We start from the raw sequence: 72089 nt of genomic DNA, 5'->3' as shown, positions 1-72089 counted from the left end.
CCTTTATGCTTTTTTCTAGAGCCACCAGTAGCTGTATAATAGTGCTTCTGAATTGGCTTTCTGACATTGAATTGTAATCCAGATTTTGTAACTCTGTGGGAGAGAGGACTGTTTCTGATTCTTTCTTTTGAGGTGAGGTTTTCCTTCTAGTCATTTTGCTCAGTGCAGAGTGGCCAAAAGCAAGTTGTATTGGGAAAAGGAGAAAAAGAGAGGAGAGAAAGAAGGAAAGAAAAGAGAAAGAGAAAAAAAAGGAAGAATAAAAAACGAAAGAAAAAAAAAAGAAGAAAAAGAGAAAGAAAAAGAAAGGAGAAAAAAAGGGGGTGGGGAAGGAAACAAATCAAAAAGCAAAGCAAAACAAAACAAAACAAAAAAAAAAAAAAAAAAAAAAAACCCACGGGGGAGTATCTTCTGATTCTGTGTACTTTAAGTCCCTTGACTTCCCCTGGAACTTGTCCGTCTAGCTGGTCTTCTGGGGGAGGGGCCTGTTGTGCTGATTCTCAGGTGTTAGCACTTGGGGGAGCTGCTCTGCCCCCTGCCTGGTGCAGGGCTCAGGGGGGTTGTTTACCCCGTGAGGCCCCACGAGCAACAGCCCTAGTGGCGGGGCAGCTCTGGAAACCTGGATTCAGCTCCGGCAGGAACTCCGTCTGCAGGGCCTGGAGGCTCCGGGCGGGGCCGCTGATCTGCTCAGCTGGGGGCAGGAGCGTCCTTGGGGTCCTGGGCCCTCCCGGCCTCTGCCTGTCCCGGGGGAGGCCGGATCCTGGGCTGTGTCCCGGCGCCCTGTGCTCCGGAGCCTGCGCTGGTGGATTAGCGCTCCCGGGCCGCAGCCCCCTCCGCGGAGCCGCCCCCGAGCCCCCCGAGCTGCTCCCGCCCCGCAGCCCCCTCCGCGGAGCCGCCCCCGAGCCCCCCGAGCTGCTCCCGCCCCGCAGCCCCCTCCGCGGAGCCGCCCCCGAGCCCCCCGAGCTGCTCCCGCCCCGCAGCCCCCTCCGCGGAGCCGCCCCCGAGCCCCCCGAGCTGCTCCCGCCCCGCAGCCCCCTCCGCGGAGCCGCCCCCGAGCCCCCCGAGCTGCTCCGGGTCCCGCCGTGCGCGCTGCAGCCCTTAGGGAGCTCGGCGCACTCTCCTGGGCGCGCAGTTGCTGTTACTGTCCCCGGGAGCCCGAGGGCATCCCCGCCCTCCTGGGTCCTGCTCCAACTCCCCGCGAGCCCCTTTCCGCCCGGGAAGGTCGGTGCAGCTCCTGCGTCTCCGGGACGGGGCTCTCCTGTCCTGGGGACACTCGCCCCGGCCTCAGCCCGGCTCCTCGCGGGGCCCCTCCCCCTTGGAGGCCTTTGTTCCTTTATTTCTTTTTCCCCGTCTTCCTACCTTGATAGATGCGCGAACTCTTCTCACTGTAGCATTCCAGCTGGTCTCTCTTTAATTCTCAGGCCGAATTCATAGATTTTCAGGATGATTGGAAGGTTTTCTAGGTAATTTGGTGGAGACAGGTGATTTGGGGACCCTACTCTTCCGTCATCTTGCCCCTCCCCCTGTTACAATATTCTGACAATAGGGAGTAGAAAGTAATGTTTTGGGTTTTGTTGTTTGTTTTTTAAGACTTATTTTAGATGGGGAGGGGCGAGGGAGAGGAACAGAGAAGCCCAAGCAGACCCCATTCTGAGTGTGGAGCCCAATGCAGGGCTTGATTTCAGGACCCTGAGATCACAACCTGAGCCAAAACCAGGAGTCAGATTCTTAACCGCCTGTGCCACCCAGGCATCCCCAAAGTACTAAATGTCTAAATAAGGAACTTAGTAGAGGCCTCAGTAAAATACAAGTAAAATGTGATAGAAATATATCTGAAGAGATATAAAGCAAACACAAGGAGTAGAAACTTAAAGTAGGAAGAGTGTAAACTCAGTAGGATTCTGAGGTGAAGAAAAACAAAATTAAGTGATTTGAAGAAATGAAGATAAAAAATGAAAATGGAGATCAAAAAGGGGTCCATAAACTGGGAAGCATTCAACTCTTAATCCCGGGGCTCCCCAAGGAAAGGCAAATGGCCAGCCTCTATATTTTCTTGGCATATAGTTGTAATTCTATGAAAAAGGAATCAAATTTGGTTTGACATTATCTTATATATATATTTTAACAAGTACTTTATAAAACATGACTGAAATCAGCAGGATTATAAAGCCTAGAACCTTTTGTGTTTCTCTTTTCCTTAAATAGATCTGAAAAAAGCATGGGAAATGGGCTGGGTTCAGAGCCCGCATTGTTTAAGAGGCAAGGGCTCTGGGCTGAAAGATGCTAAAGCCAAAGCCGATGGGAAGAAATGGGTGAAACCAGATTGAAACAGTGGGAAGAAAATTTGGGGCAGGCAAATCTGTGCGATTCTAGCCCTTTCCACATGCACATTAAAAGTTAATACTCAAGATTCTTGACTGCTGACAAACGTTTATCTTTCAACTCTGAGTTGCAAACTGCTGTATTGTGTTTAAGGCACAAATGGAGGTTTCTACAGGTTCCTCTCACCTGCATGGAGCTGGCATAAATGAGGAAAAAGAGCTTTTGTTTTACCTTTACACACCTTCTTAAAAAGAAAATAGAGATCACTAAAAAGCTATGGAAAGAGGTAAGAGGGTGTAATAAAATGGGTATTATTTTTCCTTCATGCCTCCACATGGTAACTCCTTTATGTAAATCATTCCTTTATTGCCTGACTCCTTTGGCTGAGTCTTGAGAAAAGAAGTGGCAAAGACCAGACGACTAAAAGTAGCCACCACATAGTGGTGGCCATGAAGGAGGATTGTTGCAGGCTGATTGAACTACAGGATGATGACAGAGGCTGTAGATCCCAGCTTTGTTAAAATCAGAGGAACTCAGGCATCTTTAATTTAACTGATTCAGAATCTGTATGCTACCTGAGCAGTGGCATGAAAACCCACTGCAAGTTCTTCCTCCTGCTCCTGCTCTGCTCAAATCCACCCTATGACATTATTTGGGCCATGTCCCTCTCCCTTTTAAACCTCATCCTTGGCTCTTGGCCTAAAATTTCATCCTCTACCTCAATTCCCATCATAATCCCCTCATTTTTAACATTCTGATTCTATTATAATGGTTAATGCCCTGGGCATCATTCTGTTTCTGTGGAAGAAGTCCACCCTTTATTCCTCCCTTGAAACATGCAAGTATTTGAGGAGTTGTGAAAATATTGGGTTGATGCTTTCACGAAGGGCATCAATGGCAAAATAAATATAGAGGAGACTCCAGAGTCTAAGGTCTTTTTTGTATGAGAATTGAAGTGGAATCTTCTTTGCTTTTCTTCAAATTATATGGACTATGAATTGGTCTCATCATATGAATGACCAGAATTCACAACACTGCTTGAGTAGCCTCTCATCTTGTCACTATGGAAAGGGAGTTTCAGGACACTGTATGAACTCAAAATGTCACAAAAAGCATTATGATTATTGACTTTCATGTGAGTTGCTTACAATTTTACACCTAATTACTATGCTGTACAATAATGATTATGTAGACCATTAAATGTTTCATTAACATTTTATGTCTTTTATTTGATTAGTACAGCAAAATCTACTCATGTGTGCTCCGTGTTCATAGTTTATTAAATGTACAACATAGTTTCCTGCCCATAGAGCTTGATTTCCCCTAATCCAGGCATTAGGAAATTTTAAAAGTATTTAGTCTTTTTTTTTTTCTAATTTCCTTTGTGTGCCTTATTTTGGAGCAAAGAGAAATAATTATCAGAGTTACCTGAAATTTCATATGAATATAATGCATTAAAAGCTGACTTAAAGCATTTTGAGAAAATGAATAATTTGGGTATTGTTATAAATGAATTAAGTCTTTTGGCATCTCAGCTCTAGAACTCTTAGTGGCATATATCATGAGTGCAAATATCCTCATTCTGAGTTGTACAGTTCAATTAATTTGACTGTGTGTTAATTGGCAGCATACATTCTTCTTAATGGTGACAATAAATAGAAGCATGTCCTTCTAAACAACATAAAGTAACCTTGGCTTGAGAACTTTATAATAATTTATTCATTCTTCTTAATAAATCTAACAGAAGTCTATTTTACAGTTTGAAACATTTCATGCATTTGATAAAACGTTGATTTCACATAATTGATTTATGGTAATTAATTCAAATTCAGGCCCAATTACTAATCTTTTTTCTTCTAGTAGAATCACTCCAAACATCACCAGATATAAACCATCTTAAGAGAGTAACTTAAATTGAGATGAAATAACTTGCTCTGTTAAATTAATAATTTAGTGGAGATTATATTTGAGCTCTCAAGCTGGTAAAACCTAGTTCTTGCTCAGCTTTTGCATTTCCTAATGGACTTCAACAAAATGGATCTGTAACCCTCTGCTCATGCGCATTATTCTAAATACCCTTTATATATCAATTATATTGCCATTCTGCTTTGCTTGCTTGTTGATATTCTTAGTTTCTTTAAATAATTTGAACACTTTAAAAAAATAGTTCCAGGTCTACTGTGACCTCTTAGCTCATTAATACAATCTAATTTTCATTAATATTTAATTTACATAAGAATTTATCCTCAACACCCCATGCAGTTTGAGATATTTTCCCCCCATTTTTGACTTGGCTACTTGTAACAATTCAAAGGAAGAAATTTTTAATTTGTTGTAATCCTAAAACATCTTATCTTTATCATTGTCACATAGATTATAATGATGCAAATTCCATTTGTTGCAAGAATATGAAAACAGTTGCAAACAATAAAATACAGCACTTGAAATTTTAAAAAATATATATACACAGTACATTTCTGTGTTTGCCACTCCTAAATAACAATATGAAAACAAATAGACTGAATTATCCCTTTAAAGATAAGCAAATACAATCACAAGAGGATAAAGAAACAATATAAACTGACTCTCTCTTAAAGAGCTTTAAGTAGTTAGCAGCTCAGCATTAATACAGAAAAACAAGGGGGCTTGATCACCGCAATGGTTAACTTTATGTGTCAGCTTGATTAGACCATGGTAACCAGCTGTTTGGTCAAACTCTAATCTGGATATTTCTGTAAAGGAATTTTTTAGGATGTGATTAATATTTACAAGCAGTTGACTTTAAATAAAGTAGATTACTCTCCATAATGTGGATTGGCTCTATCTTATAAGTTGCAATGTTTAAAAGACTAAGGTTTCCTGAAGAAGAAGAAATTTTGCCTCAAGATGGCAACATAAAAATTCTGAGTTTCCAGCCTCAACTCAAGACTGCAAAATCAACTCTTACCTGAATAACCAACCCACCAGCTTGCCCTATTGATTTTGGATAGCCACCTGCCATCTCTTAGAATGACATGAACTGACTCCTTAAAATATAGATATATTTAGCTGATTAGTATATCAAAATCTCTTTATAATAATTCATAAACAACTCACCATTTCATAGGCTGAATCTGCAAAGAAAAAATTCAGATATATTTACTTAAAAAGTATCTTCTAAGGATGTCCCTGAATGTATGACATTTGCTGCTTGTCTGTTTTAAAAATCTTTGTATTTATAGAGTATCTGTCATTTACATTTAAATGAAGATGCCAATTACAGCACAATTCCACTGAATAAAAACTTATTCCTCATTGATGACGCTTTGGTTGTTTCTTTGTACCAAGGCAGCTATGGCATCAAGCATTTCCTGTGCAACTCATAGGAGCTTAGCATTATTTGAATCTAATATAAATATCCCTATAAATCCTAAGTGAAGGAAGTCATTTTCAAAATCTTGGACCAAATACAGTGATCTATGGTTGAATCAAGGCAATGCTGAGTACAACATGATGTCTGCTGTGCATACTTATCCTATGCAGTTACTTCCATCCTCATTGGCCTACAAGTATCCCAGGGAAATCTTCAATTAAAAAGGAAAAGAAGGGGTGCCTGGGTGGCTCAGTGGGTTGAGTGTCAGCCTTCAGCTCAGGTCATGATCCCGGGGTCCTGGGAGGAAGCCCCACAACTGTCTTTCTGCTTGGTCAGCCTGTTCTCCCTCTCCCTCTGCTACTCCCTCTGCTTATGTTCTCTGTCCCTTGAATAAATACAAGTAAATAAATAAAAAGGAAAATAACTTAAGAGTTCATTCACATAATGCTTCCCCTGGGATACAAGAGCAAAGAAACAAATGATTACAGATGCAGGAAAAAATGGATTCTCTTCAATGCAATGGTATGGCATTGGCCACACACTATACAACTCCATAACAGGAGGTGCAGGTGACAACAATAGTGATGGCATCAGGGTCTGAGACTGGCTTAAGTATAGGTGTTGGCAGTTAGGGTTGCAGTATCTCTATCTTTGCTCTAGCAGTTTCCTTTCATTGAAGTTTCTTGGAGGTATAACACAGTTTTGGACCTCCTAGGGAGCTACTTTGCAGCAGTTCTCACCACTTTGATGACAATAGGATCCAACATTCAGGTGATCCTGACTGCAGGATCAGCAAGAGAAGTCAACTCAACTACCAGCCCTAGTGGCAGGAATAAAGATTTCTTCACAAGGCTTGTGGAAAATAGGCCCTTCTGAATGTACTTTAATCTTTAGTTAGTCTCAAACCTTCATCTGTCACAGCATACTTACTTCCTCATTACTTTCCCACCACATATGCTTCTATGATGCTTTGTTATACTCCTTCAATGAGCACATCACACTTTTACTTGTTTAGTGCCTGCCTCCTTTCCTCATTCATAATTGGCAGGAGAACATTTACCTGGCTTGTCTTGTTTACTGTTTTACCTCCAGAGCCTGGCATATAACAGGTGTTCAAAACCTGTTTGTTGGGATGCCTGGGAGGCTCAGCGGTTGAGCATCTGCCTTTGGCTCAGAGTGTGATCCTGCTGTCCCAGAATTGAGTTCCACATCGGGTTCCCTGCATGGAGACTGCTTCTTCCTCTGCCTCTGTCTCTCTGTCTGTCTCTCTCTCTCATGAATAAATAAATAAATCTTTAAAAAAAAACCTGTTTATTAAATTAATAAAAAGAATGTATTGGCCGGGTGAATGCCAACATCCCCAAAGGTCTTTTTTTTTTTTTAATTTTTATTTATTTATGATAGTCACAGAGAGAGAGAGAGGCAGAGACATAGGCAGAGGGAGAAGCAGGCCCCATGCACTGGGAGCCCGACGTGGGACTCGATCCCGGGTCTCCAGGATCACACCCCGGGGCCAAAGGCAGGCGCTAAACCGCTGCACCACCCAGGGATCCCCCCAAAGGTCTTCCATATGCAAACAAAACCACCTTCAATATAATAGAATATTCTATGGCACATAAATAGGGGCTGAGCTCTATCTCCTAATTAGACATAGGAAGTCTATGAGAGACTTAAACTATGACCCCAGTCAGGGTTTACACTCATGCATATAGATGGCCACAATGGTATTGGAGAGGACAATGGTAGAACTAGAGCAAGTCAGATGGTCAGGAAACCCAACTTACCCATGAGGTAAAATCACTTTTAAACCAAATGTTTCCTTGGCCCTTATATACACGGACCTTACATAATGTTAATTATACAAATTGCTTTGTTGAAAAGATAATGCAGAAGGATGCTGATAGAAAATGTTCAGAGGGCTGAATGAGAAGCTCCTTGCCTTTCAGTTCTTCAAGGGACAGCACCAGCTATAACACTGTTCACTTTAAGACTTAAGAGACAGATCTTCATGAGCTCTTTGTACATCTACCTCCCAGCCTACTTCTGTGGCATCAATATTGTTTCCACAATTGGCATAAGAAACCAAGCCCCTTTGCTTTGAGCAAACTTTTTCCCCGAAGCTCTTTTAAATGGCTACTTTCTGGTGTTCCTCCTCACATCATGGATATTATTACAATAGAAATGGTCTTTTCCTTTTTTATTTCACAGAAACATGGAAGCAATGGGAAGATAATTTATATTTTCTCCCTAAACTATACTTCCCAATCTACCTGCATTTAGAAACACAGGCTCTGATGTTTTTCTTCTCACAGAGATGAACTCCCCCACTTCTTCCCGGGATTCCACTCTCTCTCACTTGTTTGCCACTCCTCTATCTTCTTGTTCTCAGTAAATAATATCACCATCCAGCTTCTCAGGCTTCATTTAGCCCTCGATTCTTTGTTCTCCCTTACCCTATAGTTTCCAATCCAATAAGCCCTGCAAGCTCTGTCCCTGAACTATATGCCTAAACATTCACTTTTTGCTACTTCCTCTGCCACCACTCTAGCCCAACCACCATCAAAGACTCCAGTGTGATAGCTTCCTTCTAGATCTTCCTCGTGCCGATCACAACCTCCAGAACTTATTTTTCATACAGCAGCAGATATTTGTAGTATTCAGCTGAGTACATCAGTTCAATGCTCAAAACTTTCCAATGACCTAAACCCTCCTTTACTGAAATAAAATCTTAACCATTTCACATGGCCTACAAAACCCTACAAGATCTCATCCCTCTTTTTATCTGTATCAACAATACATAATTCTGATCTCATGGATTCACATTAAAAGCAAAGGGCATTTTCATCTTCCTTTCTCATTTCTGCCTCAAGATCTTTCTTATCCCACTGCCTAAAATATTCAGACTGAAGACCTTAAAATGACTCATTTTCCCCAGCTTACTGAGGATTTTGCTTCAATGTTAAATATTCAGAGTTCAATCAAAGAAGCAATAAATATTTTTTTAAGAGAGGAAATTTGTAGGGGAATGCCTTATGTGATTATGAGGCTGGTTTATTGAGTCTAAAGTTTGTAGGGCAGGCCATCAGAAAGGGAAGTTCATGAGTGGAAAGAGACCTCCACAACCATGAAATTGTTGTCATAGGCAGAATTGTTCTTATCCCTCAGGAAAGATTGATTTTAATTTGATTTTAAGGCCTCACAACTGATTAAGTCAAGTCCATCCAGAATAATTAGTGACTTAAAGTCAGTTGATGAGCAACTTTAATTACAGGAGCATCTAGATTACTACTTGGTTCAATAACTGGGAGCAGTAGATTAGCTAAATTAACATATCAAAAAGGTATCATAGTCATTTGTTCAGAGAGATCTTCCATAAGTATTATGGCCATATCAGGACCCTGCCAATCTCTTCATTCTCTGAGTCTATCACCTGCTTTATTTCTTTTGTCATAGCATATATCTCAAGCTGACATTATGTATTTATGATCCTCCAGGAGTTCTAAGAAATCAGGGACTTTGTTTCATTCACCACTCTACGGTCATTTATGATTTTTTTTTAAATGAATGAACAAATTAACCAATGAAATGATCAAGGGGGAATCTTCAGGGTATGATGTAATTAATTCTCTACTCAAAACTCTGTCCTCATTGCTTGGTAATGAATATTGTTAGACCTTTAAAGGACTTGTTGGCAAGGAGAAAATTTAAAGGTGTTTTCTCTATAACCTGAAGTTAGACAATGAGGACCAGTCATGATATGTTTTATTTTAGTCTAAAATGTTTTAAAGGGACTTGATTTCTAATGTATGATTGTTTCACTATGATAGGGATTTCTAACATCTGTAAACATTTTTTCTCTATAATTCAAATCTTAGTTACTCTTTTGACTATGAAAGAACATCCTTTGTAGGTATAGAAATTAACAATGTAATTTTTTTTTTGAAAGGAAAAAGGAGAAGAAAGGAAGGAAAGAAGGAAGGGGAATGGCCTAAAACAAATTCACAGTCCATTTCAACTATTTTGTTTCTTTGCTTATTTTTCTCTTTAGCTTCAAAGAGCAACAGAGAAAGTTATATTGCTATTTATAATTGTTGTGTCTTTATTTCAAATAAGTGTCTTTAAAAATACAAACAACATTGGTATCGATAAATTTCACATTATTCAGTTACCCATTAAAAGTAATGGCCTGTGTGTTCTGAAAAGGGTGAGTTGGGGAAAGGATGTTAATTTAACTGATTTGTAGCACATACTGAGATTCTATTATGTGACAGACACAAAATAGGTAGTGTGAGGGATACAAAAAAATGGCCACTGCTTATCTGGATCTCATATTTATTACATGTATAAATCTTTCTCTTGTTTTTTCCTGGATTTACTAAGTACAAATTCCCTTTGCCATACTTACATTTGTTTTGCAATAAACTTTAGCTAAATAAATAAATAAATAAATAAATAAATAAATAAATAAATAAGATAAATAATCACAAAGCCAGTTAAAATATGTATCTTTGCACAGGGGCCCTATAAAAACCATTGTTGATGTGGTATGTTTGGACATAAAAATTAAAACCCAAAGCAAAACAAACAAATTCTGAGGCCCTTGAAAAGAAAAAAGCTGTGGATATACTGAAAATAAATACTTTATCAACCAATTCTCTGGGTGGATGAATGGATGAATTATTCCCAGGAAACAGTAAGTTGGGTCCTTTCAATGGTACAGCATGTCTCTTTCAGGCCACTCAAGGCTTATTCAGAAAAGGAAGTTGCTGTCTATAAACTGTACCAGAGAGTCAAGGGATCAAAGCATTTCCCTATCTCACTCACCAGGAAGGTCTGGCAGATTGAGAATGTTCCAGAAGAAAGCAAAGGTCTCCTTGAATCATACCCAGTGTAGAAAATGGGAGATGTTAAGAAAAACTCCTTTGAGACCATCAGTACACAAAGATTCTTAGCAGACCAAAAGTCAGAGTTCTCAAATAAATGATTCTCAGTGGTCTAACCCTTTACATCAAATTCCTACTAAAAGAATTCCAAAGCTTACATTATTGCCTTCCCAAAGCATATTAATTCTTTCCATCCTTATTTAACTCTGTGAAGTAAATACTATGTTATTATCATTTTATAGGTGAGAAAATTATATACAACAAAATCAGGCAATTTGCCCAATATAACAAAACTTAGAAGTAGGGGAAGAAGATCCCAGGCAAACTTCAGAGGATAAGCTCTTAATCACTCTATAATATTTCTTTTATAAGGTCATTTAGGTATCCTCATTTTATTCAGAAAAAACTTTCTTCATTTACAACATTTATCACATCTTATAATTATACTTCTAGTTGTTCTCATTGATTTATTATCTGTCTGTGCCTGTGGTCTCTGGTACCCTGGGCCATATCTATATAATGTACTTCTGGCACTAAGAAAAATCATCATAAAGATGTCTTAATTATATGAATGAATAAATGAGGAGCCAAATGCAGAAAAAATTGCAGAAAATTGTTTTACCTGATATCATTTTTTTTTTTAAGATTTTATTTATTTATTCATAGAGACAGAGAGAGAGAGAGAGAGGCAGAGACACAGGCAGAGGGAGAAGCAGGCTCCATGCAGAGAGCCTGATGCAGGACTGGATCCAGGGTCTCCAGGATCACGCCCTGGGCTGCAGGCAGCGCTAAACCGCTGCGCCACCGGGGCTGCCCATATCATCATTTTTCAATAAAAACAATTGCAAGCAAAACTTGCTTTGGTACCAAATTGACCTAGGAATTTTTGTTCAGTTGATGGTCATTTCAAGGGGCACACTTAAAGGGATTTCATGGCACCCATCATTTACTCACTATATTCAATGAACCACAGCTCTGTTTTACTGCCTAAATAGAACTGATGCTTCTTTTTAATTATAAGGCAGATTTCTTATATATTACATGCATACTGCTTTTACATCTATTCAACCTACACTACCCATACCTCTTCCCTCTTACTCTTGGAAGCTAATATCCTGAATTATATTCACAATGATTCAGTTCCTCAGTCAACATGAGAAACACGGTCCTGATAATATTGGCCTCAATATGGAAAAATAGATATCTTTTTTATAAATTAATCAAAGCTATAAAGAAAAATTTGCGGTGATGTTTAAAAAGAATTTTAAAAAAGTATAAGAAAGTAAAAACAAGAAATATATGAGAGAAAAGCAAGACCTTGGAGGTATCAAAAGAAAATTTTCCTTCTGATCTACTTCATCTAGCCAGTGACAATCTTTTTATTATTGCCAATTTCTCAGACCCTTACTTTTAATGATTTTTTTTTAAATTTGAGGATACCCTGTGCCTCTTATTAGACTGCAAATGCCTTAATGTTAATGGAAGGAACTATCTTCTATATATGTGGAGAGGCTTAAACACTGGAAAATGGTCAGGTCTCATGGGAGAGAATATACATATAATATGCATACATGTGCATATGCATTCTACATACATCTTGAGGCCTATACATGGTCAGTGCATAGGAGGAATACTGAATAGCAAATAGGAAGAGACAATTCATAGGCACAGGAGCTATGAAGGAGCTGTGTGGGTGAGACAAAGAAGAAAGTGTCCTGGGTATTCCCAAGAAAGATAGAAACATGCCTAAAACAAATTTTAGATACACTTCTGCATGATTTACCTGCATTCAACTTTTGAGAAAACATTTAATAATACCTCAGTTATTCTCTGATATCTCTGAGTTCTGGCTGCTCTTTCTTATTTTTTTTTTCTTTCTTTTTATTTATTTATTTTTTTTATGTGGGCTCCATGCCCAGTGTGGACCTTAACGCAGGACTTGAACTCTCGACCATGGGATCAAGATGTAGGCTGAGATCAAAAGTCAGATGCTTAACAGACTGTGCCACCCAAGTGTCACAGCCTGCTCTTTACCCACTTTAGAATTTGGGTAGTGAAGGAGGTAGGGAGCTCTGTGTGATCGACACATGATTCCATTTCTTAGTACTTTTTATAGGTCATGTATCTTAATGTTTTTGGACTCAATAAATTATTTGAAAGTAAAGAGGAGTAAGAAAGCTGGCCTGAACAGACACTAATAAGGTCTCATTCTGAGACCAGACTTTTTTTTAATATAAATTTATTTTTTATTGGTGTTCAATTTGCCAACATATAGAATAACACCCAGTGCCCATCCCATCAAGTGCCCCCCTCAGTGCCTGTCACCCAGTCACCCCCACCCCCTGCCCACCTTCCCCTCCATCCCCCCTAGTTCGTTTCCCAGAGTTATGAGAGACCAGACTTTAAAGCCTATGACCTGTTGCAAAGTTCCAATATTTGTAGAAAGTTTATCAAATGGAAGTTGATATGCACTGCTGCCAATATCTTCTACCTCCTTGTAAATCAACAAGCCTGTCTTAACTGAAAAATGACCAAAACCTATTTATTAGTCAACATATTGAATTATTGCTTTCTCATTTTCAGAAATTACTTTAGATCACTTAATTATCCTATAGATAGGTCAAAGGCTAGCAATCTATGACCCATGGACTGAATACCATTTACTTAAGCTTTAAAAATGTGTTTGTAAAATCATTTAGGCAGCAAACATCTCAGAAGCAGAGACTCTAATATTCAATTTGCTTATACCTAACACTATTGGAGTACTATGAATATTAAGCAATTACAAAATGATATTATATGCATATGTCCGAAAATGTGAATTAAATGATTTTCCTAGCTGAGGAACTCAGCTTTCAGAGCACAGAAACACAGCTCATTCCTTCTCATTTGTTACATGTGGGCATGCCATTACTTTAGCTATTCTGATGGCTCAGGAACAGAGATCCCAAAATACAGTGTCATTAGAAACACATCAGTGCTAGGGAAGAATTTTAAAGATAGATATGATTTAGGCAAGAGATAAAAGAGTGTAGATATACGTCAGTGAATTTTGTCCAAGCAGGGCTACCATGTTATATAGTTCTATAACACAAAAGCGAAACTGAAATTTTGCTGCAGGGAGAACAATTTGCAAAGACTAAATGTAAACAACATTCATATTTTACCTCTTGGAATTGTTCAACTCAGCAGCAGCACCAGACAGCCCATCCTAATTTTCTCTGAAGCACAGCCACAGGATTTGCTATTTAGGCATCAAAGATTGTTGTAGGCCTATGGAGCCAAATCCTTTTCTGAGTTTGGGATCAGGCCACCTTAACACTGATTCTCAAGAGTCCTGAAGGTCACTAGCTTTCTGTGCCTTGCTTTTGCTGATCCAGCACTTAGAATTTTCATTTCCATTTTGAAACCAATAAATCAGCATATCTTGCCAGAGGAGTTTTAACCTCTTAAGATGCAATCAAATTGCTCAGTCAGAATGACTCCTGAAAATTGATCTGCACATTGTTAAGAATGGAAGAGAACTTTCATGTTTCTAAGGAATATATATTGGTGATTTATAAAATAATGCTAGCTGGTTCCTGCAGGATTAAGTAATGCTGTTATAATTAGAAAGATCTAAGATTATTTGTTCAAATACAGCAGAGAGTTGTCTATCAGTGATATTGGCCAATTGTAGACAGTTAGATAACCAATGTGTTTGCTGATATGTTGTTTTGTAATTATCTTCATGTCATTCTGAATGTTTACGGTCTTTGATCATTGTTAAGAACCATAAAAACAAAATGTGACTTTAATTTCTAAAGTACCTCTGTTAGTGTTTTATATAACATACCAAAGGCTTTGAAGTTGCTTTTGGTTTGTATGGCGTTTGGGGAAGAAAGAAGTACATAATTTCATTATTCTTAACCTGCATTCTCTAGTTTGACCCAATAAACTAGCGATAGGTAATTTTCTCCAAAATTATGTATTTGAATAAAACAATTTTAATTTTAACATATTAATTTTCTCATTCAGTGTGTGAGTAGTATTATCAGTGTATTGCTTCTCAAATTTCTCCACTCCAATCTTGTCCGATTTCTTTGGTCAGGGCTGGCCTCATAAGGGAATCCTAAAAGATCATTCATCTCTCTGCTTGAACATTGGAAGGGAGTTAAGAAATGACGACCTCTCTTGAGACCCTACATCTCTCTTTAATGAAGCAATATCTATCTAATTAATTTAATCAGACTATTATAGAGATTAGCAAGGTAACATGTCCCAAGTGTCCAGTGTTATTTAGAGAAAGGCTTTATGTATATGGAAGGAACAGCAGGATTTTATCTATGCATTATTCCCTCAGCCCTTAAACACACTGCTTTTCAGCTTTAGAGCTCAGAATCAAGTGAGCATAATGTCAATGTAAGACTCAGATAAAAGAACAAGTGAATCATCAATCACTAAAATCACTAAGTAATATCAGAAACATGAACATGACAAATCAGTCTGCTATTAGGAATCTCAGAATGACATTTTTTTTTTCTTACAGAGTTTAATACTAATTTCTCCCCTTTCAACTGCTGGATGGCATATAAACTGTAATCTATGCATGTTTTGTTAAACCAGCAAGGCAGTTAGTATTGTTTCTCTCTTTCCATAGAAAGGAATGTAAACCTCCACCATCAGGTAAGTGTAATGGAATAATCCTTGCCTCTAAATTTTTCATTGTTGTGAACGGAAAATAATAACATGCTTTTTGTTACTGTTGTTATCACCAACTCATGTTCTGTTTAAAGGCAATTATTGCTAAAATATAAATGGGTAAAGGGAATAGAATAATGAAAGGAGTCATTAAAAGAGTTTTGTGAGCAAGTCTAGTAAAGACAGCTGCAATGCATTAAATTGTACTTTAATTATTTCAAAGTTTTCCTCAGAATACTTAAGGGAGAATTGCAGAAATATTGGAGAGGAAAGGCCAAGCTGTGCGAGGCATTCTGAATGAAAATATAATAAGGTTCTCTACCTCCATTATTTTTCCATGTGTTTTCTGTAGCCCATAGTGGAAGGATAGGAAAGAATGGATACTACTCCCAACCCTAAGCCTCAGTTCTTGGTTGCAAAAGCCTTAAAAATATGCTGTCCTTTTGCATTTACTCCATAATTATGGTATGGGCTCTTTATGGAAGGAGATATGAAAAAATCTAAAGAATAATCTTCTAATTTGCCCAGAAGCGTTTTCACTCCATCAGAAACTATGCAAATTCCTTCTTGGTCCCTCAAGAGTTGCAGAAGTTAAAGCTGGTATTAGGAGAAACTTCACTCTTGTTCATTTTTATGAGGCTTTTAAGGAGCCTATGTATAAAGAGAGAAATATCAGCACTGAGTAGGGGGGCCAGGTCTAACTGGTTCCAAGTTGATTGCTAAATGTTCTGATATTTTACAAGTTAATTGTGAAACCATTGGTAGCTTTAAATTGGGCTTGGTAGGACTAGTTACACCATGGAAATTGATAAATACAACACATCAGCATCCACTGATGCTGGACTCCATTTTAGAAGGACTTTAGAAGGACTAAAAGGACTCCATTTTAGAAAGGCTCCATCTCTGCTGTTCCTTCTGCTAGACCCCATCTACTCACATTCCATATTTTGACTCTGAATAAGCCAAGAAGCTATGTTCCCACTTCAAGGAGGAAGCAAGAAAGTTAATCATTCTCTGAATTTTGTCCTAGGCCCCAAACCCCTGATAATACCCTAGTGCTATATCCTAAACATGTTCCAGGACATTTGCTTCAAACAAACCTTAGCTGAAACTGGTATCAAACACCCCTAACTTCCTCAATCTATTAAATAACACCTATTGTTCACCTGACACTTGCGTTTCATTGAACCCTACTATGAGTTCCTGAAGGAACACATACCCTAGACTCTTTCCCAACGTAAACACTTAGCTCTAAGCAATGATGCGACTCATTCTTCCTTCTTCTCTGAGTGTCCCAGACAATCCATCTGCTGCTATTCTCTGTCACTCATGCTATTCAATAAACCCTGTTTTCATGCTCTCTGGCTCACATTTGATTTTTATCCTATGTGAAGCCAAGAATCCTCTTGGCTGGTCCTGTGGGACCTTGCCTAGGTTCTCAGACTCAGCCTGTCTGCATCACCACCATGATGGAAAGAGAGATACCTAGCATACTAGTGATAGCCATGTGGACTTATGTACTTTAGTAAAGACACTTGAGTATAAGAGGATTAGTGTAGATACTGGCTACTCCTAAGATGATTAACACAGAAGCTTTCAGAAAGGTGATGAACAGCAGGAGGACACAGAACACAATGCAAGAAAAAATATGCATACAAGTGGCTCAAAAATACACTTTAACAACTTGTGATCATCAGTACCCATCCAAAGATAGGAAACTGCCTTTAAATACCACCATGCTTAATCGTCTTAATTAAATGTTGCACAAAATTGCATGTAATTTAACCAAATTTTACTAAATTTCTCTCCCCACCCCCAAACAATTCTCTTAGTGGTATTCTACAGCCCAGATTTCAAAAAATCTTTTTAGGTGTTCTTAAAGCAAAATCAACCTGAACGTTCTAGACATCACTGCCTCAGGCTTTTGCAAACAGTAGCCTAAATACATATCTGAGAAAATTTAGTTTTGTATTGAGCGGACAGTAGTAGCAAGATACATAACCAATACAGATTTGAAATTAGAGTTAGCATTTATACACTGGTTATTATGTATCCCAAGTATTAACATACTAAATGTTCATAAGAGCCTGTGAAGTAACTACTGCCATTTTACAGATGAAAAGCAAAAACAAACAAACAAAAAATGAAAGCCTAAGTCACAGGGAATTTAATTATCTTGTTAATATTTCATAGCAGCAAATTTGGACTAAGCTATAAACCCAGGTTGGCTCCAAAAGGTAAGAACTTCACCATTATACCAATGCTCTTCATGGAACCATGATGTTTGTGACATTCAGAAGTTCTACTGTTTAAGAATGTTCCAATTCAATTGTTCCTTTTACTAGAATGCAATGTGTATTATATTATTTTTTAAATAAGCAATATTAGTTTATATGTAGGGATTTTGACATTTTTATCAATTGCTATGATTATTATACTCCCCTGTATAAATGTAAATTTACTCTAATTCAGTCTCATTTAATAGATGGTTAAGAATTTACTAGAAACTACACACTCTACTGAGAATTACGAAAAACAGAAAAGCAGTATGAAGCAGTGTATCAGTAAGTAACATGATATCTGCATCAGGCTTCATTACAATAGAAGTTGAAGGCCAGCACTTACTCACTTATAAACTGGAACAAGTTAAAATACAATAAAGTGTTTCCTCCAAGAAAGTTCGTACAAGAGACAATATTATATCTACATGCAATCCATAAAGATTCCTAGAGAAAAAAAAAATAAGACAAAATAATTAAACATTAGCAAAACAAATAAGAAATAAAACATCACTTTGACATAGTGTGTTACTATATAATTACATAAAGGTGAATAAAAAATTATGACAATACTCAAAAGACTTTTTAAGGAAAGTTGATACTGAGGGAAAAAGAAAAAAAATCTAGACTAGATAAGAAATGAAGGAAACATTACACAGAATCTTGAATGAAAAAGAGAGGTGTATAATGTAAGAAGAAAGCAGAGCTATAATACAAAGCTGGGGAAACGAGGGAGACTTGAAATTAAAATTCAAGAAGTGCCAGTATTTCTTTCGGTGGGCTGAGGCAACCGAACTAAAAGTACTGATAATTCTCAGGGTAGACAAACAAAAAAACATAATTTATATTCAGTGAAAAAAAATGTTTGAGTTAAATTGATGAAAATATATTTTGAAAGTATATTTGGACATTAGATTGCCTTTAATGATTGTTTTTACTACATTAACTTTAATTTGAATTAAAATAATAACAAAAGGATCCCTGGGTGGCTCAGCAGTATAGCACCTGTCTTCTGCCCAGGGCGTGATCCTGGAGTCCCTGTCGGTCTCCCTGCTTGGAGCCTGCTTCTCCCTCTGCCTGTGTCTCTGCACACCCCCACCCCCCGCCCCGTGTCTCTCATGAATAAATAAATAAAATCTTTTAAAAAATAAATAAAAAATAAAATAACAAAATGATTGAATCTAAAGTATTATAAGATCGGTTTCCTAATTTGTATTCATGTTAAGGAATGATTAAAGAGATACTAGGCCTTCAGAAGATGAAGAAAGAAAGCAGGACCCATGGTGTCACCTTGAGGAAGAAATTAACTCAGAAAAGAAATGATGGAATTGAGGTGTAGCAAAGTATTTTCCAATGAACAATGGATCCAATACTTTTTGAAAGTCCAGAAATATACACATGAGAATAAGGCCAAAATGCAATGTATGGGAAGAGAAATTCTAGAGGAATCAAGCAATTTTCATGACAGAATGGATGCTTTTTTGATCCTGTAAGGACATTTATTGACAAATTGTTAATAAAAAGCACTGATAAAATCCTGAAGCCTATTATCAAATTGAATTTTATTTATTTTCAGTCATATATACACAGTGATTAGGCTAATGGCATAATGTATTTGTAGAGGAAGCAACTCTAACCATTGGAACATATAAAACCTGAAATTTCAAAGGCTTAACAAAAATTTGTATCTTATATGTCCAATCTAATGTAGGTCATCAAACTTCCTCTACTTTGTAGTTACACCTTCTGTAATGCTTGGCTTCCAGAGTCACCACAGTAAAGAATGTCTGATCTGGGTGACTCAGCAGTTGAGCATCTGCCTCTGGCTCAGGGTGTGATCTGGGGATTCTAGGATGGAGTCCCACATCCGGCTCCTTGCATGGAGCCTGTTTCTCCTCCCTTTCCCTGTGTCTCTGCCTCTCTCTGTGTGTCTCTCATGAAAAATAAATAAAATCTTTTAAAAAAAATAAGGTCCAGGCCAAGAAACAGTACACATAACTGTCCACATCTTACTGGCCAAAACTCAATTTCAATGACACAACCTAACAGCAAGGAAAGCAGACTTTTCTTATGTGCCCAGGAAGAGAATAAGTGACAAACAGCATTACTTCTGCCAACATATATTATTAAGATATAAGACACAATAATCAATTTATGCTTGGAACACATTCTGCTTTCACTACTTGTGACTCAAAGAGAAAATCAAGAAATGGGATAAACTGGAAAAAATAATCAACAGTGTCTTCACTATGAATCTAAAAGATCCCCGAGGAGAACAGAATCTGGTTAATGGGTGATGAGCCAGTCTTTACAGAGAGGAGAATGCTATTAACATAAAACACACACACCCCACCCCACACAAACGTATGTACATACACAGACGCGTGTGTGGGTTGTGTGCGTGTGTGTGTTAGGCTCTGTGTCCCTGTACCAATCTACATGCACAACTGGCCTCTCTTAAGACTTACCAAGAGGCCATCTGATGTAGAATTACCTGATTATTTTAGGATAAAAGTATACCATAAGAAATAACTTGATATCCTTTCTAAGATTCTTCGAAATTTGTCTCTAATCTGCATTCAGTTTTGCCACCTACTGCTTAGTTCTTATACCTAGCCCTCTCATGTTCCTAAAACCTTTATTATACAAAGAGATTTACCCTCAGGACAATGCATTCATAAATCTGAATACTCATGGCCATCACTTTTTCCAGAAAAAAAAAAAAAAAAAAAAGCCTAATGTAATTACTAGGTTTCCTACTCTTTAGAAGAGAGAGAGGTAGTCAACAAACCTATAGTTGTATTTGTATGTTTTACTGAGAGGGAAGGAGACAAAAAGGGAGAAGGAGGGAGGAGGGAAAGAGGAAGGGAAAGAGCTGACTGACTTAGATCAGACAACTTTATCCCCATAATAATTGAACCATGGATGGACACATTATCCAAAGAGGCCAATTTGGGTCACGCCTGGAAATTTTCTGAAACAACCAAGAAAGATGTAGTTTCTCTCAGTTTGCCGTTCTGGGATGATGTAAGACAGTAGACAGAGAAAGCTCTTGTTTCATGATATACAGAAAACTTCAAAATGAATTCAACAAAGGTAAGTAAAATAGCTGAGAGAAGGGCAAAGAGAGAAAGAAGGGAGAAGATTCAGGGGGAAAGAGAGAGAACCTGAATCCTATGTTCTGCCATGACTGAAGCCATTCCTAAACTTTCAATTATTGAGCTAATAAATTCCTACATGCTACCTCAGCAATTCACATAAAGGGTTTTATATATATATTTATATATATATATATATATATATACACACACACACATATATATATATTAGATGCATATAATATATATATATAATAGATGCATATCTATTTAAGCATAAAACATTTTAAAAGTTTACAAGAGAAAGATGTACATAAGCAGAAACAAACAGCGAAACAAAACAAATTTTATATATATATAAAACAAATTATACATATATAATATATAATAGATGCATATATATATAATAGATGCATATCTATTTAAGAATAAAACTTTTTAAAAGTTTACAAGAGAAAGATGTACATAAGCAGAAACAGCAAAACAAAACAAATCTTAAAAAGAAATATTTTGGGATCCGTGGGTGGCGCAGCAGTTTAGCGCCTGCCTTTGGCCAGGGCGCGATCCTGGAGACCCGGGATCGAATCCCACGTCGGGCTCCTGGTGCATGGAGCCTGCTTCTCTTTCTGCCTATGTCTCTGCCTCTCTCTCTCTCTCTGTGTGACTATCATAAATAAATAAAAATTAAAAATAAATAAATAAATAAAAAGAAATATTTTAAGATGTTTCTTATGTGAAGTAGCACTTAAAATGCTTTGTATTTATACAGTCCTTTGTACTTAAATTTTTTCCTATAAATTATTTAAGCTTAATATAATCATATAATTGTTATTATCGTCACACTCTACAAGAAGCAAACTCATGACTCACAGAAGGAAAATGATTTGCCCAAGGTCATGTAATAAGAAATTGAGCAATAATTCAAGCCAATGTCCTCATTTCCACTGTGTGAATACAAAATGTTCATCTTAGAGAACTGTGAACTCTAAGTTAAACATAATAACATACAGTCAAGAGAATTTACTTCCACCTCAAAAACTAATTATAGAGAAGTCATCTTAGTTGCCTTGGTCTGAGTTCACTTGAAAGAAGAGCCTGAGATAAGGACTTGGATACAGGTATTTAATCGGGGAAGGGATCCCAGAGGGCTGGAATGAAGGAGAAGAGAAAAAGACATAGGGAAAGAAAAAATAATACAGGAGAAATTATTGTTCTTGTCATCAATGTGGGCATCTGGTGCTCAACCCCACTTGGGATCACCTGATAGTTGTTATTGTAGGTACTCAAAACTTGTGCCTGAAGGATTGGAAGTTGCAGCTTTTATCTATCAACCCTGAATTCCTGCTAGTGGCCACACCTTTGCCTGCATGACCACCTCCACCAGCTCTTTGATAGCACACCGGCAAGTGGGCCAAGAGTACTTGTCCCTGCTACTTAGAGAAAAACTTGAGGCAGAGTTGGGAAAGCCTCAGCATGCTAGTGAAGAGCCCTCACAGGTACAGCAGGAGTCAGAGGTGAGATACAGGGATGCAGGACAAGACATCAACATCTGCTACAGTCTTTCCCATAATGGACTGGCATTAAAATCAATGTGCTATCATTACTCTGAGATCTGATATACACCTGGTAACTACAGAGAGAAAGCACAATGGAAAAGTCTATACCAGCTATCACAGAAAATAGATAACATATTTTTCCTCCTTATCAATTAAAGTTCAGCATACATCTCTTCAAAACAGTTTGCAGTTTCCAAGAGATTCAATCTCCAGCTTGAATGGTAAATAGAGCTATTCATAAGCAAAGAATGAAAATGAGTAAGAAAAGGATCAAATTATTATATATAAATATAAATATGTTTTATTTCTGTCTTTAATCAGAAGTTCTAGCAGATATCACCACTACAAATGACTAAAATACCTCACAGACTAAACTTTTAGCATCTATATCTGGAGAACTTATTTTGGACAGTAGAAAATATAAATATATCTGAAGAGAAATACAAGGATTTATCACATTTTATGTTTATTAAATATAAAATAAATTATTTAACCATAAATTTAAATTATGTACAGAATAAAATTTATATAGTTTCAGAAGAAATTTGGATGTAGAAACTTTTCTATTTAAAATATTCTATTTTCTTTATGAAAGTCTTCATAAGCATCAATACTTTCACAATATTTTTAATATTTGCAAAAAAGTCAGGACAAAACAGAGATTTCTAATGGGTAAGTCATTTATCAGTAGTTAAAACATTTTCTGATATGATGTTAAGCATGCCAGTTACTCAAATTTCCATTCTTTACTGAATTATGCTCTTCTAGTCCTCAGGAGTTAATGTTCAAGATCACATAATAACAACTAGAAATCATTTAGACACACTTCCTATGATAATTTAACTTGAAATAAATTAAGCTAAGCAAATCAGTGGAAAACTATTAAATGCACTAGCATTTAAAATGTTACAAAATTTTTAATCAAAATACTGGAAATGAGATTGATGTTATGAATGTTTTCTACCAAAGTACAAAAGCCTCACACAAAGATTATAAATCTAAAAATAAGAAGATTCAGGGAATTTCCAATATATTCAAGTATATCTGTATAAGTATTATTCATATATGTTTTTTAAATATAAATTAACTCTATGGAGGTATAATTTATATTCAACAAAATATACCCATTTTGAATGCACAGTTTGACAAGTTTTGACAAATGTATTCCAGTAACTACAACCATAGTCAGATATAAGAACATTTTTATGACCTCAAAAAAGTTCCCTTATATCCTCAGCTAGTCAGCTTCACACCATCACAACATGACTGGCTCCAGGCTACCACTCTTATATATTTTTTTGTCACTGTAGATTATCTTTGCCTGATGAAAAATTGTATACAAATAGAGTTTTATGTATTATATTTTTTGTTTGGCTGATGTAAGACCCCGAACATAGAATAAAATTAGACTGGGAATCACTATCCTCCTCACTGAAGAATGACATAGAGTATGGAATCTCCCCTAGGGAATGGCAGGTTCCTTGTTCCAAATTTTCACTTGGTAGATCTCCCTTCCACTTGGGAAGACTCTGAAAAAAAATAAAGTTTGCTTCTAAATTATTATAGTTTCTACTTCCTTTTAGTCCTTGTTTTAAAATCTGTCAAAATCTAGACATTATTCTTTTTGGGATAGACAGTACTTTGATTCATCTATGCACAATGAACAAAACACTTCATAGCATCAACAGGCAAAACTGATCAAAGGGTATCACATAACAATGTATTTCCTGTCAAAACTCAAACAACATCCTAATGCTACCTGCACAGATTTCAGTTCTCTACCTGAAGAGAGGAAATTTCAGTTTCGTCAGGGGATCCTGAACTCTGAGCAATAGTTGCTTGATGATGATGATCAGAAAAAAGGAAAAGGGGGCTGAATGAAGGTGCAAAAAGTGGGAAAGTAGTAATCTAAACTTTTTAGATTTTGCTGTGGTCAAGGGTTTGGGTCTCCACCTACCCCCAAATCTGCTGAGTTATATCCTTGCAAATTCTCATTTTACATTTTGTGTGACTATTTTTTCCTTAATCTAGTAGAGAGGGATACATATATAGAAAGGGCAAGTCATCTGGGTTTCTACAAGTAAATTTTAAATATGAAATCTGCCTATGTTATTTATTTATTCTCCCTCACTGAAAACATGTAAATGTCTTAGGGGAAAGGTTATGGTTAACTTTGAAATATCTTATTTATGAGTGATATTTATAATCTTAGCATCCTCTATTCCCATAGAAAAGGAAAAATCATTATGGGATTAGGATTATGGAATTTCAAGACAATTTGGAGAGGACACCCAGGTTTTCTAATAATAATCTATATGGTGATTCATGCAAGGTGAATACCTTGTCTTAATACCTAAGGACTCCTCCAGAACTTTGTTAGATTTTATTTTTTAGGGTATTTCTCCAAATTGTTATATATGTAATAATTGAAATCTCCAAGTCTTAAGAAAATCTGATGAATTCTGTCATTGTCATTTACTTTGAAGATCTCTATCCCTATTCATCTTGACCTTGCTCTTCCTCTTCTGAAAACACCTACTATTTCCCCCACTTAGCTCCTCTCTTTATCTCCTCTTTTCAATGCAACACAAGGTCATTGTTAAAGTCCCATGAGCATATAGTTAGGCACAGAAAAATGTGTAGAAGAGAACAGAGGAGAAATTGGAGTCATTGGCATGCATGAAGATTAAAACAGCTTGCATACTCAGGGAGATGGAGAAGAAATAAAGATGAAGAATAGAGAAAACTGGGAAAAGTCATGTAGCCAATTGAAAGATCATTAGAAAAGTGGTAGCAGTGAAGATTGGTGAGATATATGGTACCAGATCTTGGATATCTATCACTGCCAGGCTAAGGAGTTGGATATAAATCTATAGATAATTGACAGTTGAACCTTTTTGAGCAAGAAGGGAGTGTGAAAAATACCAAGCTTTGTTTTAGAGAGATTAATCTAGAAGATACCTGTAACATGGATTTTATATGTGTAGACTTTCTTATATGGCTATCTAATGTACCCTAAAATGCTTCAGTTGAGTGTGTTATGTGGATGTATGTGTGTATAAGTTCACTTTCATCGATAGTTTAAGAGCAGTTGATTAATTTGAATGATCCCAATCAGGGACACCTACTCCAAAATTTATTGGTCAGCTACCTGGAGTTCAAATCCTAGAAATGACTATAAGGTCTTCCATTATCTTTAGCTCCAACCACTGTAGTGGATTTGTTAACTAATACAAAAGATGTCAGATGTTAAGAATAGTTTTGCATTGGTGAAATGTATCAAAGTATCTTGATTTGTCAAGCAGGTTATACTTTTTAGAACAGTACCCTAGGCCCAATACTATTGATTCAACCATCGGTTCAGACATTTAACAAGAGACTCAATCACTGTATTCCAACCAGGACAACTAAATTCTGCTCCTAGAAGATTGTCACATAAGCTTTGAGTTAACCTTTTGTGTGGATTCTCACCAGAATGCCTAAAAGAAAAATGAGATAATAAGAAAAACTTATGACTGTTTTGACTATTATGACTTTTTTAAAAGAGATTTTATTTATTTATTCATGAGAGACACGGAGAGAGAGAGAGGCAGAGACACAGGCAGAGGGAGAAGCAGGCTCCATGCAGGGATCCTGATGGGGACTTGATCCCAGGACTCCAAGATCACACCCTGGGCCAGAGGCAGGCGCTAAACTGCTGAGCCACTCAGGGATCCCCACCATCATGACTGTTTTGTCACTGTCTCCTAAAAGATGTTTCCATAAGTAGCAGTAATCTGATACTCATCTTTATCATATTTACTTGCAGGTGTAGCATTTTAAAAAAAGCAAACTTGTGGCTCTCACTTAACTATCAGAGATGACTGATATCTATTTCTAAAAACAAAAACATCAAAGAAACATTGATAATTGTGAATGGCCACATTGGCTTGGGCCAGCATGCAACATATTGAAGATGTAAGGCCAATTTTGAAAACACGTGAACAGTATCTCTGTGAGGGAATGATGGTGAACTAGTCCTATTTGGGAACAGAAATATTTGGAAAAGGCTCAAGTCAAAGTCTCTGCAAATTTTAAACCAAAGAAACTTAACCTCAGATTCCACTAAACTTTCCAATTTAAGAAATAAATTTTATTCAATAATATCAAAATAAGGACATTATAAAATGTAAAACATATGAATCTCAAATTTTATTAATTTTGATTAAAATAATAAGAATTAGTAAGAAAGTAGACTGGAAGAATAAAGTAATTAAACAGAAAGAAAGAAGACAGAATTTAAAAGACTGCCAGTGGTTTATCTAGAGGCAAATACTACAGCCCTTTGGAAGAGTATCTGGCAGTGTGGGATGATGGAACTTCACTGTGTTATAGAAACACAGCTGCACATCCTGTTCTGTATAAAATGCTATGCTAGGGTGACAGATTGCACGTAGGTGCAGTGTGTACTCAGTTTGTTCTAATAAAGGACAATTTTATGTTTTGCCATTTCTAACATAGTTTAGCCCATTCTGAAAATTACTCTCTCTCCTCTCCAAGGAACAGCAAGAGAATTTTGGACTGCAATATTTTCCTTAAGAAAAAATAAATATGCAATTGTAGATTTAGAAGAAAGGAAGGTAAATATGTATCTCACTCTATATGTTCATCACTCAATAATCCTTTTCCCCAAATTTTGACTGGCTTTATGGTAAGCAGAATAAAAACTACTTATACAAGATGATTCCAAAAATATGAAAAAAAAAACCCTCTTCCATGCAAAGCATTTCAAAAATACTTAACATTATTACCATGTTTTGAGATGAAGAAATTAGCTGAAACTATATAGTTTAGCATATAAAATTCTGCCTGGAGCATAGTAGGTATCAGTGAATCAATCATGTTAAATTTAAATGTACATATTGGAGCAAGAAGTAGAGTAAAAGGTAATCAGCTCCTATTTACAAATCAATACAGATTAATTTATTGCATTAGCAACAGTTTCTTCTTATGAGAATTAGTTTGAAGGAAAGAAAAGCAAGGTGGAGTATATCTGAACCCTGTACAATTCCCTAGTAGTGGCAAAGTGGACAGGTGGACTCAGGGAACTGTCAAAAAGCCAATGGTTATGACCCAACTTCACTAATATCAAGTCTGAATTATCATAATACTAGAAAACATTGCAAATGTTTACATATATATATTAATTCTTACTTACAGAAGGAAATAAAATGCATGACTGGCAACCAACTTGCTTAAGTCCTCCTAATTATTTTTCAAATATTCCTATTCTAGTTAGTTATTGAAGGTTAATATAAATTCAATTTTAGTCTTTAATTTTTGTTTATCTTTTAGCTTCCTGTTGATAGGAATACAGCAATTCAGTTCAGAAGTCATAGTTAATTTTTTGCAAGTTGGATCTGGCAAATCTGCTCTGGATTTTATATAAAGATAAGAAACATTTTTATATCTCTAGTTCTAGAATAAAAACTTTGGCACGATAGACATTCACTCAATAAAGACAAATTTTAAGGTGATGGTATCTTTTTCTCTTGCAACTATAGAACAAAGAAATGACATATTTCCAAAACAAGGGCATTTAAACATGCCATAATACTGTAAATATGAGCAAAAATATATATATATACATATATACATATGTGTATGTGTTATACATAAATATAATTTTGCAATTAATAGCATATTTACATAATGAAAAACATAAGAGACTTCAGTAAGAGCAGTGATCCCTGAAAGATGAAAAGCAAACAAGCTGAGTCCTACAAAAAACTTACTGCCTAGGAAAGTGTCCAGGCTGCAGGACAGACAGAAGGGACCCAAAAAGAGCCAAGCAGTCTCCCTATATGGAGAAAAAGAAATATGGCTAGAAGTCACAGAGCAAAGGAACACAGGGGATAGAGGTAGAGAGAGAACTTGAGACATCTTCAGAAGCTCTCCCTCAAGTATTCAGCCATACACTGCTGCAGAAATGCAAGGAAACTGAGACTAAGAAGAGGGCTGCCCCCAAAAGCTTCCAGTAGTTAATTCTCAACTGGGGCAATTTTTTCTCCTGAGGATACATTTGGTAATACCTCCAGATATCTTTGCTGTCATAAGCTGTGGGGAGGGTGCTACTGCCATCAAGCAGGGGTCAAAGATGCTGCTAAACATGCTGCAGTGCATGGGAGATTCATGGGAGATAATTCACAGTTGTGAATTAGCAGCACCAAGGTTGAGAAACTCTGTTTTGAAGAAAACAAGTATGGAGGGCTCACAGAGGGCTGGAATATACTCATACATTTTCTGCAGAAAACCTCATGATTCACAGACCTTCAAATAGAATAGTGAGCAATGAGATAAATGGACCCAAGATTAGATACCGACCTAGTCTCATCTAACAAAACATAAAGCACCTGCCAACAAAATTTTAAACTATTTCCAAGTAACTTAACCACAGTGTAAGACAAATCTCAGTAATATTTTCAGACATACAAAACATCCAACACATGACAAGATAAAATGTACCATATATGAATCCAAAATAAATTACCAAGCATTCAAAGAAATAAAAATATATGACTCATGAAGAAGAGAAAAATAATTAATCAAAACTGTCTCAGAAATGACATAGCTGATAGAATTTACAGTTCAAGCATTAAAATGATTACTACAAATGAATTCCGTATATTCAAAAAACTAAAGACTGACATATTAAGTAGACATGATGATGTAAATTAAAAAAAAAAAAAAGACCCAAACTGAACTTCTAGAAATGAGAATAACAGTTTGATATAAAAATTATACTAGAAGGGATTAAAAAAGAGACCTTGTAGGAGAAAAAAAAAGTGAATTTGAAGACTTAGTAATAAAAATCACTGGAAATGAAACACATAGAAAATATTACTTTAAAAAAAATTAAAAGAACATGAGTTGAACTGTGGGAAAATTTTATGAGGCCAAATATTTTTTAATTGGAGACTCCAAAGGAGAGGAGGAGATACTGTGAGAACTGAGAAACAACAACAGCAACAAACCTGAAAACATAATGGTCAAAATGTTTGAAATCTGATGAAAAATAAAACTTCATATACCCAAAAATCTCTACAAACTCCAAGCAAAAAAAGAAAGTTACACTAAGGCATATCATCATCGAATTGCTTAAAACCAATGATAAAGACAGAAATCTTAAAAGCAGCCAGAGACAATGATCTATTATATACAAAAGAAACAAGATAAGGATGATAGAGGAGTTCCCATCATAAATCATGTAAGATAGAAGTAGAAAACACACTTAAAATACTAAAAGAATTAGGTGGCCTGGATGGCTCATTTAGTTAAGCATGCCTTTGGCTCAGGTCATGGGATTGAGCCCTGCAGTGGACTTTCTGCTCAGCAGGGAGCCTATTTCTCCCTCTGCCCCTAGTGCTTGCCCTCTTGCTCTCTCTCACTCTCTCTGTCTCTCTCAAATAAAATAAATAAATAAATACAGTACTAAAAGAAAAGTACAGTCAACATAGAATTTTACCCAGAGAATATAACTTTTAAAATTGAGCGTGAAATAAAGGCTAAATGCTTAATAATAAATCTGACAAAAAGTGTGCAAGGCCTGTGCACTGAAAACTACAAAACATTACTGTGAGAAATCAAGAGGATCTAAATAAATTGAGATAGATATTCATTTATCAGAAGTACTAATATTGTTAAGATGTATTTATCTTTCCCAATTTCATCTATAGACCAATGTAATTTCAATCAAATTCTGATCATAGGTTTTGTATAAATTGACAAGATCCTTCTAAAATATAAATGTAAGAAGTACCTAAAAGTACAAAGTATCTAACATAACCAAAATAAAAATAAATAAATAAGTACTTAAAATAAGAAGACTGAAGGACTAACTGATTTCTAAAATTATTATAAAGCTATAAATTATTACAATGCAGGTAGTGTGGTACTGGCATCAAAATACACAAGCAGATCAATAGTACAGAATAGAAAATCTAGAAATAGATTCCAAAATTTGTGAACAACTGATTTTTGACAAAGGTGCAAAAGCAATTCAGTAGAGAAATCACAGTTTTTCTAATAATAAATGGTACTGAAAATTGGATAGCCCTAAAAAAAAATAATTACAATCCATACCTTATACTATAAATAGTTCATAAACATAAAATATAAAACTTACAGAATTAAACATAGAAAAAAAAACCTCAGTGATCATGAGTAGGAAATGATTTCTTTTCTTTTTTTTTAAGATTATATTTATTTATTCATTAGAGACACAGAGAGTGAGAGACATAGGCAGAGGGAGAAACAGCCTCCCTGGCAGGGAGCCCGATGCGGAGTTCTGGGACTCCAGGATCACACCCTGAGCCAAAGGCAAATGCTCAACCACTGAGCCACCCAGGTGCCCCGGAAATGATTTAAGAATAGCAACATAGCAACAAAAGCATGATTCATAAAATAAAATATTGGTATGTTGGACTACATAGATGTAAGAACTTCTCTGTAAAAGACACCATCAGAAGATTGCAAAAACAAGCTACAGACTAGGAGAAACATACTTGCAAAGCATATATCTGATAGAAGATTTGTGTACAGAATGTATAAATAGCAGTCATAACTCAATAATAAAAGTTTAATTAAAAATGCACAGAAGACTTGAACAGACTTCATGAAAGAAGATACATGAGTGTATCAAATTAGCCCGTGAATAGATCTCTCCTATCAGTGTGTCAGTAACCATTAAGGAAATGAAACATTAGGGATCCCTGGGTGGCACAGCGGTTTGGCGCCTGCCTTTGGCCCAGGGCGGGATCCTGGAGATCCGGGATCGAATCCCACGTCAGGCTCCCAGTGTATGGAGCCTGCTTCTCCCTCTGCCTGTGTCTCTGTCTCTCTGTCTCTCTGTCTCTCTGTGTGTGTGTGTGTGTGTGTGTGACTATCATAAAAAAAAAAAAAAAAGAAACATTAAAGCCACAAGGAGATAGCTTCACATTCCTGTTATGAGGCCTATAATACCAAAGACTAATAATACAAAGTAGTGGTGAGGAAAGTGGTGAAAGTGGAACTAGTTCCATTGTTGATGGAAATAGTACCACCACTTTGGAAAACAGTTTGGCAGTTTCCTAAAATTATAAACACATACCTACTGTATTACCCAGCCATTAGCTGTAGGTAGTTTCCCAGGGAAATTAAACATATTTCCATGCAAAGACTTGCATACAAATATGATAGCAAGTTATTTATAATACCCTCAACTGGAAATGACCCAGATATCCATCAACAGGTGCATCAATAAACAAATTGTGGTATTTGTTTCAATGGTATTGTCTTCAATGGAAATCTATTCAGCAATAAAATGGAATAAACAAGTTATATAACTGACAACATGAATGATTTCAAAACAATTATGCTGAGTGAAAGAAGCCAGACAAAAACCAGTACTAACTATACCTTCTTCTAGAATTCTAAAAAATACAAGCTAACCTATATGTTAAAAAAGCAAAACAGTTATTTTCTGCGGACGAGGAATGGGTAAAAAGGGTTAGGAGAGGGGATCACAGAGCAGCAAGAGGAAACTGGGGGGAGAGTGAGGAGTATATTCACTTTCATTGTGATTTTATACACACACATGTTTTACAGTTAAAACATGTGAAGTTTATTGTATATCAATTAATCATCTCAATAAAACTGTTGTAAAAAAACAACCTTCAGCTTCTGTGAGATAATTACATAAACCTGTAGAATTTACTATGCAGGCATCCTGCTATATAGCTCATATTCCTTTCAAACTTATAGAAAAGAATGAATTAAGAATAAAATTACATGGCAAAAAGTCAAAGGATGTAGTTTAAAATAATTTCTTTTTGCTCTTGAAAGAAACCACAAACACTGAACAACAGAATAACAGTTCCTAGAATATTACTGAGTTCAAAATCACAGGAAATAATATAAGAGAGAAACATTAACTCTAACTGCAAATTGATCAGTGAATAGAAAAGCAGAATCAGGAAATGGTAAATTTCTTAACATGTCCCTTTTTTCTGCTCTTGAAGTGAAGATTGCCTAAGTACAAACTGAAAAAAAAAGAAATATTTTCTACTGCTAGGAAAATTTTAACATAGTCATTTAGAAGTAACTAAGGAAGGGGTTGGAAAGAAATTAAATGCTTGAATCTATTCAGAGGGCTCTCTATAAGTAGCAAATACCCACAGGTCCTAAAGAGCTTCAAACACAATGTGACCTGCCTTATAAATGCCCAAATAGTGAAGGAAAGGTCCTAGACCATTGGTGAATTTTTGTGCAACAAAATGAAGATTATTCGTGAAGAAACTAATGGAAGACACCATGGAATTGCTACAAATAAAATATCTAGATGAATTTATAAAGCACTCTAAGTGCTTTAAGCCAGGGGTTGGGGGACTGAGGTCTTATTCACTGTTTTTGTTTTTCGGGGGGTTTTGTTAGCCAATGCCAAACACATATATACTAGTAGTACTCAACAAATTTTGGCTAGAATATGTGGTTCATTTTTATTTATTTATCTTTAATTTGTAAATCTTAGCAGAGGCCAGGTTTTACCAAATCAAGGTCTTATATCAGGCAATACTGGTATAATAGTAATAATAATAATAAATCTCTCTTCTCTAGCAGCATATTTCTGATCTTCCATAAGTGAGAGTAACAAACTGAATACAGGACAGCATAAGAGAAACCAAATACAACAGAGATATCACCAAGACAACCAGAATAGAGAGGTTCATTAAGACAGAGGCTAAAAGGCTTAGAGTTAAAGCATGACAGAAAAGCAATAAAGTCATAGAGAGGGCCAATAACCTCCAAATTAGTAAATCAATCTGATGCAAAGATTCAAAAGGCCCTTCATAAATCCAAGGTGTTACACTACTGAGAATAGCAATAATACATAGCAAGGGAATAATGCAATAGTTAAAAGTAGTCAGATAGGAAGCTGGGAGATCTTGGTAATACATGGTAGTGGAATTGTGAAAGCACAAGGCATAGCAAAGAAATTGTGGAAATAGAAGATTTGATGAAAGGTTGCCCAGAAGACAAGGGGACTGAAAGTTTGGTAAGGAGAGTAGAGGATATCAGTCTGGGCACCACTTTTTAGGGATATCGGGGGTAGGGCACACACATGTATTAGCTGAGGGTTAAAGTTGATTAAGACCGAAGTAAATGAGTTTTATTTTTACCATTGAAACATATGTAAATATGAATTGCCTTGATGCAGAAAGAAAAAAACATGTAGGTAGCCAGAAGCTGAGGAGACCAGAATTCTGATCATTTCAACATATCTCCTGTACCTAATGCAGCCATAAAATGGTTCTTCATCACACCTTATAATAGTTTCCTAGAGCTGTCATAACAAATTACCAAGACCTGGGTGACTTCAAATGAGAAATTTATTTTCTCACAATCCTGGAGTTCACAAGCACAAAAATTAAGCTGTTGGCAGGACCACTCTGGTTTCAGAGGCTCCAGGGGAGGACATGTTTCTTGTCTCATCCAGCTTCTGGTGGCTGCAGGCATTCTGTGACCATATCACTCTAATCCCTACCTCCAGGGTCATTCTCTGTGTTCCTCTCTGACTCTTCTCCTTCTCTGAGTTTTCTCCTCCATGTGTCTGTTTTATAAAGGATACATGTGGCTGCATTTACGGCTCACCCAGATCATCCAGGATAATCTCCTCTCAAGAAATATTAAGCAATACTCATTCTTTTGCTATATTATGTGTGTGATACTCCTAAATTCTGGAAATTATGACCTTTCTTTTGTGGGAACTACTATTCAACCCAGTACATACCAACTCTCTGAAAAAAATGTGTGTGTGTGTGTGTGTGTGTGTGTGTGTATGGTATGTAGCCATAATTTACAAATAACAATAAAATACATAATACTTTTTATTGTAAATTCCATTGATTTTCATGAAATGTTTTCACTGATCTTTGCTGAATTCTTGTATCCATAGCCAAACTACCATTTCAATTAGCAAAGAATGTTGGTTAACATTTTAGTTTATATTAATAAGATGAGGGTAAAATAATGAAGACAAATGTGAGAACTTTATTCATTCACCAATGCAGTGAGCAAATTTCTGCTGAACTGACAGATTTTTAATTCTCAAAGGGTATTTCCTCACGTATTTTTATTCTAGTCACAATGTAACAGCTACAGGAAGCACATCTTTGAAGTTTAATCATTTTCTCCATCAAGTTCTTAAGTCCAGACAATTAACAAAACAATAAGTCAAGTCCTGATTTGTAGCATTTACTGGATTTCAGTAAGTATTTCAACATTTGGTGTAAATATTCCTATCATGACTGAACTCAAACTGCTAATGTGAAAGCATTAAAAGAATTGGAAAGAAATATTTGGTAGCACATAATTATACAGTACATTCTCCATTTAGATACCATAAAGACCTCAAGAATATACATAATAGTACAATACACTAAAATAATTAAGAAGTTATAAAGTTTGATTTGTTTTCAATGTAATTTTAATTTTAAGTTTTAATTTTCATTTTCAATAATGGCTACATCTAACAACTGATTTGCAATATTCCTGAAAATTTAAGTTGACTCTCACTAATTATTATGAGCTGGTTTCAACATATTACAATGTAACATGATGAGAAAGAATCAGAAGAAATGTTTTCAAATCTTTACATCGTTTACACTGAAGTTAATCAAAGGTTACCACTTAGTCAGAGCAGGTACATCTTAAAATCTTTCAATCTTTTCCAGGACTATTGATACAACTCCCACTCAGGGCTGGCCCCAAGGAAAAACACTAACTTTTATATTAAAGGTCTCAATAATTCAATTATAATAAGCAGAACAAGAAGCCAACTTTCCTGCTCTACATTTTGAAAAGTTTCAGCTGTGCCTACTGATGAGTCTCCAGGTGAATTTCCTGAGAGAGCTTACTGATGAATTCTAATTATGCCTAATTCCATATTCACCAACAAATTCAGTTTTATTGTGTGGCATTAGGCAAGTCACTTCCTTTTTCCTAGCAGTTTCTTAATCTACAAAATGTGGATGTCCTACCTCACAAGAGTGTAGTAAAGTATAACAAATTAAAAAATATTACATATCCAAAATGCAATTGCACCATTAAAAACAGTAATTAAGAAAATTAGTAGGAAACTATGACAACTCCTTTGGAACCGAGCCATTAATTTTTAAATAAGGAAAGAAGAAACATAAAGGAACAGCCTCATCATGATCTTTTATAACCTCTCTTTTGGGAGAAAGGGATCATGCAACAGTTACTCTCTCACAGAGGAAAATAGAGAAAGGCATGTGACCCCAGCCTGTTTCTATTATGCTAGCATCTGCAATCATTAGGTTCAAGTGGCATTTTAAAAAATTATTTTCTGCAAAAGAGTCCCAAGGAAACAATAATTATCATTTAATGGGATTCACAGTGGCACAATAAATATCACTGCTCTTCCCCACCTGAGTTCTGAACCAATTGAGAAAGGCAGATGGGCACCAAAATATCTTCTTTATTACTGGTTATGGAAAATGTGGCTTTTATTGGAGAGTAAGTGGGCTTTCCTAGAATGAACACTACAATAAAACAGACTTACTATGACAAAGGTAAAAGGGGATCACTACATACTCTGTCCTAAAATGAGGCCCTTGATAACTTAGAACATGTGGGATTTAGACAGGGTATGTACTTCCTGAGAGAGGAGAGACAGAGAGAGAGAGACCCCTCATACCTAGTTTCTCCTTCTAAGTTTGCCCATCAGGTAGTCCCTCCTCTTCATTGGGGGATAAAGGCACAGAAAATCCCAGGATGTTATGCCAAAGAACCTCCCTCTACAGGAAGGAACCTTCAGGAGTAGAGAAAGCACATCTTTCCCGACCTTATCTCACAATCACTCAAAATTATTGGTGCAGGAAAAAAGAGAGAGGTAAGAGTATCACCCAGCAAAGTATTTGGGATAAAGGAAGAATCACCTCTAATGAAGGCCAGACTCAGTACTAGATGCACAGAGAAGACAAGCAACTTAAGTAGGGTCACACAGCCAGCAGTGGCATATGACTGGATGACATGCTCTTTCGATGCAGAAATTATACCTTATTAACTATTTAATAACAGTAGCTAAATAATAGCTTGACACACTATAAACATTTGTGGAAGGAAAAAAAGGGAGGAAACAAGGATAGAAACTCAAACCCAGATTTGAATGGATCCTCTTACCACTCTTCATTGCTCAGTGTGATATTATAGCTGGGATTTGATGACCTCTGAAATCTTATTACTAAGGAAGGAGCTACTTTTGAATGATCATATTCTTATCCTTAAGAAGAGTAATTCTCTCTAAGGGCAAGGTGCTCAGTGTTCCAACTAGCTCAGATATTATAGTGGCTGCATGTTGAGATGATATATAATCTCATGGGTCCTCAAACCAGACTGAAAAAAAAATGAATTACACCTAATACATAATGGTGTTTATAATCATACTTAAGATCAGCATGTTCTGCCATAAATAATAGTGTAACTACAAGCTTTCATTAGCATATTTTAGGCATCCTTTTTTCAACAATATACAAGACTAGGGTTCTCATTCTTTTGCTGTTTGTTAAAGGTTGTTCGTACAACATTGACAAACATTGATATATGGGATTTATCCCTTTAACTCATATATTCAAGAGATGATTCTCCATCATCTCCATAGCTGTATAAGCAAACAATAAATACTGTTAAAGAATCACATGCAGGTGTGCTTCGTGGCTCAGTTGGCTAAGCGTCTGATTGTTGGTTTCCGCTCAGGGCATGATTCTCATGAGTCCATGCTCAGCTTGGAGTCTGCTTGAGATTCTCTCCTCTCCCTCTGCCCCTGCTCATGGTGCCTCTCTCTTAAATAAATAAATAAATAAATAAATAAATAAATAAATAAATAAATCAATCTTTAAAAAAATCACAGGCAATCTGTTGATCAAAAAAATTCAGGCAAGCAGAAAAGTCAATCCTGGAGCTCAAGTAGTTTTCTCCTATTCACATTTTCTGGGATTAAGGGGTATCTACTTACAAAGAAAAACTAAACCCTTGGTATGTATAATGAGTTATATAAATATTTAAGTAAAATATCAAAGTGCTTTATATTAGAGAAACAGATACCAAATCCTCTTAAACTTCCATAATTGGTAAATGTGAATCCTTTTTTGAAGTTTCTCACATAGATGTGCTATTAGGCCTGCATTTTACTTTTTTTTTTTAAGATTATTTATTTATTTATTCATGAGAGACGCAGAGAGAGAGAGGCAGAGACATAGGCAGTGGGAGAAGCAGGCTCCCTGCAGGGAGCCCGATGCAGGACTCAATCCCTGGACCTGTGATCATGACCTGAGCCAAAGGCAGGTGCTCAACCACTGAGCCACCCAGGTGTCCCCAGACCTGCATTTTCAAGTCTACTCTGTTAATGAGTAGCAGCACTACCTTAGGCAGACAGTAGTTCTTACCTGGGTCTCAGTTACAGATTTTGATTGTAAGGATATTAATCGTGAACATGGTTACATGAAGACTGAGGCCCGGACTGACTGACCTCTTATCTTTAATAGCCTTAAAATATTGTGATCTATGATTAAGTGTAAAAAGTTGCAATTTCAGACAAGTGGAGTCCAAGGCAGTTAAGTGGAAAAATTGCTGTTCTCATCTTACTGCCCTCCTGTCCCCACAGCAGCTTCAGAAGTGGGGCTACCTGGCCCTGATTAGCATGTCAGCTGAGTCAGCATCTGCTGCAGTGATATGGAGGCTTATGCCTACACGAGCCCTGATCTTCTGTGCAGGCAAGACCATCCCCTTCAGTGCAGTAACACTCCACAGTCAGGCCTGCATTTCAGTTCTGCCTTCATAAAACTTATTCAAATCCTATTTAGTCTGTCAATCCCACCTCCTCAGTAACAGTTTCTCATTCCTGCTGTAATAAATCGCCACAAATTTAGTGACCTAAAACATCACAGATTTATTCTTTTTAGTTCTTTAAGAAGTTCCACATGGATGTCTGTACTAAAATCAAGATATTAACAGAGCTGTGTACCTTGATGGAGGTTCCGGAGGAGTAATCTCATCTAAAGGCCAGGACACCCTCAGCCCTTGGCTCATTCACACCCTCTCCTCAAGTTAGCTGCATCACAGCTCCCTGGCTCCTCTTCCATTGTCAGACTGCCCTCTAACCACAGCCAGGACAGATTCTCCATTTTAAGGATCCATGTGATTAGATTAAGTCCACCTGGATAATTAAGGATAATCTCCTCATCTCAAAGGCCCTGCTCTTAATCACATCTGCAAGGTCCTTTTTGTCATTGTATTGGTCCAGCTTCTCCAAAGAAACAGAGCCAATGGGATGTGGTATGTATGTATGTATGTGTGTGTGTGTGTGTGTGTGTGTGTGTGTGTGTGACAGAGAGACTGAGGAAGAACAAGGGAGAAACAGACTTATTTTAGGAAATTGGATAATACAATTGTGTGAACTGGCAAGCCTAAATTCTGCAGGATACATGGGCAGGCTGAAAACACAGGGAAGAGCTGATGCTGGACCTTGACTCCAAAGGCAATCGGAAGGGAGAATTCCCTCTTCCTCAAGGAACTTCCATCTCTTTTCTCTTTAGACCTTCAATCAATTATATGAGGTCCAGCTACTTAATGGAGGTTAATCTACTTTATTAAAAGTCCACTGATTCGAATGTTGATCTCAACTAAGATACACCTTCACAACAACATCTTAACATAGTTTGATCAACTATCTGGGTACCACTGGCTAACCAAGTTGACACAAAATTAACCATCAGGACACGTAAAGTAAGATATCCACAGGTTCCAGGGATTAAAACAGAGTGATCTTTCAGAGGAGGGAATGTTATTCCACATGACATCTCCTCTATGAAACTTCCCTTGACCATTCTAGTCCCCACTCGTTAGATTGTGCCTTGCACTATTGGTGTTTTTGTTCCCGATTATTAGGTTACTCATTCATTACTGTCTTTTCCAAATCTGATTGTTTTAAATGTGCTTTGATAATTTTAAACTTCCTGAAAGAAAACTTTCTGCTTTATTTGTCCTGTGTTTTCTCACTCTTTCCCTATCATATTCACAGTACAGAGTATATAGCAGTTAACATATTTCTTAGTTATTTCTTTTAAGCAGACATGTTTTTAGTTTTCAAGACACTCTAAGTTCTATATTTTTTTAACCCAAATTGAGCACCAGAAAGATCAAGTGAACACCTAAGGTGACATGGCATAAGATAAGCATTCAGGATCAAACAGTACTCTATCAGCTCAAGTTAGATGCTTAAAAGTAATAATCTTTCAACAATCATTAGATAACAGACAAGGACATTGTGCATGGGTATGTATTTCCCACGATTTACCAGTATGAAAGAATACAGTTTTCATAACCAGGTTCATATATCATTCTGAAAAAAAAATAACAAGATAATATAAAGAATATTCTAAATACCAAGGCACCTTATGATTCAGCATTATAAGTTTTGTAACTTTAAATTCTTATTGTTATGTACTGCTAGTTTTTAACATGGGTTAAGTTCAAAGTAGTTTACAGCCACAAAATCTTGTTGAAGTCTTCCCTATTCTCTCAATGTTTTAGTGATAACCAAGATAAAAAGAAAACTTGCTGATCATTCATGCCCACTGAAGATACTTTGATTCCTTTACATCTGAATCACTGAAATCTGACTGGTATTAAAGAATTTTTTTTGCTCAATATTTAGATACCACTGAGGTTAATCACCAAATCTTCAAGAATTTACAGCTGGACTAAGAGAAAAAAACAAGCAAAACAAATCAAAGCAAAACGAAAGCAATACACATAGAGAGTTTCTAATTTCCCACAGTGAAAAAAAGATAATAGAATCAATTTTCTAAGTGAGCTGGAAAATAAAAGATGTTCTCATCTGACTTGAGGACATAGAGCCCTTCTTTAGTTAAAAAATGATACCATCCTCATACAGACACAGTCTGAATCTAAAATTCCATAGTGTATTGAAGCAAATAATATTCACATTTGATATGGGTTGAATTGTGTTACCCCCAAATTCATATATGGAAGCCCTAACCCCCAATGTGACTGGACCTAAACATACAGTCTTTAGGAGGTAATTAAGGTTAAATGAGGTCAGAAGGATAAGGTCATAATCTGATAGGACTGCAAGTTTATAAGAAAAGGGTTACTAAGAAGAGGGTTTCTATTGCCCTCTCTGCCATATGATGACATAGTGAGAAGATAACCACCTATAAGCCAAGAAGAGAATTCTCACCAGAAATCAAAATCTGCTAAAAATGTGGTCTTGGACTTCCCAGCCTCCACAACTATGAAAAAATAAAAGTCTGTTGTTTAAGCCACCCTGTCTATAGTATTTTGTTATGGCAGCTCAAGAAAACTAATATAACATTTAATTTATGAAATGGCTTCAGTGAAAACCTGATACAATTAATCACAACAATTTGTGCACATAATTCTTTCTTCAACAGTAATAAAGAAATCTTTAATAAAACAGAAGGGAATACCACTGCAAAAACATAAATTAGACACTGACCTTAAGCTTTTCACAAAAATTAACTCAAAGTGAATCAGAGACCTACATGTAAAATACAAAACCATGAAACTTCTACAAGACAATATCGGAGAAAATCAAGGTGATCTTTAGTTTGGCAATGATTTCTTAGAAACAACTTCAAAGACATGAAAAGGGAAAATTGATAAATTGGACTTCATTATAATTAAAAAGTGGAAATACAAGGAAAAAGTGGAAATACAAGGAAAGGGAAAATTTCTTTCTTCTGCTCTGCAAAACACACTGTTCTCAAAATGAAACAATAAGCTACAGACTGTTGGAAAAATCTTTACAGAACTTGTAGTTAATGCAGGCTGTGTTCAAATATATGTATGTAGATATTCTTAAAAATTAACACTAAGAAGGACCCCCGGGTGGTTCAGTGGTTGAGCGTCTGCCTTTGGCTCAGACTGTGATCCCAGAGTCCCAGGATCGAGTTCCACATCGAGCTCCCTGCATGGAGCCTGCTTCTCCCTCTGCCTGTGTCTCTGCCTCTCTCTCTGTGACTTTCATGAATTAAAAATAAATAAATAAATAAATAAATAAATAAATAAATAAATAAATAACAGTAAGAAAACAAACAGCCCAATTAAAATGTGGGTAAAAGATCTGTACAGCTACCTGACCAAAGAAGATAAAAGGAGGCAAATAAGCATACAGAAATATGTTTAAATTGTGTGTCATTAGGGAATCACAAATTAAAACAGCAATGATACATCACTACATACCTATTAGAATGGCCAAAATCTAAACACTGACAACACCAAATGCTGGTGAGGATCTGGAGCAACAAAATCTCTCATCCATTGCTGGTAGGAATGAAAAATGGTACTGCCACTTTATAAGATGGTTTGACAGTTTCTTACAAAGCTAAACACAGTTTTACCACACAATCCACCAAGCATACTCCTTGGTATTTGTCCAAATGAGGTGAAACTTTATGTCCACAAAAAAAAAAAAAAAAAAAAAAACACATGAACATAAATATTTACAGCAACTTTCTCCATGATTACCAAAACCTGAAAGCAACCAACATGTCCTTCAATAGGTAAAAGGCAAGAGACATGGAGGAAGCTTGTATAAAAGAAACCAGCATGAAAAGGATGCATACTGTATGATTCCAGTCATATGACATTCTGGAACAAGCAAACCTATAGAGACATTCAGATCAATGGTTACAAGTGGTTTGAGAGGGATGAACAGGTAAAACATGGGGGATTTTTAGGGCAGTGAAACTATTATTATGCTATAATGGCATATGATAGTGTAATGATGGATGCGTGGCATTATGCATTTGTCAAAACCAAAAGAACAGTACAACACAGAGTGAACCCTAATGTAAACCATGGACTTTAATTAATAATGGTGTATCAATATTTGTTCATTGGTTGTAACAAGCGTACCACATGTATGCATGAGTAAATAATAAGGATAAGAGAGGGAATATATAGGAACTTCCAGTATTTTCTGTTTAATTATGTGTAAGCCTAAAATTGCTCTAATAAATAAAACCTATTAATTAAAAGATAGGCAACATCAAGATAGAATCTATAGCAAATAAAGTTTTTTATTTTATAATGAAAATGCTGAACATAAAGGGAAGATAATTTTTATATCCCTTACACACATATGCATATATTACTAGAAAACACAATTCTATGTTGTTTTATGGGATATCAACTCAAATTTAATGGGACTGAAACCATGGGGTAGAAAAGAAATAAACCACTATAATTCTATGAGTGAGATCTTTAAAAAGGAATATATTTATACTCTATAGCTTCTATACAGCGTGAAAATGAATTACTTCTAATTCCTAAGAGTAAATAAAAGTAGAATGATGAGACGATATATTTGGATTCTTAATAGAAAAAAAAAATCTGTATCTTGAGTGAGATCAGTGAAAGGTATTCAGAAATGCAAATTATACAGGGTAAGGGAAGGTGTTCATTGTCTCCCTTGCTGCATCCTCTCACTGGGAAAAAGCAATGTCTTTGTTCTTCACTCGTGGGCCAGGAGGAAGTTTTGTGAGCCCCTTGTTATGAAGTAAAGTTGTAAATGACATGTACCATCTCAAAAAGGAGATGGAGCAAGTACCAACAGAATGTTGTACCTTTTGACTCTTACTTGCTCATTACTTTTATTTACACTTATAGCAATTTTTGAACTCTTTCATTCACTTGTTCATTTATTCATTCATTCAGAAAAAAAGAATGACCCTGGAGTTTCTACTGTCCATTCTAAACACTGGCAGTAGAAGAACCACTGATCAAAGAGGACCAGGTCCTCGCTCTCAATAAAGTGAAATAAATTATTTACAGTTTCTTTCAAAAAAAATCCTGCATATGTATGCATCACTGAGAAATGGATCATTCCATTATCTTCTGGCATCTGCTGTTAGAAATGGAATACCTATTTTCTGTCTGTTGGTTCTTAAAAGGAATCTATTTACTCTAGTGACTTCAAAATTTCTTTTTGTCTTTCAAGTTGCATAGTTCCATTGTAATATCTATAAATATGGATTTGTTTTTATTTTTCCTGTTCACGGCTTTGTGTTGTCTTCCAATCTAGTAAATTCTGTGTCATTGCTTCTTGAAATAATCAATGCACCTCCACTCTCCTATTACTTCTCAGACATTCTAGAGAACTATTTGAGGCACTTCATTCTATGCACCATATTTCATTGCTCTTTCATATTTTCAATCTATTTTACCTTTTATGTCATACTTTCCAGATACTTCTAATCCATTTACTCTCCCCCTCTTGGCAATACTCTTGTTTAATTCATCCCTCATTAAATATTTATTTCTAGAAATTCATTTCATGTTAAGAGTACATGTATGATACTTTACTAATTCACCTGTTCCACTGTCATATTTCTTTAAATTACCATTAAGTGATAATAAAACATGTAAAAATATGAGAGAACTGTTGTTACTGTTGTTGTTGCTGCTGTTGTTGTTTTTAAGTAACAGAAGAAAGGATAGCATGAGAAAGAGTGGATAGCATAAAACAAGACCCAAGAAGTAGGTTATAAACAGTCATATTGTAAAGAGTTATCTAGGCCATTCTAAGGAATTTGGATTTCATTCTAAGTGTGAAACCAGTGTTTTAAGCTGCAGCATAAAGGGATTTCATTTACATTTAGAAACATGCCTTCTATGAAAATGGGAAAGGGGGCAGGAAAAAGTGACAGGAAGCTATTACAGAGGTGTAGACGAGATTATAGTGGCTTCAATTAGATCACTATAATGCAAATAAAGTGGAAATGATCTTTAATATACACTGGTTAGTATTCATAGCTTTGTGCACATTATCATTTTGATCTTCACAACAATTGTTATCATTAGTCCAATTTTGCAGACGTGCAAACAAAGCCTCAGTCATGCTATAAAAGTGCTAAATTCACACAGAATACTGCAAAGCATTAAATGTTTTTGACTGAGGTCTCATAGTCTAGGGACTCCGATAAGAGAGAAAAATCCTGAACAAACAAACAGGCAAGGTGTATTTTGACTGTGATGTGTGCTGTGAAGAAAACACAGCAGAATAATCAAGAGAGACCAGTGGCAGAGATAGTAATCCTTAGGAAACTTTGAGCTAAGGACTAACAAGAAGATAGGCATGAGTAAATTTGATGGGAGAAGGCTTTTTGTGATTATTTAAATTTGAAATTTTTGTAATACTCTCAGCATAATATTCTTGGTACTATGAGTGCTTGGGTCCAACTGAGAACCTTGTTTAATATTTTTACTTCTCTCCATCGGCAGTGAGCAACACTTTGGTTCCTTTTGCCAATTTCATGTCTTATCCCTGTGTTTCTTAATGACTAGTCCTGCAAAAAGAAGAGAATCTCTTATCTTGGCTTTGGGAGCAGCACAAGGAGGCCAGTGTGTGTATCTTGTGAAAAGAATAAGGGGATTGATAAAGGAGATCAGATCCCAATCTACAGCTATGTGTGGTAGAGAACTTCTAGAAAGATAACATTAAATGACAGCTGCTGGCCTTAAGAAAAAGAGGGGGGAAACAGACAAGGACTGAGGAGAAAGCCTGGCCTTCTAACAATATTTCTTGAATGAATGCCCCTTGCAGAGTTCACTTCCCCCTAAAAAAGGCATCGATAACTTAAGTTGTCCACCTGGGTCTTTATGTTTACTGGACAAACCAACCTGCTTCTAAGAAAAATTAGTATGTCTAAATTATATAGCTTTAATTGTTCTCTTAAAAATCTTTGTTTTGGGAATTGAACAGCATTAGAAGAAGTAGAGTTAATAATGAAAAGTGTGACCTGATGCAAGTCTCAGTATATTTTAAATTTCAGAAAAGGTATACAATTATGGAAGTAATATATGATTGTACAGCCATAAGCATACACACACGCACATGCAGGATGTTTCTGTCTGGCAATCTTTTATCGACTGATGCAGTCAAACTGCATTTCCTGGCCTACTCTTATGGAAATACTAAAGAAACTGAAAAATCACTACTTGACTTGATAGATGACGGGACTTGGAAACAGTGTTCACATACTTGACTGCTGTGGCTGCAATCATTTTCATTCAGTGATAAAGCAGAAGTCTATATCTGGGAATATCTTATTCAATGTTCACCAGCTATAAAACCAAAGACAATGTTCCCCCTCATCAATAGCTCTGCAGAAAAAAAGAAGCTGTCTGGATGAGGTGAATGGAGACTTTGGTGCAAACTTAGGCCCTGGCACTCTGCCCAGAACTCTATGTGCATATAAAAAACTGCACTTATTCTTTTCCATGTGCAATATGAGAACTGGTAAGAAATACAACCATGTAGCTCACATTCTGGAGTCAGGATGCCTGTTTTAAATCCTCTGTATGCTTCTTGTTAGACGTGCTTGGGCACATGATAGAATCATACAAAGTTTCAGCTTCTTCCTCAGCCAATGGCTTGAATAATTGGATGCCCCTCCCAACATAAGAGATGTTGTGAGGATTGAATGAGGATAATTTGAATCTTTCATAATTGCATGTGATCAATACCAACAATTTTCAAAGTACTTTCTTAATATGAGACCTAGAATATGTAATCTAATTACCATCCTATAATGGGAAACTTACTGCTTATTGATAATAGACCTTTGACTAAAATTATTTATTGGGTAGTACCCAACATACATGACTATTTTAATGGTGTTTGATTTTCTTTCAATCCAGAACCTCATAAACAGTAATAGCAGAAGCCACATTGTGGAATATACTACACACTGTTTACCAGACAACTTTTAACTCAAACATAAATATATATTTCCACAAGCTGCAAATAGTATTTAATTTGGCATTTATATTGATTTTCTGCTTCCCCTTTCTTAAATTAGCAGGACACGTTAGCTGGAAATCTCTATATCTCTCTCCTGGTTACATTAATATTCCCATCTTTCATTGTGGATTCCTGTATTGTCCCAAATAACTCTCCCACATATTCAATGCAGAATTAGAACTTATAATATCAATTTCTGGAATTTTTTAGACTCTGTTTCTTCAATAACTGCCCTGTGCAGTGCTAGAATTTAAGAAGGTTTTTATCTCCTTCAGTGTTTTTTCTTTAAAATGCTGCCTACAGATGTTTATCCCTTATTATACAGGATACAACTCAGGAAATGACTACCCCTTTATTTGCAAGGTACTGCATTTCTGTACAGTATCTCTTGGATAAGAATTCAAGACTCCATAATCTTGACCCTGTGTCAACATGAAAATGGGAGGGATTTTTATTACCTTGGCATATTGCCAAAAGCAAAGCTCTTTGCTATGTGAGAATAGCATCTGAGTAGTTAATGTGCTGCCTGGAAAGAAAAATCCTCATTCATTAGATGTGAAGAACTCATCAGTTTGCATAGCTCTTATAGAAGCATTAATGTGCCCCAAGATTTTTCCTGAGTCATTAAGAATTTAAACTTTATATTGTTTACTGCCTATTTCACATTTGTGTTTAGGTTATACTCTCACATATATCATAAACAGTAGGTCTTAAATCACCCTGTGCAGTGAGCTGGGCAAGTGTCTCCCTATGAGGACACCAAGGACTGGGCGGTGCCCTGGACATGGCTGTGCTGGTACCTGGGAGGAGCCAAGATGAGGACCAGATTGGAAATTCACATCCAGTATATGTTTCACATGTCACCATGCCTGTGTCACATGTAATCTTTATTGAACACAAGTCAGTTAGTTCATGATTCCTTGTTTTTAATCTAGCAAAATAAAGCTCACCTATGGGAGATACTCCAACTTACACGTCTATTTTTCTTCTTCCCCTTCTTCCCTTCTTTCCCTTCTTTCCCTTCTTCCCCATCTGTCCCTTCTTCCCCTTCTTCCTCTTCTTCTCCTCCTCCTCTGCCTCCTTCTCCTCCTTCTTCCTTTATGTCATTAACTCTAGTGCTACATGACACTTAAAACCTCGGGGCACATACTCAGTATATTATATTTGTTACTACTGTTCCTACATAGCAATGGATAGAAATAATAAGCACAAAACACAGTAAAATTACTCCTCTGAAAATGATGACTCATCATAATGGTACCTGGTATAAATTGGAGGCAGTTTAATACAATTAAAAAAATATGGCCTGAAGTTCAAATCAAGCCTGCCTCTTGTTTGTTGACTTTGGCAAAACATTTACCTTTCCTAACCTTTAGCTTCTTTCTTTGTCAAATGAAGATTATGATTCCCAATTTATAAGATAGTTCTGACTGTAGTAGAGTATATAATGTGTGTAAAAGAGTACCTGACTCACATTTAATATAATAAATATTAAACATTATGACAATTGGTTGATTATATAATTCAATAAATCTGAGGTATAGAGAAATAAGGAAGCTTTCCTATTGTCACAAAATGAGCCACTTCCAAGGCTGAAAAGAAAACTCATTTATCATTACACTGTTTTTTATTCATTTCAAGTAATTCCAGGAACCAAGTGTCCTATTTCTAGTAATGTATTCTCAGTACTTTAGAGCATTAAAATCCAGGGATGCACAGAAGACATATTCTGCAGAGAGTAGATGCTATACTGGTGATAAATCAATGGTGCAAAGATTACATTCTACATTTTACTACCATAATTTAAAAAATAAACTCAAGATTATCTACATATTTCTAGTATCTAACTACGTATTCACTCTAAGCCTCACTAACTCATCAACAAAATAAAGGTATTAGACTAATAAATCTTTTCCAGTTTAGTCATGTTGTTATCCCATGATTATAAAAGGAAAACAAATTCTAGAATAAGGTGGCAATATTTTGATTTTTATAGAAGACTTGGGACTCAAAACTATTTTGTCAAGATTGTGAAATATCAACTTAATTAAGTAGAGCTACTGATTCACATATCTGTAAAAGAAATAAAGTCATTGCTGCTAAGTTTAATATTTGATGAATTGATGAAGCCTTTTACCTTTGAATATAATGCTGTGTGCCAGGCAGTTAGAAATTGGGAAATTTCTAACTAATTTACCTTCTCTTTTTATCTTGTTTTTAAATTTTTATTTATTTTTTTAAGGATTTATTTATTTATTTTAAAGATTTTTTTATTCATTCATTTATGACAGACAGAGAGAGAGAGAGAGAGAGAGAGAGAGAGAGACAGGCAGAAGGAGAAACAGGCTCCATGCCAGGAACCCAATGTGGGACTCGATCCCAGGACTCCAGGATCGCAACCTGGGCCAAAGGCAGGTGCCAAACCGCTGAGCCACCCAGGGATCCCCTATTTATTTATTTATTTATTTATTTATTTATTTATTTATTTGAGAGAGAGCACGTGCACACGAGCAGGGAGAAGAGGTGGAGGGAGAGGGAGAAGCAAACTCCTCACTAGGCAGGGAGCCTGATATGAGACTCGATCCTAGGACCCTAGGATCATGACCTGAGCTGAAGGTAGACAGCTAACCGACTGAGTCACCCAGGCTCCCCACCTTCTCTTTTAAAAGCTAGCTATAATTTCCTATCTTTAAATATATGCTCTACATATATTTGAATACATACCCTACTACAGAATGCCTCTCACACAGAAGGGAGAACTTTGGACTCTACCATGGGAGAAGCATTTTGGGTTCCCCCTGCAAGAAAACAAGCAGAGAATTTTTTTCTCATTTCTTGAATTCAAAGGTCTTACTGTTATTGTCTGAAAAGAAACATTGGAGAAACTGCACTCTAAGCTTAATATCATGTCAGTCTCTATAGATAGTAAAATTTTCTCCCCTAGGTACATGTAAAATTCTTGGGACATATATACCATATCTTAGATTAAATTTAGTTAATCACTTAACAACAGGAAAAAAATTATCATCAGTATTCCATTAAAGTAGAAAAATTTTAGTTTCAAACTTTTGCATAAATTGCATTCTCCAGTTTAACATAATACTGTATAATTGTTATCATTATATAACATAGAATGGAATTCAGAACTAGAATATATCACAGTGGAGCCTTAACCAGCACAAGATGCCTGCTTAATCATATTTCTGCAATATTTATTCTTGGAATTGAAGCAGTTTGAAGACTAGAAAAGTTTTATATAACATTATTCCTGGAAAGGTTTGATTTAACATTGTGCCAAGGAACAGAAAAGACCTTACAATGTCTAATTTTAAGGCGTTTGCGGGGGGGGGGGGGGTGCACTGATGATGCTATAAATGTCACAAAAAAGTTTGACACCATCTTGACAGTGACACCATGGTTGGACATGATGACAAATAGAACAGTAGTTGTTTCCACCACACCTGGAGATTGAAAAGGATAATTTTCCTAAAAAAAAAAAAAAAAAAAAAAACCTAACAACAAATCTAAACACTTCCTGTTTTATGTGCAATTAATAGTGACTCAAACTCATCCTAATTCAGGAATGAGAACAGAAGACTGAGGAGTCACTGTATATTCAAGACTCATATTTCTTAAGCACATTTTAAGGATAATTAATTTAGACATCTGAATCCATAATTTTACTTTTTTTTAAATTTTTATTTATTTATGATAGTCACAGAGAGAGAGAGAGAGAGAGGCAGAGACATAGGCAGAGGGAGAAGCAGGCTCCATGCAACGGGAGCCTGACGTGGGATTCGATCCCAGGTCTCCAGGATAGTGCCCTGGGCCAAAGGCAGGCGCTAAACCACTGCGCCACCCAGGGATCCCAATTTTACTATTTTTATAAGAATATTTCAGGGAACTCTACCAACTTAAAACATTATTTCCTCTAATTGCTAATAATACATTGAAAATAGATTTAAAAATATATATATATATATATATATATAATTAAGTACTGAGTATAATAATCTCAAAAGACCTGGGTGGTTTAGAAGTTGAGTGTCTGTTTTCATCTCAGATCGTGATCCTGGAGTTCCCGGATTGAGTCCTTCACTGGGCTCCCCATAGGGAGCCTGCCTCTCTCTCTGCCTATGTCTCTGCCTCACTCTGTCTCTCTCATGAATAAATAAATAAAAATCTTAAAATTTTTTAAATGATCTCAAAAGACCCATCACCATATCACACAATAAAATAATCTTAATTTTTTAAAATATAATAAATATTACTCCAAGAATATTGCTTTTCTGTTGCTTCTTTGCTTAACAAATACTTTCTCATTTTGCTGCAGCACCTCTTTGCAAATTTGCAGATTTATCTAAGAAACTAAAATAATATGAAACCTTATAATCTTGTGCCCCTTCTGCAACCCTAAAATGACCCATTTTTCCTAACAGTGCATTTTCAAGCTGTATATCAAGTCTGAGATGATCGGACTCTTTCAAAACTGGATGTATCAAAGCACAGAGAAACAGAGGGAAAATATGGAAAATATAAACACATATGTCACTAAGGGTTCACTAGAAGTGTCTTCCGAAGAGATTCTGCCACTGGAAAACTCATTCCTTAGGAAATAATGGCAGAACCAACAGTGTGTATAATGTGCAATTTATTTTACATATTGTGTTCCTCTGATCATGGTGTCTTCAGTCTCCAGTCTAATTGCGAAAGCATATTTTCTAGATAACTAACAAGGGAAAAAAAAGAAAAAAATTCTATAGTCAATTCCCTAACAGAACACTGTTTATTGCCATTCTTTTCAAAATATATCCAAGCTAAAAATGACAGACTAAATTTGTTATAAAAGTAAAATATTAAATAAAATGATCATTTTATCATAGATTATTTGATGTAATGAGTTACAAGTCGTAAAATTTTTATGCTATTTTGATACTGAATTCTTCATTGACTATTACAATTAAATCCTAAAAAATAGTAACACATGTACACACACATAACTGATGGATTTAATAAATGTTACTGAAGAAGTATAATCACAACTTCATAGACTATCTCTAATGCTCCTTTAAAAAGTTTTTAATAGAAAATATTTTCTGTTCTGATTTAAAAACAAAAAGTTCCATGATCACTTTACTCCACAAAAACCGTCTGAATTATTTAGTTAGAAATATCTAGTACAATAGTTTAAACCTTCATTTAAAAGTAAATTTTTTGGTCACTTCTCTACACAAACCCAACCACCCCATCTCTCACCTCCAGTACTAAAAAAAGTAGCAAGTAGGTTGCCTCTTTTTTTTTTTTAAACTTTTTCCCTTTGTACTCCCTATAATCCCACTTCAAGCTTTTAGTCCTTCTTAGATTGAATTTTTGGAAAAACAGAATACAGAAAATTCATATTAACCTGTACTGTGATAATTGTTTGTTTTTTTTTAAGATTTTATTTATTTATTCATGAGATACACAGTGGGAGAGAGGCAGAGACACAGGCAGAGGGAGAAGCAGGCTCCATGCAGGAAGCCCAATGTGGGACTTGATCCCATGACCCCAGGATCATGACCTGAACCAAAGGCAGACGCTGAACCACTGAGCCACCCAGGTGCCCCTATGATAATTGTTAAATTATTTGGGTTTGGCATAGGTGGAGAATCAAATCTTGGTCTTATGGCTGCCTTTGTGAAAGCTTCCATGACTGTTTACTGCAACTTCTGAGCAATGACTGATACATAGGCCACATAGTCTATCCTATACTCGTCCTGCCCTAGATAACCCTCCCCCCACTCCATCTCCCCACCCCACCCCTGACCCCCATCCACCACTAGTTTTCTACTTACTCATTCCCACATTGTCTCTTGGTCAGAAATTAAAAGGATCTCATTCCACTCTTGCAATTACTTCTGTTTGGCCCACTTCTTTTCATGGACAATTCTTACAGTACTTGTGGAAAAAAGCACCCAACACAATGCTGTTAAAGTCACTGGTTTTCTTAGCCTGGGTCAGGCACATCTTCCAAGTTCCCAAGATGGGCATATTCTCTGGGTAGTCCCCTTGGGGTTTCTCTGATTGACTGTGGGTTAGAGGGTAGAATCCTTACATGCTATAGAATCCCTATATTATATTATTAAATAATATACAGGATGCCCAGCTAAATTTGAATTTCAGATAAGTAACAATGAAATATTTAAGATAAACTTATAAAAAAATCACTCAGGTGTATCTGAATTTCTTTTTTTTTAAGATGTTATTTATTTATTAATGAGAGACACAGAAAGAGAGAGAGAGAGGCAGAGACAAAGGCAGAGGGAGAAGTGGGCTCCCTGATGCAGGACTAGATCCCAGGACCCCAGGATCATGACACAGAGCCAAAGATAGACGCTCAACCACTGAGCCCCCAGGTGCCCCTATTTATCTAACTTTCTTTATTTTTTTAATTTTTATTTCTTTATTTTTTAAGATTGTATTTATTTATTCATGAGGGACAGAGAGGGAGGCAGAGACACAGGCAGAGGAAGAAGCAGGCTCCTCACAGGGAGCCTGATGTGGGACTCAATCCCAGAACCCCAGGATCACACCCCAAGCCAAAGACAGATGCTCAACCACCGAGCCACCCAGGCGTCCCTCTAAATTTTTAATTTAATTGAGTATCCTGTATTTTATTGTACTATTTTATTTACCCTTCTCTTGTTGTTGAGTGGAATATAACAGTACCTCTCCCCAGAATCTCCTTTCCAATTCTCCCTTTTACTCTAGTTATATCTCTAACAAGTCAAGACAGAGAACTTAGTTCTCAGATATTTCTTTTTACTAATGCATTCTGTATATCTCATAATTCATTAATATCAGAAATCTATCTTATCTTATGCTTTTGGTATATCTTACAACTCATTATCAGAAATCTATCTTATCTCAGTGCCTCAGTTGAAATTTTAGGTTTAGGGAACCTGGGTGGCTCAGTTAGTTAAGCGTCTGCCTTTGGCTCAGGTCATGATCCCAGGGCCCTGGGATTGAGTCCTGCTTTGAGCTCCCTGTTCATCGGGGAGTTTGTTTCTCCCTTTCCCTCTACCCCTCCCCACTGCTTTTGTGTTCTCGCTCTCTCTTTGACGCTTTCTCTTTCTCTCTCTCAAAAAATAAATAAATAAAATCTGAAAAAGAAAGGAAGAAATTTTAAGTTTAACTTCCCGTGTAAGAAATGTGATATAATGTATTATTATGAGATATTTTTAAAATCCTCTAAAACTAAAAAAAAAAAAAAAAAATCCTCTAAAACTTCATATTTTTAATGCCCTGTTGATTAAATGTCATGTATTTTAAACTCACAGTGCATAGCCATTTGCTATTATGGCTATAATAGTAATTTTATATATTCACATTTTATTTTTCTCTAAAATTATTTCTATTTTTATATTTATGTATTAAATTTATAATTTATATAGTTCATATTTTACATAATATTTATGATTTTTAATCTAATGCCTCAATTCTTCCAGTAACTGCAACAGAACCCCATTCTTCCAGGAAATGGTCCCTTTCTTATCTCAACCATAATCTTCCATGACTCTGTTCTTCTGTCCCTTTGGCCCAGGGACAAACTTATATCAAATCTGGGAGAAATCAGTTAAACTAAATTTTCCCATATAAAATTCAGATCCTGTAATTGATCATATTTCTTACTTTCTGGAGGTAACTGGATTTCAGTAACAAGTGTGGAGGCATCTGAGGCTCTGTTCTAGTTATTTCTGTGGTCTAGGTGCCATTTTTTACCCTCTCACACTTGAAAAATCTAAGATCTTCTTATTTTTAGCCTAAGTTCCACTTTTTTGTCTAACCTAGTTGGAGTTAGGGGTCCCTTACCTTATAATCAATATATTGCTTTAATGCTGCAATTCAATTCATTAGTTTACTCTTTTTTTAACATTTTATTTTTTTAAGTAATCCACACCCAATGTGGAGCTTGAATTCACAAGCCCAAGATCAAGAGTCATGCACTCCACCAAATGAGCAAGACAGAAGCTCCTCAATTCATTTTTTAATATTGTGTCCAACAAAATACTATTAAGGCTTTTACAAAATGCTATACATTATGGAAGATAATATGCTTAAAACAGATCAACTAAAACAAATGAATTGATCCTATTATAGAAATATAGTTAGAAGAGGGAAAAACAAATAAGAGAGAATCACAGTATACATGGTTAATACTTGAGCATACAGATATGCCACCCCATACATATTCCATACATATATATAGTATATACATAGTATGTAAGGTATTTATAGTATATAAAACCATATACACAATGGGAGGTTATACCTGAGTGGAATTATATTTATCTAAGATAAGAAGAGAAGAACTAAGTACCAGTTCTAAGAATTCTTAAACAGATCATCAAATATTCTTAGTAACACATTTTTTAACGTATTTTACATAAGGGACTAAAGTTAGAATAAAAATATCTGCATATGTGAACATTGAGCAATGGCATTGTTCAATGCTTCCCCCCCCCCCAAAAAAAAAAAAAGAAAAGAAAAAAACAAGCAGACTTCTCACAATGACAGGCAGATAATTAGAAAAGTAGAATTACCTATTTTATTTTCATTTTAGTATTAGATCTAGAGTTGGCTCTGAGGAATATTTTAGGCAAATGGTTTTTGATTCTATACTCTACCTCTTTCAGAGATTTCCCCCTCATTTCATTAATGTCCCTCCAATAGCTTCCTGGTCCTGTTTTCTGTGGTACAAACACTTGACCAGTTATTTCTGTACCAGTCCCAAATCTAAGTCTAAAACCCCCCATCCTGCATCATTACTCACAATAGTGAGAAAATCATGACATAAGCAGGTGTTAATTAGATAAATCACCTTCATAGATGTTCAACTAAAGTGTCCTCTTTTTTAGGTAACACACTGACAATATAAAACTTTTTCTAATTTTTCTAATTTTTTCTAATATCTAATATTTTATCTAATATATCTAATATATCTAATATAATATCTAATATTTTCTAATATCTAATATCTTATTTCTAATATCTTATTCATATTTTCTAAACAGTGAAAGAATTATTGCCTTTGTCAGGTCTATTCTTTTGCAATAAACTTCAATAATTTTATGAACATGCAATGAATCTTTGAAAGGGCTTTAAAATTAACTTATGGAATTATATGATTTATTAAATATTGATTTAATATTGCAATCATAAAAGATCACACAATCTTATGATTGCATAATGACATTATACAATCAAATGAAATACAAAGCATGATCTGAGATGATATAAAAATACATATATTATAAATAAAGTATGATAGAAAGTTGACAATATTCCAATTGGGAAAAAAAAGGCACAAAATACCTGTATTCTTAGGAAACAAATGTGCAGCTATATTAGGATGATATTTTTCTTTGGTGTTCATATTTATTTTTAAATTCAAGAAAAATATAACCATAAAAATATGGAGGACTTTAAGAACTTTGCCTCTGAAAGAAAAATAGAGGAGAAAGAAGGGATGAGTAATGATATATTTATTAGAATAGGAGGAATACAAAACAAAGCAATCTGTGAAGCACAAGAAGGGAATCAGATTCTATGATGGAGATATACTTGAATATTTGGTTAACATCAGGGTTTGACATATGAAAGTCACATAATTGGGGACAGAGGATACAGATAATAAAAGTATTCTTTTATTATTATTATTGTAATTTGTATGTAGAAGATAATGGCTGTCATAAGAGACTTTTTGAAAGTGAACAGCTAAAGTTAGAGGCAGAGGTCTCCTTGAGAGATATGCATTAGGAATGCATCCTTTAGTTAAGTAATTAACCTAGCAAGAGGCTTTACATTGAGACTACTGCAAACCAAAAAAATAAAGCAGGTGACAGAGGCGGACTGTTATGGTAAACTCCACTTAATTTCTCACACTATACCTGAAAAGAGAAGAATTAACATTATTTAATTTGTAAATCAAGCTAATTTTACTTAAGTTAAAAAAGAAAAAACAAGTTGAAAAAGTTTCTAATCTGCATATTGTGCTCTCTGAAAAATTTCCCACTTATATCTCTCTTACTTATTTACTAAAAAAAAAAAAAAAAATCAGTGTTCTAATTTCTACTTTGAGTTTAAAAAATCATTATACAATGGATGAAGCAAGCATATGTATGTCTTTTTAACATTTTTCCTTTTAGGTGCCAATCCATCTCTATATATGGCTGGACCTGGGCCCAGCAATTATAGTGACTTCCCCTGCCTATATCTCATCCCCACCTTGATTACTACTCTAACAAATGGTGATCGTGTGATCTACAATGGCCAATGAGTGGGGCTGCCTTATGCAGTTTATTTTCACTAAACATGTCTGGCCAAGGGAATGAGTGGGGCCTGAAATCTAGCCATGCCTCTGTCCCCAAGCTGTGTACCTTGGCATGGGGTGTACGCGCCCAGAGAAAGGTCACCTTTTTCTAATTCTCATAAAGACTCCATCTGCTTGCCAAGCTGTTCACCTGCAGGGCTGCCTCTACCTAGTGAGGAAATTATTTGCTCATTTGTACAAAGTCTATGAAGCCATATGGACTAGCAGAGGTCCTGCCAGTGAAAGAACGCCACATCCTTTGCCTCAGTGATTGCTTCATGGATGGACTTAAGCTCAAATCTGGTCAATTAGAATTCTCCCCTGGACTTTTGTATGATGGTTAGCTTGCAATATTGCATTTAATAGCAATGGTCACTAAGCTGAAAGGATGATCACAGCCATATCCATGGAGAGTCTATTTTCAGTATTAAGCAAATACAAATAGAGAAGGAGAGCTGAGAGATGGATAAAGAGAGAACAAATTCTGGTTTGAACTTCTAGTTCCAGCCCTCACTGGAGTATCTATAAGCATTTCCCAGTTAGAGGAGCCAATGGATTCTTCTAAATTAACTTGGTGCAAGTTGAGTTTCTGTCATATTCAAATGAAAAAATTCTGATATACACTTGTGTTACAGTGATTAGTTCAGTTGTTGCAATTCACTAGAAAGGATGCTGTGCATAATGGAATGATACTAATCTTCCCCTAATAGCAGTGCTACAGGTTACTAACTAACTAAAGCATCTGTTGCTTTGCAGTTTGAACCTGTATGTAAAGACTGAGGCTTTCAGAGTAAATGATGGATTATAGTAGGATGAAGTTAGTCAGGAAAGAATCTCTGAAGATAGATGAGTCTTTTGCCTAATCCCAAAGTAATGAAGCTGGATTGGCAAAAGAGTGAAATGAAACATTTCAGTGTGAAGAAATATCATGAAAAGGCACAAAAGTATTAAGTTAGAGACATGTCACTTTTAAGCTTTGTGAAAAGTGAAGTATAATGTGGTCACTTATGTCCAAGATTTTTTAAATGGAGCTTGAAGGACATTAAGAAGATGTACCTTATACACATCCTCATGGGGGAGGGAGGATCTATGAATTTTTGTACTGGGCCAAAAGACAAATATTCCAAGGACCAAGCCCAAACACCTGCAACTTACTACAGTAGGAGGAGTTGCCTAGTGACAGACTTAGCAACTGGTTATATTCAATCAAAATCAGTTTTCTACTGCCACCACCAATCAAAACTCTGTGAACACATATAGAAAAATTCCCTTTTGTCTTTAAAAGCCCTTGACTTTTGTTCCCTGTTAGGCAGGGGACAATATTTAGGTTGCTGCCCAAATCTGTGTTCCCCAAACTCTAATTCTAAGACCCCAAATAAATGCTTTTTGTTTTACTTTAGCTCTGACTTTATTTTCAAGTGCCAGTTCCAAATGAATGAATTTATTAGCTCAGAACCGAAAATCTGCATGAGTAGTCTGGAGACAGGATCATCTTGATTCATGTTTACATGATTGATAGGTCTCTCGCTCACTTGCGTTCTCCATCTCTCTTCTCTCTCCTCTTGTACAAGAACAATACCCTTTCTGTCATTCTATCAAAAGTCTTAGTAGTAGTTATAATTGACACTGCTTAAGTCATGGGTACAACCTTCGCTGGATCTGATTGGCTAAACAAATAGGAGGTTCTGATGAGTATCACCTGGAGGCAGTACCATCTGAACAAACACATTGATAGGTGGTTGCCCAAGGAAGGAGGGGTAGCCATTACTAGAAAAAGGAAAATAGGTGATGGATAGGAAAATATCCAATATCCAAAGAAGACAGTAAGCTGAATGGCTAGATGACAAGGAGGGAGCCCTTTTGACAGGATAAAAAATAAGGTTGGGTAAATGAGAAGAACAAGTTCAAGAAACAATGGAGTGGTGTGTAAGATATTTGAAAATCAGTATTGTACATACAAATGGAGTTTTACATACAGTAATCTGTTTAGCACTGGAGAAATATCTTTGAAAAGATATACCTCTTCTGAACAGGGAGCTCATAGAGTTTATATTCCAAGCTGGGACACTTTTGAGAGAAAAGGGAAATAGTCTTAATGACTATACCAGAATAAGAGGCATATATTGGCCCTGCCCCAGAAAACTGGGGCAAATGGTCACTCTTCTGACCAAAATAGTCAGAATGAGTAGGTCACACACACGTTTCATGTGTAATAACATTTGACTCTGTAATCATAGCCAGAATCAATTCCAAGAATCTGTGACTAACATTAAGGCAGTCACCTATGACTGAACATAAGAGGGACCAGGTGACTGGCAGGAAAATCTATGCCGGACTGGAATATTTGATCAGATGGTTATCTACAAAGCCAACTGGATCCTCTCCCTTGAGAAATGTTAGGTGCAAAATACACAGAGTAAGACTACTCAGAGTGAAGCAGAATTTAAAATAAACTCACAGGTAATGGAGTGTACTAGCTGGTGTGATCTAAAGTTCTATAAAACACAGAACCAAATATGTGTGTTTCAGCCAACAGAAGTTATATCGCATTCGTGTGACAGCTCTCTTTACACAGTGATTCTGAGAGCAGGACTTCACCAGTTTATGGGTCCCCTTTCCCCAGGTTGTGGATTACCATTTGTAATCAGCCAGCAGGATCAATAGATAAGACAATAGAAGAACCATTAAGTTTTCTTAAAAGTCTTGGCCAGAAATGGTTCACATCATTTCCATTCACTTTTCATTGATGAAAACTAAGTCACAGGAGACACCCAGAAGCAAGGAGGGAAATAAGGTCCTAGAAAAGGTACTGTAGCTGGCACACCTGAATACCAAGTGAGGGACTTTTAGAAGACTACTAGTCATCTTTGCCTAGTAAGCAGAACCTCAGCAAATAACCTGAGAGGTGGAGAGATGAACAGTTGCGAGTGGGGTAGAATTGGACATTTGTTTAAGAAGCAAAGACAGAGAAATGCTGACCTAAACTTTTTAGTCCAGCCTCTACAATTGGTATTTGAAGAGTTTTTCCTGGCCTCCTTGTTTCATTTACAACAAAGTCACTATGTTCTCATATGCATTAATCTGGGAGAAATTATTCAAGAATCCTATGATTTGAGCAAGCTTAGGAACTCCCACTTTCAACTCCCCCAAAAACACTGTCTACTTCTGTAGCTTCAATTACACTTTTCATAGGTGATGACTCCCACATTTATTTCTCCAGAACAATATTGCTCTTGAGCTCCAGTGAAGCATACCTAGAAGTATGGAGTAGCTCTGCTATATCTTGTATCCCAAACAATTTAGCATTCCATACTGAATCCATCACTCACTCTCCTCCAGCCTACTCCTCTTGTATTCCACATCTCAGCAAATGGCACTACCATTGATCTGGGTGCTGAGATGGGAAACTTGGGAATCACTTCTGAACCCTCTGTCTCTCACTCCTCACAAAATTGATCATGACTGGCGTGCACTTCATTCCACATGACTCTAGGCCCACTGCAGATTTCATAGCCCATCATCTCTTACTCAGATATTCACAGGAACCTTCTTGCTATTCCTCTGCCACTGGTCTTGCCCCTCTATTTATTCTTCACACATTAGCCAGTGTGATCACTCTGTAGTAGCTATCTAACTAAGTCACAGGTCCTGTTTAAAATATAGCTTTGCCATTGCTTCCAGAATAACTCTTACTTCTTATATTGTGGCCTATAAAGTCCTTTATCAGTCAAGTTAGGTAACCAGAATCCACACAAGTTATCTCAAAAGAGTTAAGTGAATATAATAAACAATTACAAAAGTACTACAAAAGAAATAGAAGGGATGCTGAGACAAGCAGATATTGGCAACAGTGGGAAGCCACTACTACTCTAGGAGCTGTGAACAACCAGAATAAGTAATGTTACCAGAATTTAGAGTCAGTAATTCCTGGAAGAAGCTGGAACTTTTGTAGGAACTTGTCTGACAGGAGCTGGGACCATGGGTGAAGAGGATCTGAAAGGAGCTGGAATCATGAGAAGATGAAGCCTCTTCAGAGAAAGAGGGAAAAACATCGTGGTTTCTCTTTTCCTACCCTGTACTCTAGTGCATTCCACCACTGAACTTATGTTAAAGCCAACAGGCAAGGAAACCTAAGTGATATTCTTTGGGGAACACAAGATGGTTAGGAAATGAATATGCATGGACTTCATATTCTGGCCCTGCTTATCTTTCTAGCTCCAGTTCTTGACACTGTTCTCTCTCTTGCATGCTCTGTACTTACCGCAGGGATCTCATTTCAGTTCCTTGGCATATGTTCTTTGTTCTCTCTGTGTTTGTAAACCCTAATTTAGGAGGCCATAGCTGTGGTCACCCTTTTGTCCTCTCCCGCTTGCCTAAGTATCCATCCCTAACAGTGCTTTGGGTCTCAGTTTAAATGTCACTGTTTTGGAAAGTGCAAATTGGTCACCAAATCTAAGCTAGGTATCCTTAACATATGAGCTCTTAAAAACCTGTAAATCCCCATTATAGCATTTATAACAAAAAATAAACCATAATATAAAAATAGATTATAGTTTTCCAATTTGATTCTCTATATCCTGAGCCAGTTCATAAATTCTGTGAGAGTAGGGAAGGGGCCCAGTACTTACCAGTCACCATGGCACACAGGAGTTGCTCAATAAGCATCAGTTAACTGAGTGTGTGGATCAACAAATGAAGGCATGTGAGGCAAGGAATAGCAGTGGCCAGGAAGGATTGGTGAGGTCTCTGCTAAGAACAACCATAGGAATTGTAGTTAGGACCTCATTGTTCTTAGAGATTGCAAGACAAAGTACATTGTTCCCATTTTCCATATTTCAAATGTGTGATTGCTACTTGGACTTTAGTGCTACCTTATTTCACCAGGACCCTCAATATAAACTCCTTACTCATTCACTAAAGCAACACACATCATATTATATGACATAGATGAAGGAGAAAGACACAAGAAACCAGGAGCCTGGCTAAAAGACCACTGTAGAAATTTAGGTATGAGTTTGTAGGAAAAATAAATTAAATATGAGAAAAGAGGAATAATGAGGATAATTTTAAAACTTGAAATATAGTTTAGTTTGGGAATAATTCTGTAAGGAGTAATCAGAGGCCATATTTATCTGGGACATTATTAGAAAAACTTATTATGATATAGTTTACATACTGCTTTTAATAATAAATGAATACTTCTAATCTGAATGTGGACTCGTTTGTGGGAAAATATCAAAAAGGTTCACTAAAGAAAAGCTAGTACCACAGTTTGGGGAAAAAGTACATAGTTCACTAAAATTATTTTAAATACAACATATGCCACATATTACAAATAAGAGACAGTGTGATTTTGGCTTTAATTATTATTTCCTCAGGCATAATAGCCTGCAGGTATCTCTGTCCTCATCTCTATCTGCTGCTGGCAACTATCACTTTGTTGGAATGACCATCTTTTATTATGATAGTCCATTTGTTGGCATTTTTCTCCAGTTTAGTTCATAGTTAATCTCTTCCTTAGCCATACAGATTTGTCATTGCCTGTTATATTTCTATACCTAATTTCTGTTCCACAATTTTATGATGATGAAACTCTTCAGGGATTCTAGTGTGACTGAGTTAATATGTGAATGTGCTATCCTAGTAATCTTCTCCTCTATGTTGGAGGGGATTTCAATTACTCCTATCTGTAAGCAGAACATCTTATAGAGTGGTCCATGAAGAACATTTCTTGATATACAATGCCTTTTTTTCCAATGGTTTCTTGTCTCTATACCACAGTTGTTAACATGAGCAGCTAGCTAGAGATAAATCTTCTGTTCTGTGATAAAACTGCCTCACTAGGTTTTTGCTTACTATAAATTGGTTTCATATACTCTCAATGTTAAATAAAGAAGCAAAATAAAATTGAGGTAGGATCTGTTTACAAAAAATTACAGAGCTCAGTCACAAAAATAAAACATAGGTATAATACAGTGTTCTCTATGTTTTCTAAAAAATACTACTTGAACAAATTCACCATTAAATATGACCTTGTAAAAAGAGATATTCAAAATCAGAGCTCAGTCACACACACAGAATGGTATGATACAATGTTCTCTATGTTCTCTAAAAAATACTACTTGAACAAATTCACCATTAAATCTGACCTTGTAAAAGGGATATTCAAAATCAATAGCACATATGCATTAAAATATAAAGTGATTTTTTTTGTTCAAGTGTAAGACAAACAATTATATTACTTGTAAGACATCTGAACAGTTTGAAACTGGTTTTATGAAAAAAATAGGCCCTCAAACAAGAGAAAATAATCTAGAAGTAAAATAGAGATCAGCTGGCATCATTTCCCAGGAAACAATTATATCTCAGATATCTTGTCACCCCATTGCCTACGCGAATGCCCACAAAGCAACTGTGCAGCCAAGAAAACCAATAACAAATAAAAATATAACCACAAGAATTCATAGTTGGAGTTCATAGTCAGAGAGGACTTCTATTAAGGAATCGGATTTTATGATGGTCTGTGAATGAAAGAAAATACATTTTCCAAACACAGAGATGGCAATGTCACCTAAACATTTTGACTAGATGGTATCCAGAAATGATTTTTATCCATTGGAGATAAATACACTTACCTCATAGGGTTGTCATAAGGATTAAATAAGAAAAAGTATATACAATACCTGTTGTGGGTTGAATTGCATTCCCCTCAAATTTATATTGAAGTCCTAACCCCCAATACCTCATAATGTGGTCTTATTTGGTAACAGAGTTGTTGCAGATGTTAACTAGTTAAAATAAGATGAGGCCATAATAGAGTAAAATGGACTGCTAATCTAATATGATTGATGTCCTTATAAAGAAAAGCAGATGAAAGCAGAAAATATCTTTATCTTCTATAAGCCAAAGAGCACCAGAAATTGCCAGTAAATTATGAGAAGCTAGGAGATTAGCATGGAACCAATTCACCCTCACAGCCCTCAGAAGAAAACAACCCTGCAACTCTTTAATCTTGGGCTTCTAACCTCCAGAACTGTAGGACAATACATCTCAGTTGTTTAAGCCTCTCACTCTGGTATCATGCCATGGCTGTCCTGGCCAACAAATATAGTACCCAAGAGTGACGAGCACAGAGTGGGGTGGAGATTCAACTGGTGCCAGTGCCTCAGTGACATTCCACATGGACACATTCATGTACATAAAGGGATGTAGTAGCACATTAGGTGTTGCAGTAAAAAGTTTAATAACAGTTTTGAGAGCTAAAATTTCAAAGCTCTGTTCTAGTTTCCCAGAGGACAGAAGGGAACAAGACACAAATCTGAGTCCCAGGGGAACTGAGCTATTTAGCAGGGACCCCAGCACAGCACACATCGATACAGGAATTCAGCTGTTCATCCAATTGACAAAATAGACTTTTGGTCACATGGAAGAATGAAAACTTTGGTAGAAGAATCAGGACAAATTAGTTGTTCCCAATTCATAGCATAGGCATTGTATGTTCAAGCAATCAGGTAGGTGCAGAGGGCATAAGAGTAAATAATTCCTGGCTTTCCTGTCTAAGAGGTAACAGTCTATCTGGGAGGAAGTCATAAAAATGTCATTAAAATTTGCATAGGGATATGAAATAGAAATGACTGATAATAAGTAAAATAATTCCAGATACACTGTGGATTTAGATGTGACTGGAAACTGTATGTGTACTGTTCCCAAGTGTCAACATTAAGTTGTACTGAGCAGTAGAACACTTTCTGGAGTTCCTTACACCTTCTTTGGCTAGAGCAACTTCATTATTTGGGCTAAACTAAAGTAATTAGAACTAGATAAAATCAGTGAATGCCTAAATAAGTAAATCATTACAACATGCCTTCTCCAGAGTTTTCTATGTGCCTGACACCTGAGGCATAAGTGGTTTTGGTGGCGATTTATTCCTGCTATCCACCAGCATCATTATTATAAGGGCAAACATTATTTATGCAGCCCTAGTTAAAATGTGAATATTTTTTGCTTCTTAATGGCCTTTCTTAAGCATTCTACAAAGATATCCTTCAAGGCTGAACTCAAGAATCCTCTTCCTGTGATGCACATCATAGAGATTAGCTGCATTTGATTCATAGCTATACAGCAGAATTTGTCATATTATATTATGGTTAGTTATTTCTAATCCTTTGTATATAAATACTATGTATGGTGGGGGGAGATGATTTACTTTTGTACTTCTAAATGTATTATCTCTTTAAGAGTGGTACTTTAAAGCTTTGAAATAAATGAATGTATCTGTACCTTGGCACAGTCTTACATTTGTTTAGTTTAAACATTATTATAATACGAATTAATTTAATATATGATGTTGCCAAATTCAATGTTGAAGGAATGTGATAAAACACCTTGGATAGTTCTGTTTGTGTTACTGCATATTGTAAAAGCAACAGTCACAGCTAAAAAAAATTGTTTCTAAAGGTAAATTATTGTGGTTTATTTGCTAGTGTGCACTGAGAGTTGACCTCTCCCTTTGCAATTTTTTGTTCTAGACTTGTGCAAATAATAATTGAGTAATATGTCTCCCTTCTACCTTGTAATAATTGTTTCAGCCTACTTATAAACAACCATTAGAAAAATTTTTATATATAACATGCATACACTACATATATATCAAGTATATGTATGATATATAAAAATATGCTTTTTAAAATATATTACATTCCTATATATTTCTTTGTGTGGAGGGCCCACGCCATAAAGTAAAACCTTTTATCGTTGGGGAATGGGACGAGAATAAGACAAAATCAAGGCAGCCAAGGGTGATATCAGGTGAATACAGTGATGATCACTAAGCAGCTGCCCAGAAAAGCAGGCAATTCTTGTTGCACAAGGCCTGCATTTGTAGGAAATGGGCCTGCATGGTGACAGAGCTTAATGGAATAGTTTAGCAGACTACACAGTTAAAGTTCTGCACACAAATGAAGGTGGGGGTGGCGGGCTCAGCAAGAGTCATGATGCCGGAGGCCCTGATGATGAGAGCCTGAGATATGCCACAAATGGTGACAAAATGACTCCAGCTGTGGAGATTGGCAGAGGAGAAAAACAGGTGGATGATACCACGGACCAAGAAATGGGAGCAAAAACTCAGACTACAAAGGTATGGAACAAAAAGAGTACAGGATAGTGTGCAGATCCTCCTTAGAAGCTAGAGCCTAGGTGGGAGGTCTGGCAGCACATTGGGAATGATGAACAACAGGGCAACATGATGACAAAGGCGATGACAGAGGAGTCTAATATTCCTCCCTCCTGCCCTCCTTCCAGGGACCAAAAATGTCATCAGCAGAATGTCAGCAAAAACACCTGGCTGGAAGAGGCACAAGGCTGCCAAAGACTAGGCAGTGTATGACGAAACAAGTACATATTTAGAAAGCTAAGAGTAACATATAGTTTATAAGTTAAATTTTAAGGATGGAAATTTGGTAAACATCTGAAAAGTCTATAGCTAAATTAATACAATCACGATTCATGCATGTAAGGGTATTACCATCCCTTTAAATAACATATCATTTACATTCTATAGGAAGAAAAAGATGATTGCGCAGGGAAAGCAGATGTCATGCCTAAGTGTCTCAAAAGGTTCATTTTCTTTTTGGGTTAAGTTCAGCTACTAAAACTTTATAGTTAGGCATTGAAGTGTCTGAGGAAACAAAAGTTACTGGGAAAAGATCCTAGCATAAACACTGGAAGATGAGAAGGCAGGTGATCCTTCTGAGTCTAAAGTAAGATGGATTTATGGGATCCCTGGGTGGCTCAGCGGTTTGGTGCCTGCCTTTAGCCCAGGGCATGATCTTGGATCTCGGGATCGAGTCCCACATCAGGCTCCCTGCATGGAGCCTGCTTCTCCCTCTACCTGTGTCTCTGCCTCTCTCACCCTGTGTCTCTCATGAATAAATAAATAAAATCTTTAAAAGTACATAAAGATGAAAAAAATAATAAAGATGGATTTATAACTACCCTTGAGTCATTAGTAAAACCAGAGAATCTCTTCATATTTAAAGTAATAAGCAAATATTTGATTAGAAGAGCAGATATAAACAATTTAAGTTGATTAAAAAATTTTGAACCAACATTAGTTTTTATTAGGGAAGTGGTTCTCAAAGTGTGTTCCTGGAACCAGCTGAACCAAGATCCCCTAGGAAATTTATCAGAAATTAAAATTCTTAGTGCCTACCCGATCTACTGAATAAGAAGCTCTTAAAGTGGGAGCAGGTTATATATATATATATACACACACATATACACACACACACACACACAAAATCTCTTATATCCATAGAGGAGATAAATGCTGGAAGCATTAATAATCTGGTACATCCATCTGGTGTCATGTTTAATTTTGTTCTAAAATATTTTTGTTTGACTCAATGCATTTATTTTTATTTGTTCTTTGTATTTTGATGTTTGAATCAATTGCAATATTCAGAATGTTGTGAAATTTCACATAAAATCATGATTTGAATCACATATCAGGATGGCAACAATTGGGACTATTAGCAAGTAGGGCCCAGTTTTCCATAGTCCCTGCCACTCCTTATTTCTCTACCATGAATCTAGGTATTGCCTTTCACTTATATCTGCAATTTGCCTATGTCTTCCTGAATATATAAATTTTCAACCTCTTCTTTAAAGGTTTCCCCCTACATGTGGACCTTTTGGAATATGAAATATCTTATCAGACCTCACAAGAGAAATGAGTATTACGTCGCTGGCTACATTTCCCAAAAAATAAGTTTTTAGAATTAGAAATCAGGATTGTGATAGAGTCCAGCAGGGAACAAACAAACTTGACTTACATAAAGGTCAAAATTTTAATATTTTTTTTATTCATGAGAGAAACAGAGAGAGAGGCAGAGGGACAAGCAGGCTCCCTGTGGGTATCCCAATGTGAGACTCGATCCCTGGAACCTTGGGGTCATGCCCTGAGCCAAAGGCAGATGCTCAACCATTGAGCCACCCCGGTGCCCCAAAGATCAATTTAAAGAAAAAAAATTATTAGGTGTCTTTTGTTTGTTTCATTTAAACTGATAATATTAATTATATTTGTGAAAATATATATTTCAAATTTGCTGACATGTTTTAGTGACAAAGAGTATCAAAATAAAAACTAACATTTTATATGGGTGGTTCAATCAGTTAAGCATCTGTCTTCAGCTCAGGTCATAGTCCTGGGGTCCTGGATGGAGCCCCATGTCGGGCTCCCTGCTCAGAGGGGAGTCTGCTTCTCCCTCTCCCTCTGTCCCTACCCCGGTTCACACTTTCTCTTAAATAAATAAAATTAAAAATATTTTTAAAAATTAACAATATTTTTTTAAGGACTACAATTTTAACATTGGACAATATTTAGGAACCAAAACAGAGGCTGATTTCTGATCTTCATGCTAAAACTAAATTTGGGGTCATATTTTGAATCTAGGTTATGTATATGCACCAAAAGACTGCGATTTGCTAATTATTTCTCTCTACCAGCTTTAAGTAGTACATAAATGAAGAGAGTCAGTGGATACTGCCTGGTTGAATTTGGTCCCTGGTACACCCTAAGAACTGGTGTTTTGGTTAAAGTCATACCATCTAAGCATTGCTTGATTTAAGTAATTGAAGAAGTTCTGAAGAAAATTCACCTAGTTTTTACTTAATCTAACTTTGTGCCTTCATGACTTGAATTCTGCAAAGTCACTTTCAATTCAAACTTCTGCAGCGATGTCCCTTTTACTATCTCAGGAGCTTTCCCAGAATAAATCTTTCCCTTTCCAGGCAAGGCTTGGAGAACATGTGCAATGCTTTTGTGACATATGGGCCTGTCTACAGTAATTAATTCCTAGTTTGTCTGACCTAATTGCTCCATGTTGGCAACTCTTGTTATTTTATTAAAGGCAACATTGTTAAATATAAGCAGAATATTGCCAAAATAGTGATTTATTTTTTCAAAGCTGCATACATTTTATAATCCCTCTATGTTATCAATTATTAAATTCTTTATGTTCACTAAAGCCTCCCTAGTTTGTGATCTTAAATGCTATTACATGCTCCAATTTAATTTATCTTTTTAATTATATTGATGATTGGTTGTGTTCTCAATCTATTGTGGAGACAGAAATTAGATTTACTTTTCTTTTCCCATGTGATATTATACCTACTCTATTTTATTCGTACTCTTTAGGAGCATAGAAAACCCAAGTGTTTCTTATTTTGTGTAAAAGTAGATCAGTGTTCCCCTTGGCTTGGTTGATGAGGAAGGGTATTTTGTTCACCGTGAACTCCCCTACTTCAGGTTGGTAGTTGCATCTCAGATCCATCTGGACATTTTCCCTACCCACCTGCATCTCAAACTAGCTCAAACTCCAGATTAGTGACTTGTAATAAAACTTAGTTTGAGATACAGTAAATTCAAGAATTTACAAAGCCTGGTATCTGTTGTACTGTCACAATTTGCAACAGAGAGAAAAATACGAGAGAATAAATTTTATTTATCACTCTCTAGATTTGCAAGGACTTTTAAAAGCAATTCCCTAAGTCTTAAGTGGTGTATTATAGGATGACCTACCTAATTCTACATGCCTAATTCTAATGCTGTCCCATATGCATCAAAATATATTGGTTATTTGCAAATAGTAAAATAGTTATAAATTCAGTTCTCATTTATGAATTCTAATATATCCAGTTTTTGAAAAATCAGTCAGAATTTGTATAGCCTTCAGAAGAACTTTTCATCTAAAGCAGTTAATTACTCTATACAGGACCTCTCAATTTACAAAAGTAAATAAATAAATAAATAAATAAATAAATAAATAAATAAATAAATAAATAATAAACAAAATAGTGAGGAGTAGGTACAGCAGTGGGAAGATAAGGTATAGAAGTCTCTTGTCTCTACTTGCCCTCTCCCCCAGCATCATAAAACTGGAAGAAAAAAATACTTTTGAAACATTTTCTCTTGAATTTGAATATCCTATAAATCTTGATGTCATACGAATTTCTCACCCATCGAAAGCAATGAGATCTGATATTTCAGAAGAAAGGCAAATAAGTGCTAGAACAAAGTAGTTATATCTCAGCTTTCATAGTCAGACTTGATTTCCCAGCAAGACAAAAGGTTCTACAAGCAGGTTTTGTTAAGGAATAGAAGATGGGGGATTCTAAATCCCTTTAGCCTGAAGGATTTAGGCCATAATTTTGTTTTCTTAAATATGGGGAAAATACACTTCCACTTAGGGTGTAATGTCACTGCCATAGGTGTTGGAGGAACAGGAACCGCAGGAAGGGAAAGCCCAAAAGACTGCTGCCAGCCCTTCCAGTCCTCAAGCTTCTGGAGGATAGTGGGGAGAAGACAGACAAAGGGAAAATAAGGTATCCAGATACTTGTCCTAGTATCCTAGTACCCCCACTCTACTCATCGCAAACCTGTAGGCCTTTAGAAATATCTAGAGTCCTGATAGAGCCCAGCACTTAGAAACATACATCTCTGGGTATGTGCTTGCAAGGGAGGAGGAGTGGCCTGTAAGCTCCTAGCCGAAGCCCTGCGCAAGGCCAGCCTGCGGGGATGGTACAGCACCATTGCATACAAGGGGAGTGAAAGAAGGCAAGCAAGCTGTGAGGTAGTTATTCAGGAGAGGAGGTATTTTTACAAGGATAGATATCAAGGTCAAGAGACCTGCCTTAATATCTAGGGCTTCGGGAGGTCATCCCAGGACTGACCCGGCACTAGCTCCTGAGGTTCCCCCGCAGAGAAGTAACAGCAGCTCAAACCCTGAAGAGGAAGGGTCAGGGTTCAGATCTTCCTGTCCGTTTGCGTTCTCTGTGATGGAGCCAGGTTCAGACACGCCATCTGCCTTTTGGGCAGACACAGAGGCCAGCTCAACCTGTTAAAGTAAGCTTCGTATGCGACTTTGTGAAGGGCCTCAGTGGGCCTGGGCCGTGGCTGGCTGCCGCGCGGCTGCTGGTGACCTGGGTGCGTCACCAGAGGTGGGATGTCTTTACTCTCGCTTGTTGGCACCTGCCCCAGAGCCCGAGCGCGACACAAACTCGGTGAGAGGAGAAGGCTCACAGGGACCCCGAGGCCAGGGGCTCGAGCCGAGTCTTCACTCCTAACCCCGGGTGGCAGCCCACTTGGGCTGTGAACCGACCTGTCCCCAGAGAGCTCACGCTCAAGTGACAGGCGTGACTGGCTGCGGAGGCTTGCGGGCGAAGCTTGGGGAGCTCTGGCCACTGGAAGGTGTGGGTGGCCTCGGCGGAGCCGTGACTTCGGCCAGCCCCTGGCTGGGGTCCAGTTTTGATGATGCACGAGTGTGAGGTGCTTCTCACCTCCTCACTAGCTTCCTTACGACCGACCTCCGGTCTTTGTCGAGATCCACACTCTGGCCTTGCCCAGCAGCAAGACGTGGGCGGTGCCAGGCGGGGCGCGACGGCCGGGACCCCGGAGCCCGCAAAGGGCCAGGCGTGCAGGGCGTGCAGGGCGTGCAGGGTGTGCAGGGTGTGCAGGGCGTGCAGGGTGTGCAGGGCGTGCAGGGCGTGCAGGGCGTGCAGGGTGTGCAAGGAGTGCAGGGAGTGCCTGCGGGACAGCCAGGGAGGAAAGCCCAGGGTTACCTCGGGAGCGGCTCCTGCAGCTGCTAATCGTCCAGTGGCAGCTGGCGAGGCAGGGGCAGCGCGTTCCCCGGGGCGCTGCTCCACAGGGCGGCAGCCCCTGCCCTCCTGCAAGGTGCACCCCCCGACCTTCGGCCCCGAAGCGCCTCGCTGGGCCGTGCACCGCGCGCCTCTTTTGCAAAAGGCAGGCCCAGTGGCGGAGCAAGGGACACCCTTGTCTGAGAAGAGGCCAAATGGGGGAGAGGCTCAGCAAGCACATATAAATGCAAGTATATTTATATGTTGATATATTTACATTTATATACATTTATATAATACGTTATATACATTTATTTATATAAATATATGTTATTTATATAAATAAATAGCCTTCTTTTGGGCCACAGCCAGAATGTGGGCATACATTCATATATGTTGTGTGTGTGCGTGTGTGTGTGGTGGTTGACATACTAATACTACATTAGTTTTAGGTGTGCAACATAGTGATTCAACAAGTGTATACATTATTCTATGTTCACCTCCAGTGTAGCTGCATATATGATTTAAATTCTTAAAATCCGGGATCCCTGGGTGGCGCAGCGGTTTGGCGCCTGCCAATGGCCCAGGGCGCGATCCTGGAGGCCTGGGATCGAATCCCACATCGGGCTCCCGGTGCATGGAGCCTGCTTCTCCATCTGCCTGTGTCTCTGCCTCGCTCTCTCTCTGTGACTATCATTAAAAAAAATAATAAATAAATAAATAAATAAATAAATAATAAATAAAATAAATTCTTAAAATCCAGGTATTGCCTTCTGCTGTCTCGTGCCCTTTCATACGTCTCTGGAAGTTTCTGAAACATTCATAGGCTGCTGGTGGGAGTTTAAATTGGCACACTTTGGAAAGCAGTTTGTGATAGTTACTGAAGTTGAAGATTTGTGTGTCCCTGTCTCAGGAATTTAACTTCTGGTTATTTAATCTAGGGACCTTCATGCAATCAATGTACCAGATTATAATTCAAAGAATATTTCTAGCAGTGTTTATAATAATCCAACACTGGATAAACATTACCCATCAAAAATTAAAGTTATA

General features: G+C 36.7%; 1 long non-coding RNA gene across 2 annotated transcripts; it reads right to left on the bottom strand.

Moving 5' to 3' along the window:
- Positions 1-17859: 17859 nt before the first annotated feature.
- On the bottom strand, positions 17860-61156 carry LOC119867154. 2 transcript variants are annotated; one of them, XR_005382543.1, is made up of 3 exons: positions 61034-61156; positions 48779-48852; positions 17860-17960 (listed from the first exon to the last, which is right to left on the bottom strand). It is a non-coding gene; the product is annotated as an uncharacterized LOC119867154 (long non-coding RNA). The 2 variants fall into 2 exon arrangements; XR_005382542.1 differs by lacking the exons at positions 17860-17960; positions 48779-48852 and adding exons at positions 55744-55983; positions 60311-60408 and having other exon boundaries at positions 61034-61150.
- Between the last annotated feature and the right edge of the window lie 10933 nt (positions 61157-72089).

Source organism: Canis lupus, chromosome 32 (assembly GCF_011100685.1).
Source record: "Canis lupus familiaris isolate Mischka breed German Shepherd chromosome 32, alternate assembly UU_Cfam_GSD_1.0, whole genome shotgun sequence".
NCBI lineage: Eukaryota > Metazoa > Chordata > Mammalia > Carnivora > Canidae > Canis > Canis lupus.
The sequence above is the reverse complement of the archived record's forward strand: the minus strand, read 5'-3'. Positions and strand labels throughout refer to the sequence as shown.